The following is a 72,089-nucleotide window of genomic DNA, read 5'->3' on the forward strand; positions in this document are numbered from 1 at the left end:
GATTCCTGATGTCCCACGAATTCAACAGCTCTGACTGAGTAACACCTGAGGACAAGTCAAGCATTCCAAACTTTAAAAACTGAAATGCTAAAAAAATGTTTTGAGTTGACAGGATGCTCAGTTCAAGATTTTGGAGTGCCATAGATCTTTGAGTTTTAGATTGGGGATGTTCAATTGGGGGACTATGAAAATATTCCATGTTCTAATGTCTGGAGCCAGGCATAATCTCAGAACTGGAGATGCTGAGGTAGGAGGATTGTGAGTTCAAGGGCAACCTAGATTATGAGACAAGAATCTATCTCAAGGGGTTGGAGAGATGGCTCAGCAGTTAAGAGATCTGGCTGCTCTTCCAGAGGACCTGCGTTCAATCCCCAACACCAATGTGACAGCTCACAGCCATCTGAAACTCCAGTTCTAGGGGATCTCATGCCCTCTTCCGGCTTCCACAGGCAGCAGGCAATAGTAGTGCAGATACACATATACACACATACACAAATAATATAGTAACAACTTTTAGAATGTAAGTTTATCTCAAAACACACCACCCAAAAGTCTGAATACTTACGGTCATAGGCATTTCAGATATAAGGGACATCCAATCTGTATTTCTTTTATTGCTTTACATTTTTATTTTTGTGTGCATATGTGAGTATGAGTGGCTGTTGGAGGAATCGGTTCTTCTTTGTGGGTTTCAGGGATCAAACTCATGTCCTCAGGCTTCTGTAGAATGTGCCTTTACCCACTGTGCCGTCTCACCAGCCCCAGTCTTCACTTATTTTCAAAGAGGCAGAAGGTAGCTACTGCTAACACTCAACCTTTACAAGTGATCACGGGCTTGCATAAGGCCAACAGTAGAACAGCAGAATCCCAGCACAGTGGTAGGGTGCAGAGGGATGGATGACAGGAAGGAGCCAGCCCCCTTACTGGGGCAGTCTCTATGTAGGGGGAACGAATGAGAAGTGGGTTGGATGGAGGCTCTACTCCCCAGGTCTGTGGACCCTTCCCTTCTACCATGTGGGGGCCCGGAGACCCCAGCTTGTAGTCTGTTTTCATCTTGACTCAAAGTCAGAGAGTCCGAGCTTGTTTTCCCCTGCAAGGCTGCATAATAGGATGTTTTGACCAAAGGTGTGGTTACCAGGTGTCTTTATACTTCAAGGCCTATTTACAGGATGCTTTACTGTAAGGCGTGGTCACCAGATGTCTAAGGAGGTGTTTACACTTGACTCTACTTTGTACGTTGAATCATGATATCCTTGAAGGGGGGGTCTTTTTGCCCCCCTTGCTTTGGGTCTATAAAGGCTGTGAGTAATAAACTCAGGGTCTGTGGTATTGACCCAGAAACCTCCCGAAGCTGTCCTGTGTCTGTCTATATCTATGTCTATATTTCATACCTATCATTTCACAATTCCACAATTCCCCACTTCAGAACCATTCAACAGGTTGAGTGGAACTCAACACTGTCACTTCCTGTTCTTGGACAGCTGAACTCTGGATCCAAGTTTTCTAGGGAGGCCTTGAGTGTCAAGGGTGAGATAAAATTGCTCCATCACATGGCTTCTCACAGTGCAGAGAAATGAAGGACCAGGCAAGACCCTGCTAACCCTTATGGTGATATTTTATTTGTGCTGAAATGTGATTTTATTTGTATGTTAATAAATAAAAGTGCCTGGGGGTCAGAGCTAATAGCAAGCCATCTAGCAGAAGTCTGGCAGTGGTAGCACATGCCCTTAATCCTGATCACATGACAGGCAGAGTCTATGTGTTCAAGGACATAGTCAGCATGGAGACACACATCTGTAATCTCAATACCAATCATAGAGACCTGGAGGTCTGTATAGACAGGCAGTGACGAGGAGGTCATGTGGTTGGGTTTACAACCAATGAGAAGGCAGAACAGAAAGTAAAAAAAAAAAAAAAAAGACAGACACACAGGAAGTAGGTCTCTTTCTCAGGGGAAGGATGGCAGCGGCAACAGGTAGTTAGAAGGCAGTCTTGGTCTCAGCTCTTAGCTACTGCTCTCTGACCCCTGGGGCTTTTAACTCCTGCATTTGGCTCTGTGTTTCTTATTTAATAAAAACAGAATTACATCTACAAACCCTGAGGCCAGATAGAGTAAAAGATCCAAGATGCCACCTAGTTTTCACCCCATTTCTCTCCTTGGCCTCGGCCTCGGCCTCTCTACTTTAGCAGAGATATTGGTGAACGATTGCTGTGGTTGTATTTCTTTCCTGGGGATGAACTTCCTGTGACCATGGACACTCTCTCTCCATTAAGTCAACAGGCAGCTGGGTATAAAAGGTATAACCTTGGCCGGGTGTGTGACAGTTTGAGGTCTACAAAGCAAGTTCCAGGACAGGCAGGGCTACATGGAGAAACCCTATCTCAAAAATCCAAACCAAAAATAAGTAAATAAATGTTATCATATTAACAGAAATGATATCCAGATCGACAAAAGTGTTCAGTCAAAGGTTGGACTCATGTTTGTACACAATCATATTTTATTTGAAAAGATGTCTACACTGTATTGGGGACCAACACAGGTGACCAAGACTGCTCAGCCTTGTCCCAGCAGGCACTGACTCTGGTGTGTAGCTGGGGTTGGACTGTTATTTTTCACAGTGAGGGTGGTGGGATGGAGGTGGGAAGGGAAAGAGAAAAGAAAGAAGAAATGAGCAATGTTTCTAGTTTCAGTTTGGAGTCTGACTGAGGAGAAGGAAGACAATTCACTCACAGGACTCCTGTAATCTGCTTCTCTTAGCCAGCTGATGGAGTATGCAGCCTGCTGGGCCAGCCAGGTTGGGTCAACACACAGGCACATTGGTTTACTTTTCTCCCCATCCTGTGATCTCTTCCTAGACTAGAGGATGTAAAGACTATATAACCACATTTTTAACAAAGCATCTGGCCAGGCCAGTGTTAAATACTATGCAGGAGAAGAACTCTATACATCCACTAGAAAAGAAGGGCCGAGCTAGATGGCAGAGGCAGGGCGTCCCTGGGGTCTCATTATTTTGATCTTTTCGATTGAACCCATGGAAAGATGTGGTATGTCATGAAGACTGGAAGTATCTTTTATTTTAAAATCAGACCTTTACATCCAGCCACATAAAAGCAACTAAGATTATACTAGATTATTTTTGCTTTCCCTGTCTTTCCTCGAGGCAGAAGGCAGATGTTAGATGCTGGTCAGTTTATTTCCTATACCAAAACACACACAGGAGTCTCTTCTGCTTAACCCACAGCAGGACCGAGTTCTGCTCTTGGTCCTACAGCTGCGAAACCTCTGGCATCCTATGACATCCAATAGCTTTTTCAACATCTGGGTTAAGACCTCCACAGTTCAGAAAGAAGCAGCTCATCCGAAGGTTTGAGTCCAGGGAGGTGAGAACATGGCTCCTTAATCTGGGCTTTCCATCACCCAAGAGATGGGGACAGACCTCTGGGCCATCAAGTCATTGTGGTATAGAGATGGTTTAGAGAATTGTAAACAGCAAAGTATCCTCCTGGGAATGAAGCCACAATGGATGCTTCTGAAATGGTCCAACCAGACTCCCTTAAGAGGCCATTCATCATGCCTGAATTTTAAGTTTACACTTGCAACTCAATGACTCAAACACACTTAAACACAGACCCCACTAGGATGGAATGTGTAGATATCAACAGGTCAGCAACTGCAAAAAAAAAAAAAAAAAAAAAAACATGCTTCTTTGACGTAACATTGGAGCCAATGACTCCACAGATTCAATAAACATTTCCAGATTCCTCTGCCTCTTAACATCAGCAGGGAATGACTAGGATGAAGCCATGGTTACAATTGCTACAGCCAATTGTTGATGCCATCTTGGTTACAAGTCAGTTTATGTAGTTTCACTCCATTTTCTATACATGCTGTCTTTTGAATCACCTATTATAAAATTTATATTAAAAATGTCTGTTTTCCAAAGGCATATGCTTCAAGGGGTCACGGCTTGTCATCTGTCTTTCCTTTGGTACTTCTGACAGTGGAGGAGTCACCATGGCAGTGGGTGGGGTGGGCATTCCATGGGTCATCTTCCTCCACCAGCAGAGGACGGGCAACAGGGGAAGTTGGAAGCTCTCTTGTTTTCTGATGTGTTGGGAGAACAGCCGGATCTGCTCAGCTCTTTAGGGCCTGTGAAAATACAGAGAATTATTACTTCTTTTACTGTGGTCGGGACTAGTCACTCCCTGTCCCATAGTCCCTGAGCCTATTGTCCTTTTCTGTGGTTTCAGTCCCAGAACCCTGCACCTTTATTTCCCAGCTCTTCTCCTCTACACCTAACCCTTCCGTAGGCAGGGTCAGGACTCCAGGCATTTCCAAACAAGATTCATTGACAGCTGTATATCAGCACAGCTCCCAGCCTTAGATGACTCATCCTCTCCCTTCCCCACCCATCATACTTCTCTGTTTTTTCTCTGGCGCTGAGTTAAAACATTGTAAAGGAAGTTTAGCAAGGAGTAAGGCTCTTCCCTCCTAAAGTCAATGCCAGAAAGATATAATGGCCTGACCTATGTGGTGGTAGGGTATACAGGACAGGTGTGAAGAAGTGATATAAATACAAAAGACCCGCCCCCCCCACATGCAATTCCTCATCAGAAAGGGAACCTGGCACTGTGACAGGTGTTTTTTTCCCCAGTGCACCTGCCTTTGGTGGCTGGAGAGAGCAAAGAGATTAAGAAGCAAGTTACAGCCGGGCAGTGGTGGCGCACGCCTTTAATCCCAGCACTCGGGAGGCAGAGCCAGGCGGATCTCTGTGAGTTCGAGGCCAGCCTGGGCTACCGAGTGAGCTCCAGGAAAGGCGCAAAGCTACACAGAGAAACCCTGTCTCGAAAAACCAAAAAAAAAAAAAAAAAAAAAGAAGCAAGTTACAACTTGGTTTGGATTTTCCTTCAAGTTTGGATAGTTGGAAAATAAGATGAGAGATCAAATCTGCTCAGACCTCAAAGGAAGTCAGTCTTGGGCTCTAAAGCTAATGCTGACATCTGTCCCTGGGAAATGGCAGAGGCTGCACCTGTGGAGGTCATGGCTTCCGAAGAAGACCTCGTGCAGAGGAGGTTTCTATGCATGCAGATGTTTGAGTGGTGAGCAGGACTGCCTACATTCACATATCACATGCGGGTAAGAGGTTACTTACGAGAACCTTCCAGAAATTTTCCTCATAACCACAACGATGATCCCTCCAACGAAGCCGATAGCTAACAGGACACCGACTATGATTCCAACCAGGGTCACGACTGCCAAGCCCTCTGAATGGAAGGGAAAAGAACCGTGAGTTCCAGGAAGAAACAGATTCAAGCAATAATATGGGCCTGCTGCTCTCAGCAGAGAGTACGCTGAGTCAAGTGCTGAGCCTTTTTCTCTTCTTGATGCCAGGGAGCAAACCCAGGCCTTGAGTGTGCTAGTCAGGTACCGGGCCACCAAGGCCCGGCCCCAGCTCTGCTTGATCCCGTCTTGTGAATCCAGAGGTTTCTGAATCTCTGAATTTCTACACATGACGTGCTGGCTTCACTGTTGATGGGCGTGCTTCTTCACAGCTAGTCAATGACAAAAGCCCCAGAAAACTCAGACTAGAAGGCACTTATCTCAACATAACAAAGGCTCTGCATGACAAACCTACAGCCAACATTATTTAAGTGGGAAAACCTCAAATTATTTCCATACCAATGAAGAAAAAGGATGCCAGCTTGCCATTAAGTAAATACACTCTGTGTGTGTGTGCATGTGTGTGTATGTGTGTGAGAGAGAGAGAGAGAGAGGGGAGAGAGAGAGAGAGAGAGGAGAGAGAGAGAGACTGTATGTGTGTGTGTGAGAGAGGGAGAGAGACTGTGTGTGTGTGTGTGTGTGTGTGTGTGTGTGAGAGAGAGAGAGAGAGAGAGAGAGAGAGAGAGAGAGAGAGAGAGAGAGAGAGAGAGAGAGAGAGAGAGAGAGAATATGATTTATGTAGTACTGGGTCCCATACTATCCAAGTGCTTTACAACTGAACTATGCCCCTAGTCCTATTGCCTTTCAAATCTATGGAATTTCCTTTTCTCTCTTAATAATTAGAACATTGAAGTTGCTGAGCCTGGCACAGCAGTCCTACAATCCCCGCTACCTGTGGAGATGAGGCAGGGGGATTGCAAACTCAATGTCAGCCTGGGCTACAGAGCTGCCAGCCCGGGCGAGCTTAGTGATACTCTCTCTCAAAGTAAAAGTTCCAAGTGGGCTGGGACTGTTACTTAGTGGTGGAGCATTAGCTTAGCATGCATAAGGTGCTGGGTTCAATTCCCAGTACTTCAAAAAGCAAGGAAGGAAGGGAGGAAATGCATCGTCTCTCTTTCGGAAGATGGTCCATTCTGTTCTTGTTGACTGAGATCCAAGAAAGGATGGAATTCCTCTCAAAAAAAATTAGGTTCAAAGAAACCTTTTTATCTCCCAAAGGAAGACCAAAATCTCATTTACCTTTCTTATCTGTTGTCTGTGTTTCGTCAGCTGTGTTATCTGGAAAGGGGAAAACGCAATGATAGAAAAGTATTAGGATTTAATGACTATAATTTAACAGTTGGCAGATGAATTTACCTTAAGTGGAATGTAACAAAACATATGCAAAGAGGGTAATTTCCTCAACAAACCTGCTAGAAGGTTGGGAAGCCAGCTCTGACAGATTGCTGTCTTTGTAACTATTATCAACAATTTTCAACTGTTACTTCCCACCTACAGGTTCTCTGTACTTTTGTACCCATTGGATTTTATCCTATCTGATTTTAAGAGTCAAGGCCACTGAGCCACAGAGCTGTGAAATAAAAGGTTGGGAACTTTGGGACATTTGAGTGAGCAAAAGAATGCAGCTGTGGCTACTTCACCTTTTATCAAGATTCTGGAAAACATAGAAAGTGGTGAAGAAGGTCATCTAAGCATTTCTAGAGCGGATTTCTAATTTGGGAAGAGATGGCCTGGGCTGTGAAGCATCTCCTGCCATCTATTCCTCTGTTCTTTGGTGGTCAGATCTGTCCTTCATGGGGCAGCAGCCTGCCCTGCTAGACTGAATGAAAACTGGTCCTTTGTGACCTCCACCCCTGTTCCTTGAGGGTTTCCACCAGCATTTCTAGTCCAGCCTGACAGCCACAATACACACACTCTCCACATGATTTCCTTGTGGAGAGTTTCCCACGACTCCTATTTTAGAATAAAGGTGCTTTACTTAGTTTCTCCCACTATCCATTTTACACACCGAGTCCTTAATTCTGGAGTTAAGGGTGGCTATTTGCCTTGGCTGCAGATGATATCCATGATCCGTTGAGGAACTGGAGGCAAGGGAAGATCAGATGTTCCCCTAAAACCTTAGCTCACAGCTTTCAAAAATAACCTTAGAGCAGTGTTTCTCAACCTGTGGGTTGCAACTCCTTTGAGGTCGAATATCAGATATTTACATTACAATTTATAACAGTAGCAAAATTACGGTTATGAAGTAGAAATGAAGTAATTTAATGGGTAGGGATCACCACAACATGAGGAACTGTATTAAAGGGTTGCAGCATTAGGAAGGTTGAGAACCACTGCTCTAGAGTCAATAGTTTTCAGAAAAACTGGCTGTGATGTGATATGTATTGGGAGAGGAAGGTTTTCATTCATAGTTCTTGGCTCATGACACCCTCCCTGAAGCAAGCCATATACACTAGAATTCTTCTCCAAGGCAGACTATAGAAGCTTTACTCTCAGGCTAAGGATACAGTGCAGGGATAGAATGCTAACTTAACATCCTTACATGCCAAGTGCATCTCAGACTTGATCCCCAGCCCTGCATATGGGAGAAAAAAGTCCTAAGGAAATGTAGTGGATGTGAAACATCCCCAATAGGCTGATGAGTCTGACGCCCCGTTCCTCACCCCCCACCTCCCGCCCCGCCATTGGTGGTATTGTTAGGGAAGTTGTGAAATCTTTAGGGGCCAATGCTTTGCTGGAGGAATTTGGTCACCAAGGGCAGGCTTGAGATTTAGAACCCAGCTTCAGTTCCGGTCTACACTTTGTCTCCTGTCTGCAGATACAATGTGACTAGCATCCTACCCCTCCTGCCTCCATGCCTTGCCTGCCATGATGGGCCATATTCCTTTGACCTGTAGACCAGAATAAACCCTTCCTCCCTGAAGCTGCTTCTTGTCAGACAGTTCGAGCCAGCAAAGAGGAGAGTAATTCATCCAAACTCTAATCTCCCCCACAGTTTTCCTATCTTGGAACAGACCACAAAGAAATTCTCTCTCCTTTTGTAAGTTTTGTTTGGTTTGGTTTTTTGAGACAAGGTTTCTCTGTGTGACAGTCCTGGCTGTCCTGGAACTCACTTTTGTAGACCAGGCTGGCCTCAAACTCACAGAGATCTGTAGGATATAGATATGATAGGATAAAAGGGTAAATTATTGAATCTAGTTTTAAAAAGCAACAACTCATTTGAGATATTTTACATTGCTATGGATTTTAATTTATTAATACAAATTTAGGGTTAATTTTGTTATACTGTATGTATATTTCTACTCTTGTTTAAGGTACTGTGTTTATGCAATTCATTTAAAATTGTAAAATATAATTAAGAAATACAGATTAAGTCATCTATGATAACCAAACTTATAGTCATGTTAGTTAAGTTTTTTAGGTATACAAAGGTATATTTCAATTAGGTAGGTAATCTTCAAACACTTCAAAGACCTACAGAATATGGTATTTAAAACATTTTAAGAACTTAGACTTGGGGCTGGAGAGATGGCTCAGTGGTTAAGAGCACTGACTGCTCTTCCAGAGGTCCTGAGTTCAATTCCCAGCAACCACATGGTGGCTCACAACCATCTGTAATGAGATCTGGTGCCCTCTTCTGGCCTGCAGTCATACATGCTGTATACATAATAAATAAATCTTAAAAAAAAAAAAAAATAAAAAAATAAAAAAAAAAAAAAAAGAACTTAGACTTTTCTGAACAGTGAGACACGTTTGCTTCTGGCAGCACCAATTACTTCAAAGAGGATGATGGGCATTGAAAACAATGCATTATGGAGTTTGCTTTCTTTGTGGCAAATGTTAGCCACTGGGCAAAAAAGTGCCCTTGCCTCAACTGCTTGACAGGATGCTGTATAAACTGGACATGCAGGACCCATAGGAAGGTGACCACTGAACTTTGCAAGGTGAGATGGTCTTTCAAGTTCCTGCTTCAAAGAAGAAACTGCCAGACACTCTACAAGACATGAACTTAGCCAGAATGAGCAGAACAGCCCTTAAAATTTCCTGCTTCATTGAAAGCTATGCCAGAGACTCTAGGTGTATGGGCTAAAGATAGATGCCCCAATGTTATAAAGGAAATTTGGATGACTGTCTAGGCAGAAAGATGTCTCTGTCATTTCTAGAATTATGGAGGTTGCTTGCCATTCACTTCCTGTTTACTCAGGTAATATTGTATCCTTCTGGGGTCTTTGATGGAGTTGAAGACTAGATAGTTATAGTTATAGTTTTCCTTAGTTGTGATAAAAAGAGAAATTAGATATAAAACTTTAGACTCATAAAACTAGGATAGATAAAATATTTTCTTTAATATTGCCAAATACAAATGGACTAGATATTGTAATTGTAATTCTTGCTTGATAACTGTTTTGTTATATATAAATTTACTATGTTAAAGTTAAAACCTTCCTTTTGGTTAGACAAAAAAGGGGAAGTGCTGTGGGATGTCCTTCTGTATGTTATGAATATGTGTGGCTCCCATTGGATAATAAATACTGTTTTGGCCTATGGCAAAAAAGCTTACAGCCAAAATCCAAGCAGAGATAAGAGAAAAGAGGGGCAGAGTGGAGAGAGATGTGAGCCAAAGGAACAAGATACCAGCAGACTGGTAATGCCATGGCCACGTGGCAACATATATATTAATAGGAATGGGTTAATTTAAGATGAAAGAGTTAGTTAGCAAGAAGCTGAAGCCATAGGCCATACAGTTCATAATTAATATTAACTTCTGAGTGATTATTTTATAAATGGCTGTGGGACTGTGGGGCTAGGCAGGACTGAGAAACTTCAGGCCACAGAGACCCACCTGCCTCTGCCTCCAGAGTGCTGAGATTAAAGGCGTGCGCCACCACCAGCTGCGCCACCACCCTCTTATCTGTGCCACAGTAAGTTTGAAGACCTTCATTACTACAGAGGGGTCCTGCCCCAAGCACTGGACTCTGGGGAAATGAATACTGTACAGAGGAGCCAAGAAGAGTCATAACAGGCAGGCCTACCAGGTCCCTGCCCAGTCTGATAGCATAGATTAGACTGCTTGTTCAATCACAGCTCAGCATGGCTGTCCATACTTTAATCATACCCCTGCAATGCAATCTCCACAAAAACCCAAAAAGAGAGCATCTAGATAGCTGAACACATGGATGACCCCAGAGGGAATATACCCAGAAGAGGGTGTAGAAGTTAGGCATCTCTCTACCAGTAGCCCAGACTAGCTTCTAACTCACTATGCAGCTGAGGCTGACGTTGAAATCCTGATTTTTCTGCCTCCTCTTCTCAGTGCTGGGATTACAAGTATATACCAACATGCCCAACTATTTTTTTTTAATTTTAAAGAATTGCTTATTTATAGAATGTGTTTGCGTGTGTGTGCACCCATGTGAGTTTATATGTACCTTGTGTCTGCAGTGACCAGAAGAGGGTGTGGGATCTCCAGGAACTGGAGTTACTGATGGTTACAGCTATGTGGTTGCTAGGAGCTGAACCCAGTCCTCTGCAAAAACAGCAAGTGTTCTCAAACACTGAGCCATCTCTCCAGTACCCAAGTGCTGACCTGATAGCAGGAAGGCTCAGCAAGTGGGAAAGGCTGCATTTTCTGTTAATTGGCTGCTGAATCACATTGAAAACGAGAAATCCAAGTTTGCGATGTGTTCTAACACTCCTTATTCTTTCCTTGCTGAGGCTGACTTGGTTCTGCCTGGTAGTTAATGTTAGCATTTCCTTAACAGCTTGCAGCAAGGTTTTCATTCACTTCAAGGCACTTTACAGGATGTAGCTCAGTGGTAGAGTCCTTGCCTAGCCATGAGGAAGGTGCCATATTAGATCCAGAGTGCCTTAAAATATCCAGCCACTCATATAAATAAACAAGTCCCCCCACTTGATAAAAACAATAGGAGCAAAATACATATGGCAAGAAAATTAAGACATTAATATGGTTCTGTGTTTTGTTTTGGTTTCTTTTGAGACAAGATCATACTGCACAGCACTGGCTTGCCTGGAACTCACTTTGTGGACCAGGCTGCCCTCAAATTCACAGAGCTCTATCTGCCTCTGCCTCCTGAGTGCCCGGATTAAAGCTGTGGACTATCATGCCTGGCCAACATTAATTCTACATTAAGCATGCAGCTCAGTGGGATAAAGTGCACTTATCATGTACAACCATCACCTTCATCCATTTACTGAGTGTGTGTGTGTGTGTGTGTGTGTGTGTGTGTGTGTGTGTGTGTGTGCGTGCGCGCGCGCCAGGGCTTACACCCAGGACCTCAGCCATGTTAGGCAAGCATTCAGCTACTGAACTACATTCTCAAAACATGGATCCTTCCTGTGGTGGTATTGTGTTCAACAAAATATTGTGTACTCTAATAAATTTATCTGGTGTCAGAGAACAGACAGCCACTAGATACAAAGGCTAGAAAATGGTGGCACTCACACCTTTAATCCTAGCATTCCAGAGATAGAAATCCCTCTGGATCTCTGTGAGTTCAAGGCCACATTGGAAATAGCCAAGCATGGTGACACGCCTTTAATCCCAGAAAGCCAGCCTTTAATCCCAGGGAGTGGTGGTAGAAAGCAAAAAGATATATAAGGCGTGAGGACCAGAAACTAGAGGCATTTGGCTGGTTAAGCATGTGGCTGGTTAAGCTTTCAGGCTATGGAGCAACACAGTACAGCTGAGATTCATTCGGGATGAGGACACAGAAGCTTCCAGTCTGAGGAAACAGGACCAGCTGAGGATCCGGCGAGGTGAGATAGCTGTGGTTTGTTCTGTCTCTCTGATCTACCAGCATGGACCCCCGATAACTCGCCTCAGGTTTGATTTTATTAATAAGAACTTTTAAGATTCCTGCTACACCTTCCCATTACGCAAAAGGGAATCATTATACATACTAAACAATAACTCTTCATTTACCCCTCCCTTAGCTCCTGGAAGCCATCATTCTGCTGTCTACATCTATTGATTTCAGCCCTTCTAGGTGCCTCGTGCAAGTGGACTCAGACCACATAATCCTTTGTGCCTGGCTGAACTTGCCTCGCCAATGTTGTAGCATGTGTAAGCATTTTTTAAAAAATATTTATTATTTTTATATACAAGTACACTGTTTGCATGTATGCCTGCATTACAGAAGAGGGCATCAGATCCCATTATAGACAATTGTGAGCCACCATTTGGTCACTGGGAATTAAACTCATGACCTTAGGAGGAACAGCTAGTGCTCTTAACCACTGAGCCATCTCTCCAGCACATGTGTAAGAATTTATTTCTCTTTTAAAGCTAAGTAATATTCCACTATGTATACATATTATATTTTTTATCCATCCATTTGTTCATGAATACTGAGTTGCTTCCATGTGTTAAATATTGTGGTATGTACACAGGCATTCAAATGTGAAAGATTTTGTTTTGTTCTTGAGGCAGCATCTCATGTAGCCACTTGCTATTGTTTTGATTTGTCAAATAAAGTCTTACTACGTAGCCCAGGCTAGCCTCTAATTTGCAACCCTTGTGCCTTAGAATGTGAATGTTATGGACATGTACTACCACACCTGGATCTAAAATCATTTTTTAAATCCTTAGAAGTATTGTAGAGTTCTTAAAGTCATGCTGGCAACTGGATCTGGAAGTAGGCATTAAAGAATAACACACAACATTCATTTAGGCACAGTGGTGTATGTAATCCTAGCACTTGGAAAGTAGAGGCAAGAGAATCAGAAGTTCAAGGCCAGCCTCAGCTACAAAGTCACCAACCTAGATTGCAGGTTGCAGGCACCAACCTAGATAATGCACACAATCCAAAGTCTTGTGGGTCTGACTTACAATAGCCATAAGGTAAAACAGAAAACTTCAGTGTAGAATTACTACTCGAGTGTCAATACAAGATTCTTTAAAAATTGATATTATTTATTTATCCATTCATTTATTTAGCTGTACATATCTGGGCACTGTGCTGTAGTGCCCTGCAGAAGACAATTTTCGGGCTTTGATTCCCTCCTTCATGTATGCTCCAGGGATTGAAGTCAGGCGGTCAAGCTTGGCAGCAAGCACCTTCCTGCTGACCTACTGAGCCATAGGACCTGTCTTACATGAGATGTTTTTTCCTTTTTAAATACTTATTTTACTTTCGTTATGTGTTTGTATTTGTGTGTGGCACCTTAAGAAGACAGAGATGTTGGGTTTCTCAGATCTGGAGCCACATAAGGTCGTGAGATGCTGAGAACTGAACTCTGAAAGTATGTGCTCTTAGCCACTGAGCCACCTCTCCAGGTGCCAACACAAGGTTCTTAACAGGGGTCAGCAATGCAACAGCGGGAGCCAGTGACTGGCCCTTGCAGGGGGTTGCCACTAGTTATCATTCAAGGTCCAGAGATAGCCCCAGAAAGCCAATAAACAAAAGCTGATATTGAGTTCTGTACCCAGCACACAAAGCCTGGTATGGAATTTGTACTCTCATTCCCTCACGTCCTCTGCTTCTTCTACTGAGGGGTTTCATGGATCATGTAAAAGTGGACCCACCTCTGTTGGGGTGACTTGTTTCCTTATCCGCAGAGTGGCTCGTCACCATTTTGACAGTGGTTGTACTCTTATGTTCTTCGTGACCACGATCTGGGATGGCTGGGGTTGAGATATCCTCAATGGGAAACTTTGTTCTACTCTCTCTCTCTGTTGATACCTGTTGGAAGTGAATGAGGCAAGAGAAAATAAAGCCGGAGGTTTGAAATGTACAGTGTCTGTCTCCAAGTAGGAAAGGTTTTAAGGTAGCATACATTCAACAAACACAATTATAAATTCCAGATGGAAACAAACAAACAGGGTGGAGATGGGAATAAAACCAAGTTCAGGCCAGAAATGAACTTTAAATGTTCGCCATGCAGACTTCCTGTCCCTTAGTGCTTTCAAAAACACTGGCTCACTCACACATAATTTTTTCTCTCCTTGGAACTTGAGTAACACTTTCCTCTCTTAACATTGATTTGGCAGAACTGTGTGGAGGAGGAGAGCTCACTGTCCCTGATAGCTTGCTTTGTACCAGGCCCTTTAAATACGTTCTCAATATTCTCAATACACCACAGGCAACTTTCTAAAGTAAATCCAATGAACAAAGCTGAAGAGATTTCATAATGTGAGCTGACTTCCTGCAGGAAAGATTCCTCACAGCCATTCCGTGACAGTGGAAGGCTAGGAAGTGGTTCTGGTGTTATGTGTAAATGTATGTAAGGGGGGGGGTGGACTGTTGTGGAATATCCCTTTACACTGTGTAAAGATGTGTCACTGTGATTGGTTTAATAAAGAGCTGAATGGCCAATAGCTAGGAAGAGGTTAGGCAGGACTTCCAGGCAGAAAGAAAAGAAGAGGAGAAGAATCTAGGCATGAGAAAGATGCCAGGAGATGGAGAGGAAGCAGGAGGTGCGAGATGGAAGAGAGGTAAAAAGCCAGGAGAAAACATAGATTAATATAAATGGGTTAATTTAAGTTATAAGAGCTAGTGGGGCAAGCCTAAGCTATAGGCCACACTTCCATAATTAATAATAACTAGCTGTATCATTTTTAGTTAGCTGGCATCCCAAAGAAAAATCTATCAACACTATGGTGCTCAATGTGGGGCTTAAATGGCTAAACATAGGGCCTGAGAAAGCTAAGACAAGTTCTTTATAAGGAGCCAAATATAGCTTCCTAGTCCTGCATTCTCTCAGGAGGCTTAGTGCTTAGGGAAATATAGAGGGACAGCTACCCGCTGTTGTCTGTGGGCTGGAGCTGGCCACCAGCACCATGGCCCACGCTGTGGCTGACACAGCAGTTTAAGATTTGTCTCACGTGGTCAGAGAATGCTACAGGTACCTAGTAAATCCAGATCCAGACACAGAAAATCTCTAACAAGGTACAATACGTTTAAAAATGTGCTTGGATGCTAAAGAAAGAAAAGAAAATGGGTACAGACTGTCATTTTTAAAAGTTTAAAAATGATGAAGTAAAGTCTTTAAAGAGAGAATAAAGTAATATAAAAAAATTAAGCCATATAAGGATGAAAAATATTATAACACAAGGAGTTTGGACCCTATATGGAGCTTTATTAATTTTGAATTTTTAAATGCTAATGAACAGAAAACAGCAGCAGCTGAGATATTGGATTATGAAAGGGACTGCTAAATTAAACCAGCCTATATACTTTAGAGATGTCTTGGCTTCAGAATGGAAGTTGGGGAATGTCTTGTGTTGGGGGAGAGGTTGTGCTTTAGTTTCCACAGGAAACAAAAAGCTGTGGATTCCTTCAAAATTAATAAAGATTGGATTTGACTGGGGGAGACCACCTGAGGATCTTGGCTACAGGCATGAGGGAAGAAGCCAGGACAGACTACAGGGCAGGTGACATGTATGCTGATCCCAATGCATGGGAGCAGCTCTGAGGCCGGAGGAGACATGGTAAATCTTACAGAATCCTTATGACTTATTATTATCTGCCATCCTTTCATACGGCATGGATAGAGGTTTGGTTATACAGTTCAAACAAGCATAAAGTTGACAGATACCTTTTACCTGCTCAAACATAAACCAACAACAAAAAAATCTTTAGCTGACTTGTGCACAATGCACATTCCATACTTGTGTTAATGCAAATATATGTTACCTTTCAAAGTTTGTGTTTTCAGAAAAAAAAGGACCACACACCAATAACGACAAGCAGGCCAGGTATCTAGCCTCTCAAAATGCCTCTCTTACAATTTCCTCAAAATTCTGCATCCAGAACAACTTCAAATCTGCTAACTGAGATGGTCCAGCCTCAGCCAAGATTTCAGATAAGCTCCATACTTTCTCATCAAACAGAGAATGGACAACAAATGATACAGTTAGCTCTCCCAGGACTTGATCATTATCCTAATTTCCTCAGGGTCTTCTTGTTGCACGAATTCTAAAATTGGGTGCCTCGTTGGGCACCAGATGTAGTACGAAATCTAATAGGTCTTTTAATAAAAACCTAGAGCCAGATGTTGAGGTAAATGCTGAAAGATCAGAGCAACAAAGGAACAAGGCACTGCCATGTCTCACCTCTAGGACTCCTCAGCCTGAAAAGGCTTTAGATCCTGTCTCCTCGCACCTTATAAACCTTTCTCCACCCATCCATATCACATCCTTCTTAGGGCTGGGATTAAATAAAGGTGTATGTGCTTCCCAAGCAAAGGCATAAGATCTCAAGTGCTGGGATTAAAGGCGTTTGATTCCCAAGTACTGGGATTAAAGGTGTATGCCACCATTGCCTGCCTCTGTTTTCCCTCCTAGACTGAGTCAATCTCATATAGTCCAGGGTGGCTTTGAACTCACAGAGATCCAAATGGATCTCTGCCTCCCAAGTGCTAGGATTAAAGGTATGTGCCACCACTGCCTGACCTCTATGTTTAATCTACTGGCTTGTTCTGTTCTCTGATCTTCAGGCAAATTTTATCAGGGTACACAATATATCACCACATTTCCACTTTTTGTCTAAAATAATAAAAGGTTATAAGAAAATATAACATAAGAAAAACTATATACAATAAGTATATACATTATATACAGTCAAGAATTGCATTAACAATGCCCAGTCCATAAACATTTTTGAAAAATTCAGAGAAAATGCTCCATTATCTATCCTATTTTGGTGAGTCCAAAATGTTGTACCTAACTCACTTTCTATCTTAACTTGTATTACCAACCCCAAACTATCTTTTGATGTCTTTCAAACTTACACACTTTATACCTCTTTAGTGAGTTTCTTTTCTGAATTTTATTAACAAGAAAACTATAACTAATCTTCAACTCCCTCAGAGACCCAAGAAGGAAATAATATTAACTGAGTAAGCAGGAAGTGCAAATAAGCCACTTCCAAAAAATCTGAGAATTGACAGAAACAGCTGGCTGCCCTGGACACCCAAGGTCCCTCTACAATGTTGGGGCATCGTCTTCAGCCTACAGGACTAGCACATCTGACAGACTTATCTATGAAATAGGAGTTTTCTAAAGGGCTGTCCTACCTTGTCTTGGCAAACTTCAGCAGTCCTTTCTTTTGTTTCCTGCTTGTCCATTTGGACAGCATACTGTCAGCAGTCAAGGCAAGGGCATTTTCTTGCCCAGTGGCTAACTTTTGCCACAAAGAAAGCAAACTCCATATAGAGTTTCTTTGATGTCCATCATTTGCTCTGAAGTAGATTGGTGCTCCCAGGAGCAAACATGTCTCATTGTCATAAGAAAAGAATCTATGTTATTAAAATATCTTAAATGCTATGTGTCTGTAACTCTCTAAAGTGTTTGACCTTGAAAACATACCTAATATGACAACAAGCTCAATTGTAATAGGTGAACACTAACTTGCATTTCTTTATACCCTAATTAGTTGGTAATAATAACTTTCAAGGTCTAGTAATATGCATTTTATTGTTAAATTAACTGTATAGGTACAATACCTTGAACAAGATTAAAAATATATCTGAAGTATTTTCTAACAAAATTAATCTCAAATTTGTATACAATATACAAAAATCCAATCCAATGTAAAATATTTAAAACAAATAGTTGCTGTTTAAAAGTAGATTTGATTATCTTCCTTTTTGTCTTGTCATATCCATATTTTCCCTTTTTTCTTTTCAGAATAGATTAAATAATCTACCCTTTTATTCTATCATTTCTATATCTCTTTTTTTAGAGTAGATTTAATAATCTACCTTTTTATCCTGTTATTTCTATATAATACATTTCTATATCATCCTCTAAAGATGTCATTGTCCCCAGACAACAAGAAGCAGTCTAGGGAACATGATGCTCACATTCCCAAGAGGTGGGGTAGGTGGTTTTTGGTTGTTTGATGGGTTATGGATGTTTGTCATCATTTAGGGTGGTTGGTTACAAATTGTTTCTGGTCATGGTCAGGGAGAAAACTAAACAAGGGAGATTAAATTCAGGGATCGCTTTCTGAAAAGAAAAAGGGAGACGTAGTATAGAAATGATGGGATAAAAGGGTGGATTGTTGAATCTACTTTTAAATAACTACTAGTCTCAAATATTTTACATTGGTATGGATTTTTGTATATTGATACAAACTTAAGATTTATTTTGTTTATATGTGTGTGTGTGTGAGAGTATGTTTCTATTCTTATTTAAGGTATTGTATCTATACAGCTCATTTAAAAATGTAATGTAAAGTTCTAGTCCTTGAAAGCTATTAAAGATAATTAAAAAAAAAAAAAGACAGGTTAACAGTTAGTCATCTATGACAATCAAACTTGTAGTCACATTAGGTATGTTTTCATGGTCAAACCGATATATTGTAGATAAATACATGGTCTCTTCAAACACTTCAGAGATGTACAGAATATGGTATTTAAGACGTTTTGATAACCTAACGCTTTTCATGACAGTGAGACACACCTGCTCCTGGCTGCACCAATCTGTTTCATAAAAGGATGATGGACATCAAAGAACCTCCATATGGAGTTTGCTTACTTTGTGGCAAAAACTAGCCATTTGGGCAAGAAAATGTCCTTGCTTCAACTGCTGACAGTCTGCTGTTCAAACTGGAAAAGAGGACACAAAAGAGAGCAACTGCAGAACTCTGCCTGGACATGGTAGGACAGTCCTTCAAAAATTTCTGATTCACAATAAAGTCTATCAGATATTCTAGGTCTCTAGGCCACAGGTGGATGCCCCAACATTACAGAGGAGCCTTGGATGACTGTCCATGCTGCCAGATATATCCATCCTTTCTTAGTTTTGGAAGTTGTTTGCTCTGCACTTCCTGTTTACTCAGATAATACTGTATTCTTCTGGGATCTTTGATGGGGTTGAAAACCAGACAATTATAATTACAGTTTTCCTTAGTCATGATAGAAAGTAAATTAGGTACAAAACTTTGGACTCATCAAAAGAGGATGGATAATAGAGTATTTTCTCTGAATTTGCCAAATACAAATGGACTGGACACCGTGAATGTACCTGGTATTTGTTTTTATTGTTTATAGTTTTATTATATTAGAGTTAAAACCTTTCCTTTTTATTTAGACAAAAAGAAGGAAATGTTGTGGAATATTCCTTTACACTATGTAAAGCTGTGTCACTGTGATTGGTGTAATAAAGAGCTGAATGGTCAATAGCCAGGCAGGAAGAAGTTAGGCAGGACTTCCGGACAGAGAGAAAAGAAGAGCTGAATCTAGGCATGAGAGACACTAGAGAAGATGGAGAGGAAACAGGAGGTGCAAGATGGAAGAGAAGTAAAAAGCCATGAGACAAAACAGATTAATATAAATGGGTTAGTTTATATTATAAGAGCTAGTGGGACAATCTTAAACTATAGTCTGAGCTTTCATAATTAATAATAAGTCTCCATAGTCTCTGTGTCATTCTTTGTGAGCTGGCAGCCCCCAAACATGTCTATCTGCACAGTGGAAGTGTGTGAATGTGTGTTTGTTGTTTCATGAGACAAGTCTGTCACTGGCCTGGGGCATGCCTATTAGGCTAGACTAGTTGGCCAGCAAATCCCAGAGATTCACATTTCTCTGCCTCTCCAGAGCTAGGCTTACAAGTAGGTACCATCACCTCTGGCCTTTACATGGGTTCTAGGGATTGAACTCAGGTGCTCATGCTTGCGAGGCATGCACGGTACTGACTGAGCAGTTTCCCCAGCCCAGTGCTGGCATTTTAACTTTGTCATTGTTCGTCACTGAGGACAGAGTAAAGACCTGGAGGAGGAGACACATAGTGAAGTTGTGTGGTAGCTGGCTTGAGGCTGTCATGCTCTCTCCTGGTGATCCTCTCCCACATCCCCAGAGACCTACCAAAGCTCCTTGAATCCAGTCCTTTGTAGTTCATTTATTTATTTATTCATTTATTTGACAGAGTCTCATTATGTAGTTCTAGTTGTCCTGGAACTCACCATGTAGACCAGGCTGGCCCATATTTACTGAGATCTGCCTGCTTCTGCCTCCTAGGTATTAAAATTACAGGCATGTGATACTACACTTGGCCTCAGCTCAGGTTTGCAAATACTAAGCTGATTTCTTACTACTTTGAGAAGATGTGGTCTATTGCTCTCAAATTGTCTGTGCCCACCACACCAGCTCTATTGTCCCTAGATGAGACTTGGATGTACCTTCTGTCATGAGCCACACCATTATTTCTTTGTATGGCAGCTGATTTCATATATAAGTATACATCCTACCCCGGCATGTGACAGCCTGCCTTTGGAGCCAACCCCCCTTTCCCTGGACACTCACCAGAGGTACCTTGCCAGTAGGTTCATTCAGTCCTCCAGTAACACCTGTGGTTGCTATTCCCTCTTCTAGACCTAGGGTCTCCATGCCATCTCCTGGACCTGGGGTCACAATATCATCTTCTAGCCCGCCTACAGCCCCTGAAAAAGAAAGGGCAGTCAGGAATGCAGTCTGCAAACGATGTGGGCAAAGCCAATTGGCTGCCTACAGTCACGATTATGTTTCTTATACTGGGTAAAGTGTGGTCCTTTCTGACCTGTCACAGTACCAGGGCCCACACCACTGTCCTTGTGGTGCCTCTGACACACACCATGCCTGGTTGTCTCCACTGAGAAGCAAAGGAAAATGGGATGAAAGCATGGTGAAGCTGCCAGCGAGAGCCGGACAAGAACATGCCTACTCTTCCCTTTTCAAGGAAGGAGCCAGTGCCTTCCCGGCTAATGCATTCAGATGGGCAGAGTATTTCATAGACCAGAAAAACTCCGTAGAAACATCTGAAAAGTTTTCTAGACACACCTGGGTCCATGCTCTGTGCAAACCTACAATTTCCAACAAAAGAGACGTTATGTTCACATTTTACAATCAAACTCTCAGGGTTAGGTGTGTAGCCCAGCAGGAGAACACATGTTTACTATCCCCAAGGTGCTGGTCTCAATTCCCAGGACCAAAACATTAATCAGTCAAAAAAAATTGCATAGGACTAGCAAGATGGCCGAGAAGATAAAGGTGGTTGCTGCCAAGCCTCATAATCTGAGATCAAACCTGGGGCCCATCTGGTGGAAGGAGAGAACCAACTTTTGCAAGCTGTCCTCTGACGGTCACATGTGTGCCATGGCACGTGCCCCTCCTCCATAAATAAATAAGATGCAATAAAATTTAAAACAACAACGATAAAGCCAATTCTCCATTACTATTTAATTGAGATTGCTGTTCATTTGGATAATTAAGATCACTGACCCACTGACCTCATAGACTGATCTCAACTTCTTTTTTTGAGACAGGGTCTCTCTACATATTGCTGGCTGCCCTGGAACTCACTCTGTAGACCAGGCTGACCTCGAACTCACAGAGATCCACCTGCCTCTGCCTCCTGAGTGCCAGGATTAAATTCATGCACCACCAAATTACATATGGAGTCAACAGCACACTTAAAGATTTTCAAGTACCCACAGGATGCTTCGTACCAAAAGCTAAACGTATTGACCCCACTGCCCTAGCTTGTGTGTGTGTGTGTGTGTGTGTGTGTGTGTGTGTGTGTGTGTGTGTGTGTGTGTGTAAGCAGGTATATGCCATGCTGTGTGTGCAGAGGTCAGAGGACAACCTCAGGTGTCAGTTCTCTACTTCCACATTGTTTGAGACACATTGTTTGCCACTGTATACATCAAGCCAGCCGACCTGTGACTTGTGGATTCTCTTGTCTCCGCCTTCCATCTCTTCATAGATGCATGAGAGCTAGAGACGTGCACTACTGCATCTGGCTTTCTGTGGGTTCTGGGGCTTCCAACGCAGGTTGTCATGCTGGCACAATGTGCTAGTTAGTTTCTGCCAGAAACTAGAGTCACCCAGGCAAAGGGAATCTCAAGCTAGGAACTGCCTCTGTCAGACTGGTCTGTGTGTGTGTCTGTAGGGCATTTTCTGGGTTAAAGGTTGATGTGGGATAGTCTGGTACACTGTGGGTGATGCCACCCCTGGGCAGACAGTCCTGGGTTAAGAAAGCAGACGGAGGCCTACATAGTGAGTTCCTGGCCAGCCAGGGCTACACAGTGAGACTCTGTCTTTTTTGTTTGTTTGTTTTTTGAGACAGGGTTTCTCTGTGTAGCCCTTGCTGTCCTAGAACTCACAAAGATTCATCTACCTCTGCCTCCCAAGTGCTGGGATTAAAGGTGTGTGCCACCACCGCCAGAAACCCTGTTTAGAAGAAGAGGAGGAGGGAAGAAGGAAGAAGAAAAGGAGGAGGAGGAGAAGGGGAGGGGGAGAAGGAGAAGGGGAGGGGGAGGAAGAAGGAGATGAAGAAGAGGAGGAGGGGGGGAGGAGGAGGAGAAGGAGGAGGAGGAGGAGGAGGAGGAGGAGGAGGAGGAGGAGGAGGAAGAAGAAGAAGAAGAAGAAGAAGAAGAAGAAGAAGAAGAAGAAGAAGAAGAAGAAGAAGAAGAAGAAGAAGAGTGAGCGAGCCATGGAGAGCAAGCCAGTAAGCAATGGAGCAGTCCTTCTGTCTCTGCTTCAGTTCCAGCCTCTGGGCTTCTGCCTTGAAGCATCCCTTGACGATGGTTACAATCGGTAAGCCAAATAAAGCCTTTCCTCCCCAGATCATATTTTGGTCAATGTTTGATCACAGCAGCAGAAAGGCAAACTAAGACACATGCTTTACCCACCGACTCATCTCCCCAGCCCTGACCCTGACTTGTCTGCACTCACACTTGGATGCATGACTGGGGATTGGTGGACGGGATGAGGCAGCCACAGGTTGAATTCCTTGGTGGTGGGGTGCCACAGCCTGCATCTATCTTCCCAGACCCCATGGGCTAGAAACTGAACCCCCATATTCATAGTCAACAGTGTTTGAAGCTGGGACTTTTGGGGGTTAATGAGGATTAGATGAGGTCATCAGGATGGGGTCCCCAAGAAGTGACTGATGGGTTAGTAAGAGGAAGGTAGATCTGAACTGACACTTGCAATCTTACTTTGACATCTTCTGCAAAGTTAAGACCTTCTGCAAAGCTAAGACCAGCAGATACAGGCACCATGCTCTTGAACTTCCCGGCCTCCAGAGTCATGAGGAGAATAAACGCCTATTCTATACATTACATGGTTGGAGTATTTTGTTACAGCAATGGAAAGTAGATGGACTCAAATGGTGTGAGAGATGACAGTGACCACCTCTAACTGCCTCTATACTAACTACACCAGGGCATCTGCTCTTGATTCACGTGATCCTTTTCACGAGTTACAGCTCTGACTCACTGGCTGTGGGCTTCCTCCCCAGATGGAGCAGCCCTGGAAATGCCATGACTAAATGCAGTTGTGAAAGAAGAGCGTGCATCGGAGGAAAAGGAGGAAGAGGTGCTTGGAAAGTGTCTGGCGTAATTAAAGAGCAGATGTTCATCCACGTCTAGGATGTTGCTCTGATGAGCAATCCTTCCTTCGATACTCGATTTCCCCTCTGTTGAGACAGCCCAGCCAGAAGCACGGCTAATAAATATTTGATCATAACTCCACTGCTGCTGCCAACAGGGTGGGAGGCCTCTGGAGGAATGCTGTTCTGTTCCGGAGCCTTCTCCTTGCAGCTGGCCTCATTCCAGTTGCTGATGGACAGCTTCAGATGAGCTACCTAGCATATGAATCCTTAAAAACAAAACAAAACAAACAAATAAAAAAGCCAAACACCCAAAACCAAACAGAAAAAAACTGTGTCCTGAGGTAGATTGATTCCCAGGTTTCTGAGAAACCACCATATTGATTTCCAAAGGGGCTGTCAGTTTTGCTCTCCCTCCAGCAATGGAACCTGCACGGGACTGACTTAACCCCTCTCCATATATGTGACACGTGTGTAGCTGGTTCTATCTGTGGGATTCCTGACCGTGGGAGCAGGGCTGTCCTTAACGCTTTAACTGGCTTTTGGGAACCTATTCTCACACTGGCTTGCTTTGCCCCGCCTTAATACAGGGGAGGTGCTTAGTCTTAGTGCAATTCGATATGTCATGCTTTGTTGACACCCATGGGAGGCCTGCCCCTTTCTGGACAGAAGCAGAGGGGAGATGGGAGGAAGGAAGGAGAGGAGAGGAGGGAGGGGAAACTGCAGTCAGGATGTAAAATAAATAAATAAATTTAATTAAAGAAAAACTCATAAATTTAATTTAAAAAACCCTCAGGAAAAGCCTTAAAACCTTAAAAACTCAGTGCGTACAAATGGTAGGCCTCCTCTTGTGGTCATTTGCTACTGTGGGCTGAGGGCAGGGATTATGCCTGTGGACTACACAGATGTTTCATGCCCTTTTTCCAGACAAGTAATCCTTACCTAAAAGCTAAGCATCCCATGGGACATCTTTTTCAATGGCATGGCCACTGGTAAGATGCCCACACTCCCATGAGTAAGCCCCCGCCCAGGCTTCTGGAGGCAACCCTGTGAAACTCACAGGGTTTCCCTCTGTCTCTGTCTCTGTCTCTGTCTCTGTCTCTCTGTCTCCCCACACACACACACACACACACACAACAAAGAAGATATGAAATCAGAAAAGGAGTAGTTTGTTAATTTGGAAGAGAATGGAGACTAGAAGGACTTGAGAGGGACCAGTAAGAGGTGAATATGGCCAGAATACACTATCACATGCATGAAAATGTCATAATGAAACCCAGGATCATGTACACTTAATACAAGCTAATAGAATACTAATAGAAAACATTAAAACAACAACAACAAAAAAAAAAAAAAAAAAAAAAAAAAAAACCAAAAAACAAACCTTTATCCCCTGGATTGTATTCAGTTTTTATAAATCATTAATTGTTAAAAAGTTTCCAGGAATCATTCAGCAAAATCATTTTCCATATGATGTCTCTAACTTAAAACAAGCCTTGCTTTAAAAACAAAAGTACTGAATGAAGCTGGCTTCAATCCCTTCATAGAAAGCTCAGTTCACTGAAAGAGTAACTCAATAAAAATTCCTCCTTGTTCTTTCTTCCCCTCAGCCCACAGAGCCAAGTACTGAAGTCTCCCTGAATAGACAAAGCGTGTTTTATGAATGACCGTCAAGATTACGATGCGTGTCTTTTGTCTCTCTGGCCCAGCATTCTTTTTGGCTCCATGGGAAAGTTATCTTTACAAGATTCTCAATTATTTTGGCAGAAGGCTTTCTCTGGTGGAGAGTGTCTCCTAGGCCAGCTGCCGAGTTTCCAGCCAGCAGTTGACATCTCCTTTTCTCTTTTCTTGTGACCTTCAAGCCATGGATTGATGTTTTTGCACTCACATGTCCTCCCTCCTAGGATACACACACCAGCGCACACACATTCAGGACTGCACATCCATGCTCGCATACAAATGCTTATGTAAGTGGAGAGTGAAAACTCTACAATCACAACCAATGCTCACAGCCTGGCTTTCCAGGAAGTTCTGGAAACATCTGTATCCCTTCCCAGTCACCTGAGTACGCTTTCCTGACATACTCAGCTGCAGCTAGCATGGGAGTGAGAATCAACAGAACTTCTCCACATGAGAGAAATCCATCCCTTGGCATTTTTATTGCCATTCTTTAAAAAGCTAGGTCAGGGAGCTGGAGAGATGGTTTAAGATCCCCGGCTGCTCTTCCAGAGGACTCCAGTTCAATCCTAGCACCCACATGGTAGTTCACAACTGTCTGTAACCTTGGTTGCAGGGGATTTGATGCCCTTTTCTGGCCTCTATGGCCACTGCATGTACTTAATTACAAACAGCCACACATATTAAATAAACAAGTCTCAAAAAATTATTTTTAAAAAGCTAAGTCAAAATCTGAACTCTTTAGGAGGAGATAGCTGAACTAATGTATTTTACATTAAGGTTCTTAAAAGGTTTGGAAGCCAAGAACTTAACTGTGCACCAGAATATTGCACACAGTTTGCAGACTGCTGTAAGCTGCTACATGGGTTCTGGAAGCCAAACCCAGGTCCTCTGAAAGAGCCAAACCCAGGCTGTGAGCATGTGCTCTTAACCACTGAGCAACATCACCAGACTCTATGAATGATTTTGTCTTTGTGTATAATTCTAATATAACTAAGTCAACTTTCAAATTTATGGGCTGTCAAGATGAGTCAGTTGGTAAAGGTGCTTGCTGCCAAGCCTGACAAGTTGAGTTCCAACCCTGGAACCCACATAGTGGAAGGAGAGAACCCACTCTTTCAAGTTGTCCTCTGGCTTCCATATGCATGCCATGGTATATAATGCATGCCATGGTATATATGCCCCACCCCCAACAAACAAAAAATAAATATACAAAGATTTGCTGTGGGATGTCTTTCTGTATGTTGTAAATATGTGTTGCTCTGATTGGTTAATAAATAAAACTGCATTGGCCTATGGAAAGGCAGCTTAGAGGCAGGTAGGAAATCCAAGCAGATACATGAAGAGAAGAAGAGGACAGGGAGATGCCAACTGCTGCTGAAGATGCAGCAAGATGCCAGCAAACTGGTAATGCCAAGGCCACGTGACAACTTATAGATTAATAAAAATGGGCTAAGTTATAAGAGCGAGCTAGCAAAAGGCCTGCCATAGGCCATACAATTGGTAATTAATATTAAGCCTCTGAATAATTATTTTATAAGTGGCTATGGGACGGCAGGGCAGGCAGGACCACAGGGCTGGGAGGGACTGGAGAAACCTTCCAGCTACAGATTTTCAATAAATTATTTAAGGGGCTGGAGAGATAGCTCAGCAGTTAACAGTGTTTGCTGCTCATGCAGAGGACCCAAGTTCAGTTCCCATTACCCATATTGGGCAGCTCGCAACCACCTGTAACTTCAAATTCCTGGGGATCCCATGTCCTCTCCTGGCCTGAGAGCATCTGCATACACATGACATTCATTCATACACATACACATTAATAAAAATAATAAAAAATAAATCTTAAAAATTATTCAAATAAGAACATATTTGTGTATAGCACTTCTTTCATATTTTTGTTTGCTTGGAGATGGGATCTCACTATGTAGCTCAGGTTGGCTCTAAACTCCTAAAATCCTCCTGCCTCATCCTTCTAAGTGCTTGATTACAGGTTATCACAATACCTAGGTCTGATATTTGTTTGTTTTTAAAGTTGTAGAATTTGATAGCATGTTAAACTGGATATTGTAGTAGATACAATGTTGCAGTCACAAATCTTTAATAAAAATCTTTTGAATGTGTGTTCAGTCTTTTGATTTCATTTGTATTTCTTTAATTTATGATAATGAGTAGTCCCATCTGGCTGCTGACCATCAATGACATTTTCCTCTTATGATATTCCATCTCTTGAGTTTTCTAGCATACTTTTTGCATTATGAATATATTCTTTGTGGGTCTGGGGAATCAGCTCAGTTGGAAAATACTTATTGTGAAAGCATGGGGAGACTTGAGCACTGATTCCCAGCACCTATATAAAAGCTGAAAATGGAGCCGGGCGTTGGTGGCGCACGCCTTTAATCCCAGCACTCGGGAGGCAGAGCCAGGCGGATCTCTGTGAGTTCAAGGCCAGCCTGGGCTACCAAGTGAGCTCCAGGAAAGGCGCAAAGCTACACAGAGAAACCCTGTCTCGAAAAACCAAAAAAAAAAAAAAAAAAAAAAAAAAAAAAAAAAAAAAAAAAAAAAAAAAAAAAAAGCTGAAAATGGAGGTTGGGCAGGTGGCTCAGTGGTTAAAAGCACTTGTCGCTTTTGAAGAGAGCCCAGGTTCAGTTCTCAGCACCTACATGACAGCTCACAACTACCTATAATTCCAGTTCTAGGGGGATCTGATGCCCTCTTCTGGCCTCCATGGTTATTGCACATACATATCACAGACACACACATACACATAAAATAAATACATCTTTTTTTAAAAAACTGAGTATGGTGATGCACATTTGTAACCCCAATGCTGGTGGAAGGAAGAGACAGGAGGATCCCTGGAGCTTACAGGCCAGCCATTGTAGCAGAACTGGAATGCTCCAGGGTCTGTGAGAGACCCTGTCTCAAAAATAGAGAGTACCTAAGGAAGACTCCACACATCAGCCTTATATATGTACAAGTTTTCAGGTATACACACACACACACACACACACACACACAGAGAGAGAGAGAGAGAGAGAGAGAGAGAGAGAGAGAGAGAGAGAGAGAGGATACACTCTTTATATTAGATGCTATAGCCAATTTTTCTACTAGTTGGCATTTGGATCTCTTTTGAAAAAGGCAAGCCCAAGCCCAGCCAGTAATCAGACATCTTATTTTCTCTCTCTGACACCATCCTCACAAAGCCTTGTTTGGACTATGTAAATATTCATGTCTATTTCCCTAAGTCTCTGTTTGCATACTTAACAGTTTGATTGTCTGTGTTTACTTGATGTGGTCCATAAAACAGGAATATGTAGGTATGCCTTACATGACAGGATTCAGTGCACAACAACCTCTGTTAGTAAGATTATAATGGAGCTCAAAGGTGACACCATAGCTGTCAGGTGTCACTGTGCCACACATTCCTCTGTGTCTGTGGGAGGCAAAGTAGAGGGAAGATGTCATATATAAAAGTATGCATGTCTTGGAAAGACAGTCCTTTGCTTTTCTGTTCAAGTGAAGTCAGCAGTCACCATGAAGACAGGAGCCCATGGGGCTAGGAGTGTAGCTCATCTACAGAGTGCTTGCCCAGTATGTCTGGGTTCACACCCTAGTATCACATGTAATAAATCAACAACACTTGCATGCATGCATACAACAAAATGAAAAATAACCTTTTTTTTTCCTGCTGGGTGTGGTGGCTGATGCCTGTAATTTCACAAGTGCTTAGGAGACTGAGGCAGGAAACTTGTGAGTTCAGGATCACCCTGAGCTACAATGTGAAATCCTGTCTCAAAGCAAGCAAGAAAAAAAGCTGTGTAAGGGCTCTTTTCCATGATGCCTCCTGGGCTGACAGCTGTGTCAAGATGAAGCTGAACCTCTCCATCCAGTTACGGCTGTCAGAGACTCACTGAAGTGGATGATGAATATAAACTTTGTACTTTCTATGACAAATAAGTGCATGACCACAGAAGTAGCTGCTGACGCTTTGGGTGAAGAGTGGAAGGGTTATGTGGTTGGAATCTGTTGAAATGACTGCTGTGGGATGATCCTTCTGTACACTATGACTATGTGTTACTCTCATTTGCTAATAAAATGCTGATTGGCCAGTAGCCAGGCAGGAAGTTAGGTGGGATAATCAAACTGAGGACTGGGATGAAGGACAGAGTTGGGGGAGATGCCAGTGAGCCACCCAAGAAACAAGATGCCAGAGGACCGGTAAAGCCATGGCCACATGGCAATACATAGATAAGTAGAAATGCGTTAATTAAATGTAAGAGCTAGTTAGTAATAAGCCTGAGCAATTGGCCAAGCATTTATAATTAATATAAGCCTCTGTGTGGTAATTTGGGAAGCAGGTGTCGGGTATTTGGGAACAGGCAGATGGGACAGAAAAGCTCTGCCTCCATTTACAAAAAACAAGCCAGGTTTTCCCACAAAGTAAGGTGTCTTGAACCACATCAGAGTGCATCTGCTATTGAATAAGGGGCGTTCTTGTTACAGACCAAGGAGAACTGGAGAGAGGAAGTGTGAGTCTGTTAGAGGATGCATGAAAAATGCCAATGAGTGTTGTCTACTTGGTTATTGTTTAAAAACTAACAAACAAACAAAAAAAAAAAAAACAAAAGAGAGAAGGATATTCCTGGACTGACTGATACTACTGTGTCTGGGTGGTTGGTACCCCAAAGCTTTTCAATCTCTCTAAAGAAGATAATGCAGGCCAATATGCAGTCTGAAAGCCCTTAACAATGAAGGTAAGAAGCCCAGGTCCAAAGCATCCAAGATCCAGCATCTTGTACTCCATGTGTCCTGCAACAGAAACACTGGTGTATTGCTCTGAAGAAAGAAAACCAGGAAAGAACTGGGCAGGCCATGGCGGGAGCCAGTGGCTGTCATCATCCTGTGATGTACAGAAACAAACTCACTGGCCAGGAGCTGTAGCTGAGAGAGCTCAGCTGCCTCAGCTCTGCTGCTAACATCTCCCAGGAGTAGCCACACAAAGCTAGCTGCCCTAGGGAGCCATTCTGTGTTACTTATGGGAGCTTCCTTTGACTTGATGCAGAAACGTGACTCAGAAAGTTAAGTGAAGTTAGGTCAACAGCTCCAATTCTGTCCCCAACTCCACGGGATAAGGGGTTCCCTACTCTTCTTTCTTGGTATCTTTATAAAAGAAACTATTTTTATTACGATTATTTATTTATATGTTTGTTGGGGGGCACATATGTGTGCCACCACATGCATGTGGAAGTCAGTTCTTTCCTTCCACAGTGTGGATCTTGGAGATCAAACTCAGGTTGTTATTAGCAGCAGGCACCTTCACACACACACACACACACACACACACACACACACACACACACACACACACACACACCCTGCTTGAGACAGGGTTTCTCTGTATAGCCCTGGCTGTCCTGGAACTTACTCTGTAGACCAGGATAGTCTCAAACTCAGAGATCCACCTGCCCCCAGCCCCAGTGCTGGGGTTAATGGGGTACGTCACCACCAGCGGCTGTGTCTTCTTCACCCCGAAGCCATTTCACTTGTCTCCTCCACTCCTGCTGGTCACCCTGTAACTTTAGAATCCGACCACTAGAGGGGCAGGTTCCAAATCATCGTGTCTTGAAATGGTAAAGGTGATACTTTAGAAACAAAGAGTCAGGAGCCAGGTCACTCCCAGGATCTTCAAAGATAATCTGTGGTTGTTGGCCAACAGTGCTGGGGTCTCTTTCACGTTCAAGGCTGCACCACACCTCAATGCCCAGACATGCCTTTGAATACTGGTGATTAAATGGCTTTGAAATGATTCTTGCAGTTATCAAAATAAGTAGACAGCTTAAAAAAAAAATCCTGGCAAGTTCAGGTTATGCATTTTAGGAGACATGGTGGCCTCAACAACAACAAGAAAACTATATGCTCCCAGTTACATTCAGGATAGAGAGATGATTTTGAAAAGATTTTTTAAAAAATCTGAAAAAAATATTTGTAAAATAGATCTGATGGGGTAGGGCACAGCACAAACTACCCAGGGAAGATTCTATTTCTAAACAAACAAGTAGATAGAATGAAGTCTATTAAATACAAGCTTATTAAAATAATCCTTATTCGGGGCTGGAGAGATGGCTCAGTGGTCAAGAGCACTGGCTGCTCTTCCAGAGGACATAGGTTCAACTCCCAGCACCCAGATGGCAGCTCACACGTGTCTATAACCCCAAGATCTGACACCCTCATACAGACATATATGCAGGCCAAACACCAATGCACATAAAATAAAAAGAAATAAATTATTTAAAAAAATAATCCTTATTCAAACAATTCAAAAGTTCTATTCATCTGGAGCAATTTGAATCTCAAAGTAGTGTCTTCAGAAGCCATTTATCAGTGGCCTTGGTGGCACCTGCCTGTGATCCCAACATTCAGGAGGCAAAAGCAGGAGAATCCTGAATTTGAGTCTAGTCTGGGCTACACATGAAGAGCCTGTCATAAACAAAACAAATCAAAACAAAACAACTTCCCCTGAAGAACCCCAAAACAATCAAAATAAAAGTTTATTTTCAACCGGAAATCATTATGTTTAGGGAAATAAATCAGCCTCAGAAAGACACAGCATGTTGCTCTCATAGGCTAAACCTAAACATAAAATTCTATGTGTGTATTTGTTGTGTGTGTGTTTATATGTGTGTGTGTTTACATGTCTGTGTTTATATGTGTGTGTATTTGTGAGTGTGCATGTTTGTATATGTGTGTTTATGTGTTTGTGTGTGTGTATGTGTGTGTGTTTGTTGTGTGTGTGTTTATATGTGTGTGTGTTTACATGTATGTGTTTATTTGTATGTTTATATGTGTGTGTGTTTACATGTCTGTGTTTATGTGTGTGTGTTTATATGTGTGTGTGTTTGTGAGTGTGCATGTTTGTGTATGTGTGTTTATGTGTGTGTGTGTGTGTGTGTATGTGTGTATGTAGGTCACAAAACTAGGAGAATCATAAGGGGAAGAGGAAACCTTAGGGGAGGTGGAAAATAAAGACAGCAAAGAAACACATGCAATAGGAAAGCAGAAGAGGAACTACCCGGGGACGAAAGGGAACCAGCTGGAGCGGGGGATGGAGGGGTCAGTGAAGAGGAGAACAAAGCAAATTGTCATCTATGTTTGCTGATGCCATGGTGACGCCATCTCTTCCTATGCTAACCTAAAAATTTTAATTAGGAAAAACAAGTCCCCTGGGCTAGGGAAATGGCTCAGTGGATAAAGGAACTTGGTAGCCAAAACTATGACTTGAGTTTATCCCTAGGACCCACATTAGTGAAGGCGAGAACTGGCTCCCAAAAGTTGTCCTATGACCTCCACATATACACTGTGGCATGCATGTGGCCCTCCCCCAGGAAATAAGTAAAGTAAGTCTAAACTGGGCGGTGGTGGCGTATGCCTTTAATCCCCAGCACCCGGGAGGCAGAGGCAGACAGATCTCAGATCTCTGAGTTTGAGGCCAGCCTGGTTTACAAAGTGAGTTCCAGGATAGCTAGAGCTACACAGCTGTGTGTGTGTGTGTGTGTGTGTGTGTGTGTGTGTGTGTGTGTGGTGGGGGTAATGAATGAATGAATGAATGAATGAATGAATGAATAAAATAAAAAATTAAGTCCAGGGAAATGAATGAATGAATGAATAAATAAATAAATAAATAAATAAATAAATAAATAAATAAATAAATAAATAAATAAATAAGAAAGATAAAAAAATAAAATCCTGGCCTGGAGAGATGTCTCAGTCAGTAAAGTGTTTGCCGCACAGGACCCATGTGAAAAGCCAGTGTGGCTGTGTGCCTAAGATCCCAGCACTGGTCTAGCCAATCTCAAAAACTGAAGAGAAGGCTCAGTGGTTAAGAGAGAGAGCGCACTGCTCTTGCAGAGGACCAAGGTTTGATTCTCAGCATCCAGGTTAGGCAACTCACACTGCCCAAAACTCCACCTCCAGGGGCTCTGACTCTGGGACCTTCACTCACAGGCAACATAATTTTTAAAAAGTGGAGAAAGGGGCTAGAGGGATGGCCCAGTGGTTGGGAGCACTGACTGCTCTTCCAGAGGACCCACATGGCAGCTCAAGGCTGTCTGTGATTCCAGTTCCAGGGGACCCGACACCCATGGCAAAAACACCAATGCACATAAAATGAAAGTAATTAAAAAAAAAAAAACTTAAAAAGTGGAGAATGATCCAGAAAGACAATTGGCATGCATGTTTGGCCTCCACATGTGTGTACAGTACACACATCCACATGAACACTTACATACATCTCACACACAGAATCCATTTTGAAAAACAAATCCTCTCTTCTGTTTCTTTATCCCCATCATAAAGGCTTTGCATATTTCCCTATCATGTCTCAAAAGTACACCCCCAAGTCTCAAAATAAACATACCTCACACTGTAGATGGTATCAACCCTGCTGACCTCTCACTGGGGTCCCCAGGAGCTCCTGCCTCTTCCCCGGAAGCTACCTGGAAGTGGGTTTCGGCAGCCAAGAGGAGAGGTGGAACGCCCCTCTGCTTCCCACGGCTTTGATGCTCTTCTTGGTGCTCCGTGGGCCAGCCCTGTTCCTGGCCTTCTGTTGAAGTCATTCTTAGGAATATGGATGCAGCAGCAGATGTGTAGAGAGCTCCTCTGATATGAAAGCCATTCCCCAGAAGCCATGTTCCTCAATACAACACCGAGTAGTTGCTGGGTGTAGCCAGCATCAGCCCTGATGTAGCCAAGGATTTTTTTTTTAAGTGTCTCTTCACTCTTTCTACACATCTTGGCAAACTGTTCACCTGATCAAGAGAGTGGCTCTGAAAAACTTCTTCCTCTCTCCTTTGAGTGTCTGTACCTGTGTCTTGTGTGTGTGTGTGTGTGTGTGTGTGTGTGTGTGTGTGTGTTTGTGTGTGTGTGTGTGTATCAGAGATCAACTTCAGGGTCATTCTTCAGGATACTATCAATCTTATTTTTTGAGACAGGGTCTTTCATTGGATGGAAACTTGCCAATTCCACTAAGCTGGCTAAGCCAGGAAGCCCCAGAGATCTGCCTCTTTCTTTCTTTCTCCTGGACTCTGGTATTATAAACATACATCACCATGCCTGGCTGTTTTTAATTTTCACACAAATTCTGGGACTTGAACTCAGTTCTCATCCTTGCACACCAAACACTCTACCAAATGAGCTACCTCTCCAGGTCCTCTCTTTGCCTTTTTTGAGACAAGTTCTCACTGTGTAGCACAGGCTGGTAGTCTTGAATTCATGATCCTCCTGCCACAGACGTCTGAGACTGGGATTAGAGGCACGGGTACCAGCATACCTGGGCTAAACAACTCCATTATGCTAGACAACTCTCTATGTTGCTTGGCCCTGTCGCCCCGGGAACCTACAGAAATGCTTTCACTTACTTCCCTCTGGGAGAACATGGTGTCACCCAACACATTGCCCGCACTGCCAGCCTCTGGAGCCACAGTAGGGTCTTGGCAGGTGTTTGTTGAGTGACCGATGGCTAAGTTTATGTCCAGTCAAGGAACTGGTTTCTTCTGAACCACTCCTTGGATTTGTTCCCCTCCCAGTGTGCAGCGGCCTTCACTGCAGAGTTGGTGAGCACCTTCCCTACTGTAGGGCAAGAGGGGCGAAGACAGAGGGTTGACTCTGCTGCCCTGCCTGTCCCTCACTGTCACAGGTTTTTGTCAAGCCTGCAGACCAAGCCTGGTTGATAAGATGGGACACAACTGCACGATGCTGCCGGCTGGTAGGCTGTGTACCTCACCTCTTCCATCCCACTTAGGAGAAGGATGTCAGAACTGAGGTGAACTAAGACGGGTTCCTGGCTCTTCTGAGGAAATCCTACACACTAACATTAAGCGTCTGTTCCCTTGACCTCACAGTAGATGGAGGTCGTGCATGGTGCTCCAAAGGTTTCCTGTGCTTTGTCCGGGATGGCTGGCCCCTGTGGGTCACCTCCTAAAGATTGGAAGCAGCTTTTGGACATCTCTGTAGCTGGACAAGAGCAATAAGGACAGTGCTGGGGTGTGGCTCAGTGGTAGAGTACATGGCTAGCGTACAGGGATCCTGGGACCAATCCCCAGAGTCAAAGAAAGGAATAAGGAAAGACAGGGAGGGAGAAAGGAAAAGAAAACCAAGAAAGTCTGGGAATACGAGGTATGTCTGGGCTACAGGGAGGTTGTAATGAAGAGGAGAAGGAGGATGAAAAAGGAAAGAAAATAGAAAAGACAACAGGTTAATGACTGTTAAGGACTCCCATTTTCATTTTGAGAGGAAGGAGTCAGTAAGTCACTGGGCAGGTGGAAGGGGCAGGGCCTAGCTCCAGGTCACCCAAGCAGACCCACTCCTCTCCCCTCAGAAAGGGGACAAGAGCCGGGCGGCGGTGGCGCATGCCTTTAATCCCAGCACTGGGTGGGGGGCAGAGCCAGGCGGATCTCTGTGAGTTCGAGGCCAGCCTGGGCTACAGAGTGAGTTTCAGGAAAGGTGCAAAGCTACACAGAGAAACCCTGTCTTGAAAAACCAAGAAAGAAAGAAAGAAAGAAAGAAAGAAAGAGAGAGAGAGAGAGAGAGAGAGAGAGAGAGAGAGAGAGAGAGAGAGAGAGAGAGAAAGGAAGGAAGGAAAAGAAAGAAAGAAAGGAAGAAAGGAAGGAAGGAAGGAAGGAAGGAAGGAAGGAAGGAAGGAAGGAAGGAAGGAAAGAAGGAAGGAAGGAAGAGAGAGAGAAAGGGGACAGAACTGTGGAGGAGGTGAGATTCTGACGATGGCGCCTTCTGACTGAAATTATAGAATGAAAAAAACCTAGTGCCCTGTGCTTTCCCACGGTCTCTACAAAACCCTTGCAACAAGCATCCTCCCTGCTTCTCAGGAGGATGGTGAGGTAGAGTCAGAGAACCATCAACTTGGTGAGCAAGTGGTTGTGGCAAATTAGATGTCAAGAGCCATCAGAGTGCAAATCCCACCCTCAACAACTATGTCTCTGGGTCATTCTTGTCTCACTCACCCTTGCAAGCTCGTGTGTGTGTGTGTGTGTGTGTGTGTGTGTGTGTGTGTGTGTGTGTGTGTGTGTGTATGTGTGTCTGTGTGTGTCTATCCTCAGATGTGTAGACACATGTGTGAGCACATGTGGGCAGGTGTACGAGCAGGTGTGTACACACACGTGGAGGTCAGAGGTATGGAGGCCCAAATTACTCAGGGAGGGTCAGAGAATCTGAGCTTGCTTTACCCAGCAGACTGCATAATGGATGATTTGGTCACTGGTGTGGTTACCAGGTGTTTGGAAGGGTCCGCACTTGGCTGTTGGATGTGCTTTGACCTTGCAAGGAGGGGGGGGGTGTCTTTGCCCTGCCCCTTGGCATTGTTATAAAAAGCCCTTTTGAATAAATGGAAGAGGCCATTGGGTATTGATCCAGGCTCTCCTGAAGCTATCCTGTGTTTGTGTCTTTCTTCTCGTCAACTAGGTCTCTCCTTCTATCTAATATTTTCTTATCCCTCTCTCATAAGAACCCTTCAAAAGGTGGGAGCTGGCCTCCCACACAGAAGTCAACCTCAGGTGTACTTCCTAGAAACTACCCACCTTGTTTTCTGAAATGGTGTCTCACAGGACCCGGGGCTTGCTGGGTAGGCCCAGCTGGCTGGCCAGTGACCATCTCCCCAACCCTGAGCCTCTGTCCTTTAAAGAAAAAGCTGGGATCCACAGCTGACCATGGATGACTTCCTCGGGAGCTTGAGGCTGGGCTGCCAAGGCCTTTTGCTGTCCACTCAAAACTTCACAACACCCAATGCCCAGGAGAAAGTCCCTCACTCCGCAGGGAGGACAGGAGGCAGTGTCTCCATGGCAGTCCAGTACTCAGCCACACCGGGCCATTTACTATTTCCTCCCTACATAGTTTTAGAACCTTCTTTAAAGCAACCCACCATTCTGCTGAGTTTGCTGCCCAGTCATTCTCACAGCCTGGGGCCACAGAATGACTAGGTGAGTTATAGTTACACTTTTTGGGGCTCCAGGAAGTGACTCATTGTGGTGCTCACCCCTAAACTGCTCCAGCAGTGAAATAGGCAGCTGAATCCAGCTTTCAACTTGATTACTCAACTCGGGGAGATCATTTTGCTCTTGACTAAGAGCAGACGGTTTTCCTGTAAAAGGGGAAATGAATTCTCAGTTTTGTGGGCAGGAATCATACCTCCTAAGAATTTTTCTGGAACCCAGCAGGAGCTGCATGCACGCACGAAAGGCCACCTTCTAGCGAAGATTGCTGAGTGGTGACCTCATAGGATGGTTTAAGGGTGCTGCCCAGAGCAGCACATCACAGTGGGGTGGGAGCCCTTGCCATCTGCCGGGAACTGAGCAGGACTCGGAGCTCTGATTACTCAGGGCCCTCAGCTGAGTGGCTGCGATTTCGAAAGCATGGAAGAGGAGCCCCTTCAGATCGGACCTGCGGTGCAGACATCCCAGCTGTGAGCGCAGGCAGGGAAGCCTTTAAGAATGTGCAGAACGAGGCTGCCCTTGGCCTTGATCCTCAGCCTAGTTCGGAAGCTGCTGCATCTTGGGAGGTTTTTATTTTGCATTAAGATAATCTTGTTTTTGTTTACATAGCACTGGGGAACCACACCCGGGGCAACCATCTGTGACTGGACTTCATCTCCGCCCCTGGTGGATGAAAGTTTTTATAGCTGCTTTGGCTAGCAGAGCATCTTCTGACCGTCCCTGGCCATCTTTCTCCCTTCGTCCTGGCACGTGGGAAGGTCACGCGTCCAGCCCCATCTCCAGGTTCACTGCTCAGCCCCTCTCAGAACGCTGGCCTCCACATGCCCAGGAGATGTGTCTTGATGGCTACCTTCCAGCACCTCATAGTCTAACACTGACGAGCAAACGCCTGCTGCTCTCACCAACTTGTCCCTCGCCGCTCACCTACCCTACCTGCCTTTCACAGAGACTGTGATGGCTTCGGTGTCAACCTGACTGGATGTGGAGTCCACGAGGAGACACGTCTGTGGCTGTGTCTCCGAAGGCGTTTACAGAGAGGTGTGACCCAGGAGGGAACATGCAGTCTGAATGAGAGCGGCTGCACCCTGTGGCCTGGAGGTCCAGACTGAGCACCCTGTGGCCTGGGGGTCCAGACTGAGCACGGAGCGCAAAGGGGGAAGCAGGCTGAGGGCCAGCATTCATCTCTCTCTCCCTTTGCTCCCTGACTGTCAATGTGGCCGGCTACCTCACACTCCTGTCCCCACATCTCCCCTCCCATGATGGACCCCACTCCCTCAACTATGAGCCAAAACAAATTCTTCCTCCCCTAAGTTGCTTTCAGTCAGGGATCTGGTCATAGTGATGAAAACCTAACCACCGCATCCTTTTAAAATAGATGTCTTTTCATTTTGTGTACATGAGTGGTTGCCTACATGTGTGTACATATACTAAACACATGCCTGGTGCCCTCGGAGGTCAGAAGAGGACATCAGATCCCCGAAAACTGGAAGCATAGGTGGTTGTGAGCCTCCGTGTGGTTTCTGAGAAGTGAATCAGGGCCTCTGTAAAAGCAGGAAGTGCACTTAACCACTGAGCCATCTCTCCAGCCCCACACTTTCCTCGTTGCCTTTCCTACCGGAAGGTTTGGATGACATTCCTTCTGTGCTTTTCATCCTGACAGAAGGTGACTGCCGTCTGACCAGATGCTTTTCCACTGGGCCTCACATGCCGGCCGGGCAAGTGGCCTACCACTGAGCTACACCCCAGCTCCAGTGTTCTTTTAAGGATTCTGTTCTTCTCTAAGAGGCAAGAGCCCCAGACATTTAAAATAATGTGATGAAACCTGGGCTCGTAGGGGCTCACAGAGACTGAACTGACAACCAGGGAGCCTGCATGAGCCTGACCTAGACCCTCTGCATTATATGTTACAGTTGTGTAGCTCGGTCTTCTTGTGGGACTCCTAACAGTGGAAGCAGAGGCTGACTCTGCCTCTTTAGTCAGCTTTTGGAACCCTTATCATATTGGGTTGCCTCATCCAGCCCTCAACTTGATGCACCGCCATGTTTGGTTGCTATCCTTCGGAGGCCTGCCCTTCTCTGAATAGAAACAGAGGAGTGGGTGGGGGAGGGGCAGAGAGGAGATGGAGAGGGACTGGGAGGAAAGGGAGGAGGGAAAACAGTGGTTGGGTTGTAAAATAAACAAAATATATATTAAAAATAAATAAGTAAAATACAGAGATGAGACGGGACAAAGCAATCCCGATTGAGGACAAAGTGGAAGAACGCATGTACTCTGACTTCAAAACGTGAAGCAAATCTGCAGAAACCAAGGCTGATCAAGGCTGATTATAACTAACACGGTGGCCCTGTAGACCCAGCAGGAGCATCTCAGCAAGCACGAGACTTCAAGGCCAGGATGCACAGCACCGAGAGAGCCCTATCTCAGAAAAATAATAAAATATAAATGGGCTTGGGGCGGAGCTCAGCAGCAGAGCACTTGCATAGCCTGTGAAGGCCTCGTGTTTAATTTCCAGCAATGGGGAAATGTTTTTACAAATGCCTGCAGACTTTGCATAAGGGTAAGCATGTAGACCAACAGACTAGAATGGCGAGTCCAGACACAAACACTTATGGGCAGCTGGTTTGGGGGAAAAGCACCAAAATACTTCATGAGGAAGAGTTGTCTTTTCATCCTGGAAGGTGATGGGACAACAGAATAGTCACATGGTAAAGAATGGAGCTGTGTCACCACCTCATGGCTCACACGGAAGTTCAGTGCAAGGGCATCCACACCCGACTGCCAGAATTAAACCTACAACGGAAGAGTCAACCTTTGCAGCCTCAGGTTAGGCAGCAGCTTCCAACTCTGATACCAACAGCAAGAGCAGAAAAGGAGAGGAGACAAGCCAGACTTCACGTTCTTAAAGATTTGTGCTTTAATGAACACTATCAAAAAATAAGAACAAATAAGCCAATTCACAGAATGGAAGAAATATCTTTATCTAGCCAATAACGGTCCAGTATCTTTTAAAAAAAAAAATTTTTTTTTTTTGAGATGGGTTCTCACTATATTCAAACCCTGGCTGGTTTGAAACTCACTATATAGACCAAACCGGGCTGGCTTTGAACTCACAGAGATCTCCCTCCCTGCCTCTGCCTTTTGAGTGCTGGAATTAAAAGCATACACCACCACACCTGTCCAGTATCTAAAATTGTTAAAGTGTGCTTTATGATTAACAATTAAGACATGCCATTAAAAAAAAAAAAATGGGGCTGGAGAGATGGCTCAGAGGTCAAGAGCACTGACTGATCTTCCAGAGGTCCTGAGTTCAATTCCCAGCAACTACATGGTGGCTCACAACCATCTGTAATGACATCTGGTGCCCTCTTCTGGCCTGCAGTCATACATGCTGTATACATAATAAATAAATAATCTTAAAAAAAAAAAAAATGAATGCAGCCAAGTGGTGGTGGTGCACACCTTTAATCCCAGCACTCAGGAGGCAGAGGCAGGTGGATCTCTGTGAGTTCAAGGCCAGCCAGGTCTCCAGAGCAAGTTCCAGGACAACAAGAAATAGCTTACACAGAGAAACCCTGCCTTGGAAAACAAAAGCAAACAAAAAATGAATGCATGCATCACTTCTTTCATTGAAGTGAAATTCACAGCGACACTTTGTTTTTTTTCTTAGCATTCACCAATTTTAATGTGTGTGTATGTGTGACAGGTGTGACGTATGCACCCATGGGTGCACAAATAGGTCAGAGGAGGCTGTTAGGTGTCCTGTTCCATCACTTTTGCCTCATTCCCTTGAGTCAGTGTCTCTCACTGCACCTGGAGCAAGGCTGGCGACTAGCAAGCCCCAGCGAGCTTCCTGTCTCACCTTCCACAGCACTGGAGTTACAGGTGCATTGTGCGTGTGAACATGTGTGTCTCACCTTCCACAGTACTGGAGTTAGAGGTGCATTGTGCTTGTGAACATGTGGCCACACGGCTTTTCATGCTGTTCTGGGGATTTGAACTTAGGTCCTCATCTTTTCACCGCAAGCACTCTCAGTGCTTAAGCTGTTTCTCCAGCCCCCATTTTACCCACACAAATAAGACCTCAGGGCTGGAGAGATGGCTCAGAGGTTAAGAGCACTGGCTGCTCTTCCGGAGGTCCTGAGTTCAATTCCCAGCAACCACACAGTGGCTCACAACCATCTATAATGAGATCTGGCGCCCTCTTCTGGCATGCAGGCGTACATGCAGGCAGAACACTGAATACATAAAAATAAATAAATCTTTAAAAAAAAGAAAAAAGACCTCAATAAATCTGAAATAAAAAGCCAGGCAGCGGTGGCACACACCTTAATCCCAGCACTCGGAGGCAGAAGCAGGCTAAATCTCCGAGTTCAAGGCCAGCCTGGTCTATAGATCGAGTTCCAGGAAAACTAGTGCTACCCAAATCTGAAATAATAAATATTGGGAAGAAATTGCTGATGTCTCTTTTTGGTACACACACACAGACACACAGACACACAGACACACAGACACACAGACACACACACACACACACACACACACACACGGAGGGTAGAAATAATGGGAATACAGATCTCATGCATGAAATTCTTTTTTAAAGAATAAAATTTGGAAAACAGCAACACTTTAAAACCAATAACAAAACCAAGAAAGAAAGGCCTGGAAACCAAATAATAATAATAATAATAATAATAATAATAATAATAATAATAATAGTTGGTACACCTAAATATATTTAGGGGGTACAGTACAATATTTCAATACTTTTCTATAGTATGTAAAGGACAGAGCAGGACTATTGGCTTCCGTCACCTCAGATACGTGTCACTTGTCAGGAACACTCAAAATCCTCTCCACTGGCTGCATCCACACACATGGTTGTTTGTTGTCCACCCTAGCTATCCCACTGAGCTATAGGACACTGGAACTCATGCCTATCAATTACGCTCCTGTATCTATTAACCATCCAGCCTCTCTCCATCATCTCCCCCTCTGTCTTGATTACTTTTCTATCACTGTGACAAAACACCATAGCCAAGGCAAGTTATAAAACAAAGCAGTTCATTTAGGGCCTCATGGCCTCCGAGGCTTACAGTCCAACCATCACTCACGGCAGGGAGCATGGCAGCAGGCAGGCAGCCATGGTGCCGGAGCAGTAGCTGAGAGATTATATCTTGATCCACAACCATGAGGCAGACAGAGCCAGAGACAGCCTGACATGGGCTTTTGAAACCTCAAAACCCACCCCTGTGACACACTTCCTCCAACAAGGCCACACCTCCTAATCCTTTCCAAAACAGTTTCACCAACTGGGAACCAAGCATTTAATTAGATGAGCCTATGGGGGCCGTTCTCAAACCACCACACCCTCTAATCCCTGATAATATGTGTCCCGAAGGGGACAGGGACGGCATTTTAGTACTTGTTCTTAATTGCTTTCTGTTGCTGGGATCAACAACCACAACCAAGAGCAACACTCGAGGTAATCATCCATCACTGAGGGAAGTCAAGGCAGGAACTCAAGACATGAACTAAAGCAGAGAGATGGAGGAAGGCCATTTACAGGCTCTCTCTCTCTCTGCCTCATGCTCAGCTAGGTTTTTTTATACAGCCCAAGACCACCTCCCTAGGTTACAGTGCCACCCACAGTGGGCAGGGCCTTCCCTCATCAATTATCATAATGTCCCATGGATTGGGCAATTCTGGGCAATTCTGTAACTTTCTTGCCAGATGACTCTTAGTTGTGTCAAGTTGAAAATAAAAACTATCCAGCATAGTACTCTTGACATCAGATACATAATTAAAATCATGTACGTAACAAAAAAAAATTAATTAAACAACTTGTGAGTATAACAGTAACAGATGGTGCTGCTGCTGTATAAATCCTTGGAGGGATCACTTTTCGGGGTATCTTCAGGGACACTAACTCAAGCACTAGTGGCCATTTAGCTAAGTGGCCGGGGCTGTGTGCCCAGGATGTGTGCTCTTGGTATGCTCCAGTATTTGAGTTCGAGACCATTGTTGCCGCTTACTGTCCTTGTGTCTGAACCTGGAGGAGCCTCGTAACTCATCTATAAAATGTAAATAGCTCCTCCCTTGTAGTTGTGCTGGGAGGACTGAGTGAAACAGCGATTGTGAGTGGCTGACACACTCTAGCTCAGCAAATGGGAAAAGTTACGAAGTGGCTATGACCATTAGACCCCCCCATTTGGAATGTAGTGTGTGGCTTTGCAGCTTCACATCTAATCTTCCTATGGGGTGATAGTCTCAGAAAAGGCTGTTTTCCATGAATTGAAAATTGTAAGTAAGATGCCAGGAACCAAATGTTACTAAGAACGAGACACAGGAGTATGGGGAGATGGCTCAGCCAGTAAAGAACTTGCCTTGCAATCATGGTGCATCTTAGTGCTTTTCTATTGCTGTGAAGAGACACCATGACCAGGGCAACTCAGAGAAGAAAGCGTTTATTTAGGACTTACAGTTCAGAGGGCCCAAGTAGAAGAGAAGCAGAAAGAGGTGGGGGACTAGGAATGGTGTGGCTTTTGAAACCTCAGAGCTACCCCCACCCTGTGACACACCTCCTCCAACAACACCATGCCTCCTAATCCTTCTCAAACAATGCCACCAACTCTGGGCCAAGCATTCAAATATATGAGCCTCTGGGGGCCATGCTCATTCAAAACCACCACATATGGAAACCGCATTTAGATCCCCAGAACCATGCCAAAAAAAAAAAAAAAAAAATGGGTGTGATGGTGTATGATTTTTATCCTAGTTCTGAGGAGGAAGACACAAGCTGGCTCTCTGGGGTTTGCCAGCCACCTAGCCTGGTGTACTAGACAAGGTCCAGACCAGTGAGAGCGCCTGTCTCAGAGAAACCACACAGTGAGACTGGAGGGACAGCTCAGTGGTTGAGAGCTCATACCACACCTCCAAAGGAACCGAGTTTGGTTCCCAGCACCCACTTTAGGCTGCTCATAATTCCCAGTAACTCCATCTCTTGAGGGGTCCGACTCCTCTGGCCTCTGTGGGCACCTGCATTCATATGCACATACTCCCACACAGACACATATACATATCGCTTAAAAAAATAAAAGGAAAAAAAAAGGATGGCAAGATAGAGATTTTCCTCTGGCCTGCATATGCACGAACACACACAAATGAGACATGTTTTTCTGCACTTTATGTAGATATTTGCTACCTGTGGCATGCCCTTCTCGAGTGAAAAGGGTTCTGGAGATGTCTGGTCTTCTATAGAACATAAAGCATTGGATGGAATGTGTTGCCAGATTCAGGGAATAAAGTTCTCTGATGCTCAGGGACCCACCCTAACTGAGGTCAGAATCCCCAAGGCTGCCAAATAGGACACCCCTGTAGGAGCTCACAGCAGGAAAACACCATGCTCCAATGCCCAAACACACAGCAAGAACTCAATAAGTACTTGTCAAATAAGCAAATTCCTTGGGCAGGGCAACTTTCACAGCAGCAAACAACAGTGTTCCTCCTCTCTCTCTCTCTCTCCCTTTCTAGAGATCCCAGGCAAACGAAGTGCTTTCTCCCTCGGGTGGGGCGCTCTCCTCTGGCTCACAGCTTTGTTTGTGTGCTGTGTTTTATTCTCCTGATGGGAACACCATGATGGACTCTGGGAAATACCCTGCTCTCATCAGTACTGTTTACACATTTTGCACACCCCCTTCCCTGGCCTCTGATTGCACTCCACACTATTGGCATTCCCCTGCACCCTGCCAACTTAACAGAAGTTCTCAGAGGCTCCGTGTGGTGCAAGTTGACCTGCCCATACCTCTCCAGGCATTTCTGCAATTTGGGCCCCTCTGAACCGAAGTCACGAGCTCATCTTCATCTGGAAAGGCAACTGTCCTTTCCATATATTTTTGTTTTTGAAACTGCATCCACTTTGCCTTGCCTCAGCAATGTCTGTCTTCTGTTTCCTCGAGTAAGTGATCAGCTGGCCAAGGTCGAAAGCCTCGCTCTGAACTTAGCCTGACTCATCTCCAAATACAAACTATTCTCTGAGACAAAGACACTGGACCAGACACAAACACGGACATATCCACCTACCTGAGTGTGTGTGTGTGTGTGTGTGTGTGTGTGTGTGTGTGTGTGTGTGTGTAGTCAAGTGATACTCTCAAGTATTATTCCCCAGGCACCTTATTTTTTGAGACAAAGTGTCTCAAGGGCCTGGAGTTTGTGGATTGGGCTAGGCTGGTTGGCCAGAGAGCCTCAGAGATCTGCCTGTCTCCACATTCCTAGCACTGGGATTACAAATCCTTACAACCACCCAGCTTTTTTCCATGGGTTCTGAGAACCAAACTCAGGTTCTCGTGTTGGCACGGCAAGCATTTGACCCGCCCAGCTGTCTCTCTAACCCTACTCTACTCTTTCCATTGATGTTCACGAGTTTCCCATCACCTGGCTGGCCATGAATGGGCTGGGATGATGGACAGCCAGGCGCTGTGGTTAGACATGTGGGAGGAAACAGCCACCTCCATTTCCTGCCCTGGGTGAACTTGGCAGAATGCCAGTGGTTTCCTAACCTGGCTCTGTCCTCCATTAGATCAGGGTTGAAAAGGCTCATCACTTTCCTTTCCCAGAACATTACAGGGAATAGAACACTCAGTCAAGTGTTCTCCATGCAAATGTGAGACTCTGAGTTCCAACCCCCAGACTCACATAAAAAGCAGGGTGCAGTGGCGTGCATCTGTTATCTCCACACTGGGGAGGCAGAGGCAAGTAGACCCCTAAGGGCCACTGCTCAGTAAGTCTAGCAATTGGTGAACTCCAGGGGCAATGAGACAGTGTCTCAAAAAGTATGATACAGAGTAATTGAGGAAGATCTGACCTACACACACACACACACACACACACACACACACACACACACACACACACTTCAAGAAATCTATTGAGAAAGTACTCAAAATTGCTGGCAAGGGGCACTTTATCTGTTGTGTAGCCCGAGAGAATCCTATCAGCAACCTCATCAGCTTTAAGAGTATCACAACTTCTCCACAATCATGGCCCTTCCTCTAACAAGACCACATTGGCTTCTTCTCTGAGAGGTTTCAGGATAGCTGGGTTTCTTTGAGAGATGGGATGATGGGAAGGAATGGGAATCCTCTGCAGAGTTCCAGGAAAGACTGGTATTTGAGCTTGCTCCCTCCTCAGCCTCCCCCGAAATACTTCCACAAGTTGTAACCTGGAATGGCTGCTCTCAGAAGCCAGAAATATGACAAAAATTCAGATAAGCCCGTGCGATCCGGAGCACAGGTTCGTTCTTGGTTGGCAAGGATGGCAGTGACACACACTTCTTTCTTTCACCCAGCACCTGCCACACCCTCTCGGGAAGTATTTAGCCTCTGCGGGCAGGATGAACTAAGGCAATCAATTTCAAGGCACCAATTTGGTGTGGGTCGTGTATAACGGAGGGAAGTGTTAAGTTTAGAGGAGTTTGTATTCATGTTTAAGGGACTGAAAGTGAAGTCTACCAAATTCAGCCATTTTTTTTTTTTTTTTTTAAGTTTAGTAGTATTGAAGAGCTTGAATTAGCTTTTGAATCCTGGTTCGGGCAACTTCTGCGATAGTAGGGTATAATTTACAGGAGTTGTTGAGGATTAAACAAGGTAGGCTGCTGACATCCCTAGAATGTGGTGGGGGATGGGAATGCAACAAAGTGGTGTCCTGCCGACTAGACAGGGCCATCCTTAGTCGTGCCAAGATTTGGGTCTCTCCAGGTGCCAGTGCTGAGTCAGTGGTGAGCTGAGCTGAGTACTGTTGGTCACAGGTACACTCAGCTATCTGCTGCCGGACACATGGCTTCAAACATGTTTTCCTCTTCTGAACTCAGTTTGGGATCATAATAAGCCCAAGCTTCCCTCACAGAACATCTAACAGAACCAGCTTTATTCAAGGCCTCGACAAAAAAAAAAAAAAAAAAAAAAAAAAAAAAAAACCTCAGCAACCCGTGAGGATTCCAGGGCCCCCAAAACTGGCAAGAACTTCAGGGAAATCACAGGATGATTTCTTTGCCACATGATTAATCCTGTTTGGACTGGTCCCGGAAGAGCACACATGAGTTAGCGGCAAGCAGCAGCTTTCAGAATCTTACAAAAATTAATTGTCTAAGGGGCAGGCCCTGGGGTACAGGCTTTGGATGAAAGTTCAGAGGAGAGTGAGGCCTGGTGAGGGAGGAAGATGCCAGATGTGAGGACAGCAGGCCTCTTTAGAATCTACTAACACCTTAGAGATGGCAAAGGGGGTGGGATTATATGAAATCAGTATGGCACATGGCCCTAATAGAAGAATTAGCACACCACAATCACCTCCAGCCTGGCTGCCCAATAACAGCTCAGCTCAGTGGAGTAACTCATCCATATTCATTATTCTCAGACAAAAACCCTGCATGCCTCAAACTTGCAGCAGAACGGCCTGCATACAACAGGCCACATGGCCACCCTTTGGCCACCGCTTTCTTTACCAGACCTCTTTCTTCAGCGCTACAGGATAGCACAAAGATGACTTTGAGCACCTTGCAGGCTGGCTTAAGAGAGTTGCAGTCTACTCTTGCCTTGGGGGAAGGATGGTAACCAGCCTCTGACTTTCCTCGGATGTGGTTCGGGTGAGTGAAAAGTTGTGTATCATTTACACACATTGTCTCGCCAAAACGGAAGTAGAACTGAAATACAGAACTGTATATATCCTAGTGCAAGGAGAAGTTTCAAAGATAGGGTTGCCAGAAATAGCCCAGCACCCCATAAAGAATAGCTTCGTCTCTTTGAAGCAGACAGCCCCGCCCAGTGCACGCTGTATAATTTCCCTAAGACTAGGTAGGTGTCGTCTGTGGAGAATTACAGAAGCCGAGGCTCACACAGACCACTTCCCTCACCGGGAAGGACATTCCTCCATCTCTGAAGACCACTGGCTTGTTGAGGAGGCCTTCAATCAGTATTTGAGCAACTGCTACTGTCAGGTGATGTTTGGGCCCCAGGGACCAAGGTTAGAGCTGAGACTCCACCAGGGAAACAGATACAACTACAAACACAAGGCAAGAAATAAAATAGGGTGGGTACGATCCTGAAGCCTCATTTCAAACTTGCTATGTAGTCCCCGGGATGACCTTGAAAACTCTCATCCTCCTGCCTCCATTTCCCCAATGCTGAGATCACACAGGTGAACATCACTATGCTGGCTTTTGTACCTTGCTGGGGATGGAACCCAGAGCATCGTGCATGCAAGGCAAGGACTCTGCCAACTGAGCACATCTAGGCTCCACTGATCTTTTACTAATGCTAATTCAGCCATTGAGTCCTTGGCCAAGTTCAATACATGGCCTCAAACACACTTACACCTCACTGCTCACAGCAATCCTCCAGGTTAGGAGGTACAGCTTTAGCATGCTGGACACCCTGGGTTCCATCCATTCCCAGGGCTAGACATAAAGGAAGAAGGAAGGAGGCAGAGACAAGGTTGCTAAGGCAGCAGCCTTCGGTTCCCCTACTCTACTCCAAGCTGTTCCGCCTCCCACCCGGGCTACCGTCTATCCCCACAAATGGGACCTCTATTGTCCTCTCGCCTGTTCCTCTCATCCAGAGACAGTAACCATTCCTCGAATACACTGCTCTTTGGGCCAGTCCAGTCTCCCTTGGCTGTCACCCTCCCACCCCATGTCATTAGTCCCCGGGGTGGGGGGAGGGACATTCTGCACCCCTACCACCTGTGGATCCGGACTACTCCCGCCACACCCACGGGCTGTTCCTGGGGACTTGGCTCCTTCTAAGCTGCCCCAGCTCTCTCCCTGGCACTCTCAGATCCCAGGCCCAGGCATCCCCGCCTCCCTCCATCCCCACCAGCAAGTGCTGGTAGCCACTCATGCCGGGCGCTTACCTCCCGGCGCAAAGTGCCAGAACCACGCACTCCCGAAAATCCAAAACAACACTGGCGCGGTCCACATCTTGATCTCTTTGGAGCCTCCCCCCGCTGCTGGTTTTTGCGGTTGTGAAAAGATGAAAATAGGCTTCGCAACTATAGGCCCAGCCGGGAAGAAGTCAGCAGGAGTCTGGAAGTCTCAGCGACAGAGAGCGCCCCGGCTTCCTTGGCTCACCAAAGTAGGCACAGCAAACTTGGCAGCTAGCAACTTCTCCGCGGCGCCGTCAGCTTTTATGTCTCCGGATTCATTCGGGGCGGGAGCGGGTGGGCGTCAGGTGGTCCCAGCCCAGAGATCTAGGACCGCCCCCGGACTCTGTTTGGCCAGCATCACAAGATGACCTCAGGCCAGGTTTAAAGTTACAGGGCCTCAACCACGGGGGCCCAGCCCAAGCCAAAAAAAAAAAAAAAAAAAGCTTCTGAGTGCTCCACCACAGGAGAAAGAAAGAGAGGCCACATGCAGTAAACAGTTCTGCTTTATAATTTTTATTTACTTTTCTACTGTATTTACTATTCTGTTTTGAAGAGGAAAGCACAAAACTTACGTTTTCCTTTTTACTGGGCTAAAGAGAGACTCACACGGTGGTCCCTGTGGCCGTTCCTTGGTTTTAGAATCACACATTGGATTTTTAATTTTCTTTGTAAATACTGAAGCTGATGGTTTAAAAAAAAAAAAAAAAAAAAAGCAGTGACTGTCGTTTGGGTGGGTCAGAGGCGGGGTTCCTGTTAATTAATTAATTGAGCCCTCATCCAAGGATGAGTGGCTGGTGGAGTGCCTGTCCCTTCACAACTGGTCACCAGAGCGGTACTTAGCCTTGTGGGTACTTGTCTAGGAGGGGTACTGGTCTGGGTGGGGCGCCTGGGCTGGTAGGTGCTTGGCCCTAGCGGAGTTTTGAAAGGCAGAGCACATGATGTCTCCTGATACTGGGACTTTGTGGCTTCACCTGGAGACCTGAGCAGCTGTGTCATGTGGCCGCTCACCTGGAGCGAAGAGTTCCAGCTCATCCGTTTTAATCCCAGGCTTTAAGCAGTAATCCCTCTTTCTTGATTTGAACAATCTCTCTTTGGTCTCAGGGAGTGGGTATCAGCGAGAGAACTTGTCTTTATTCCCTTCTAGCCTGTCGGAATTTAAGAGCAGGGCTGGAGAGGTGGTCCTGTGGCTCCCCGCCCAGATGCCACAAATTCCATTCAACAAAAGTATCTGAAGATGGGCTCAGCCACCAAACCTGGTGACCCACAATGGTGAAAGGGAAGGACTGGACTGACCCCTCCCACAATGATGCCCCCCACCTCTCTCTCTCTCACACACACACACACACACACACACACATTCACACACACACACACACACAATGTAAAAAAAGAAAATAAATTAAAAACAGAACTTAAGGATGAATGTTCTCCAAGTACCCCAATGGGGGGTGAAAATGGGCTGTTTTCATCCTTTTTTCTTTGACCTCTGTTCCAAACGGACTTCATCTTAAGAATTACAAGAGGAGATTTTGTTTGTTTATTTTCTGAGACAAGTTTTCTCTATATAACAGTTCTGGGGGGATTTTTTTATGTTTTATTTATTTGGTCAAGAGTAGATTTTTAAAACTATTTAGTGTGTGTGTGTGTGTGTGTGTGTGTGTGTGTGTGTCCCTGCACGTGTGTGCACATGTGTATACATGAGGTGTGTGGGGACCCATGACCTGGTATGTGTGTGAGGTCAGAGGACAGCTCTGTGGAGTCAGCTCTCTCCTAACTTTACATGGGTTCTAAAGCTCAGACTCAGGTTGCCAGGCAAAGCCCTTCTATCTCCGGAGCCAAGATTGTTTTAAAAGCTCAGAAAGTGGCAGCACACACCTTTAGTCCCAGTAGGCTTGTCCTGGGGCTACCAGACAGGAACGGAGTGGATTCGGGGAAGTGAGAAAGAGAAACCCGGGAGAAATGACTGCTGGATTTGTGTTGCAACATCATTTCTTCTGTGTGAGTAATGTGTATTTCAGACGGAGTGCCATGCACATGGCCTGGGCGGCCTCTTAGACGAATGACAGAGGCAAATGGGCTCTACCTTGGCAACGGAAACGTTGACACACAGCCTCTATGGAGGGGGGTTTAGGAGTAGAGTAAGAATCCACGAAATAAATCCATCCCTGCTCTTCTCTCCCTATGTCATAGGGATGTGTCTAGGTTGTAGAAGGCTGGTCCCCTGCCTTCTTGTAGAGGGTGGAGGAAGGGGACATCAGTGGAAACTGAATTCTGTTGGGAGCCTGGGGACAAGGAGAGGATTGGAGAGAGGACACAGGACTGGAGAAGTCTGTGATGGTTCTGCATGTTGTCCTTCTGAATAACCAGGTGTGTGTGTAGCCCCAAGAAGAGTCACTGAAGGACAGGAGTGGGGGAGGGGGTAACATTCCACAACAATGCAAACAGCAAGTTAAAGATGCCTTGGCCCTGGGCAAAAGATACCCAGGAGTGATACAGAGCCAGTAAAGCCTTAAAGGTGAAATCCAGCTTGGCGGGGCAGGGGACCACACATGACAAGGTGGGCGGGAGGGGGGGGGTGGACCACAGGGACAATGTGCAGAGGGGTCCTTTCCACTTGTGACACAGCCCGTGTGAAGACTAAACAAACGAAGGCGGAGACAGAAAGACTGGCGCCTTGAGATAACACTCACAGCCCCACCATTTGTAAATCTTACCTTGCAATCTCATCTGATCTTCCCGTCGACCTTCGCTCTAGGATCATAGTATTCAAGGAAAATGGCTTAGCACTGATTCACCTGGAGGGCTGGCTAACACACAGGTCATTGGGGTCATTCCAAAGTTCTCTTTCATTAAAGGAAGGAGAGCTGGGTTCCTACATTGAGAACCACTCTTCAGAACATACCACAAAACATGTGGAGTCCTATAGAAAATGAACGGGGAAGGGAGACATGTATCTCTCTGTGACTGATCAGGGCTGGAGCCTATTGTTAATCTGGGTCTTATATAAGACAATAGAAGGAGCTGAGATGACCCAGACAGTATGGGACCCTTTGTTCTGGGGGATGCTAGAGGCTGGTGTTGGGTCTCTGGTGCTGGAAGCATTTTTTGAGCCCTCTTCACAGCCTGGAGAGCAGGCTGCCCAAGGAGACGCAGTGTTCCAGGGCTGAAACACCTTCAACCGACTTTCCAAAGGCATGAAGCATCTCGGTTACCCCTGAATAGGTCATTTCTTAGTGCTCAGACAGGGGCAGGAATAAGGTCAGGCTGTGAACTCACAACACCTTGGTTTGCTGGAAAAAGCCTTGGGCCACATGAGCCCCAGAGTCTGTATTCTTCAAGAGTGTCCTTCTCACTCCAGAGAACTCTGCATACAGCCAGGATCAGTACGCTCTGATGGTGGCTCATTCTGCCCTGTTGAGTTCTCAATCTCTTTCCTCTTCTGGTGCTGTTGGTACCCACCAGGAAACTCAGTCACTAAACACTAATGTAGGGCAGAAGTTTTTAAAATGTAGGGCTCTAAGGGGACCAGTTTCTTTGACCTAGGGCATGGATCACTACACAGAACTAAGTTAAGCATGGGGTCATTCTCTCCTCCTGGCCAACCTTTACCCAAGCCTGATTTATGAGGGTCCCCCCAGTCTGCCCACTCCTGGGAAACCGGACATATTCCCAGTTCCACCTATGAACTGGTACTCTACACTGAGACCCCAGCCAGGAAGCCAACTTCTGCTGTTCCATGAGTGGGGACTGGCTTGATTCTGACCCCCTGGTGTCCTCTAAGTGCCAGCGTGCCCATTGCTGCCGTGAGATCTCCCTGATGCCCACTGCTCCTCCTGATGGCAGTCATCATCTCGTGCCTCCATTCCAAGTGGGGCTGCACAACCATTTCACCTTCAAACCCCCCAAAGAATTTTTGGAGAGCTAGGTACCCATTTTCCATCACGGAGTTGGATAAGCACGGTTGTCCTCAGTATGTGTGGAGGTGGGTTCTGGGGATACTATAATCCACAGACGCTCAAGTCCCTGTGGGCAACGGGGTTTGTTGTGGAATATTATTTTAACTTTGTAAAGGTGTGTTACATTTGCTTCTGTGGCTTTTGTTAACCATGCAAAGACGTGTTACTTTTGTTTGATTAAATAAAATTAACCTGGGGGTCTGGAGGCCGAGTCAGCAACTAGCTGACAGGAAGTGGTGGGGAGGAACTAAGTGCAGTGAGGATTCTTTAGTGGGGGCCGAACAGAAGGACACCCCTTTTTTTGGGAGACTGAGCAAGAAGAGACGGTGAGCTGTTTGCTATTCTGCCTCTGTGAGCTATCAGGATGTCGCCTCAACCTTTGAATCCTGAGTTCAATAGAAGGACAGAGATTTAGATAAAGTTTCCTTTAGTGGCCATGATAAAGCCGGTGCCTGAGGTAATGGAATTCCCACCTCCTGCGGCCGCCCAAACCACTGCCAGCAGCTGTGGAGTTGCAGTTGCGGGTTGGGACAGCAGCTACTTAAGGGGCAGCGCTGCATTGAATGCAAACAACGGGGCTTGTATTTGCAGGTTATTGTAACATTGTATCCTCCCATGACCTTAAAGCACAACTAATAATAACTAATGTGATAGCCATACCGCGGGCTAATAAAGAGCTGCTGTAATATATTGTTTAGAGGGAAAAGGAAAGAGGAAATGTCTATGTTCAATACCCACTCCTTTTTGAGACAGAGTCTCACTGTAGCTCTGGCTAGCCTGGAACTTCCTATGTAAACCAGTCTAGCCCTGAAATCATGGAGATCTGCCTGCTTCTGTCTCCCTTATGAAGGGATTAAAGTTGTGCACCACTATACCCAGGTCTCTAAATATTAATCTGTGGTCAGTTGAACCCATGGATTCAGGGGACTGATTGAACAAGATGTTGAACTTTTTTTTTTCGGGGGGGGGGGGGGGGGACGGACAGGGTTTCTCTGTAGTTTTGGAGCCTGTCCTGGACTAGCTCTGTAGAGCAGGCTGGCCTTGAACTCACAGAGATCCACCTGCCTCTGCCTCCCGAGTGCTGGGATTACAGGCGTGCACCACCACCACCCAGCTGTGTTAAGCATTTCATAAAGAGAAATAAGGTGGGACTGGAGAGATGGCTCATCAGTTAAGAGCATTTGCTGCTCTTCCAGAGGACCCAGGTTCAGTTTCCCAGCGTCCAATGGCAGCTCACAGTTCCAGAGGATCTGATGCCCTCTTCCGATCTCTTCAGACACTGCACACATGTGGTGCACAGGCAAACCTGCAGACAACACACTGATACACATAAAAAGAAATTAAAAAAACAAAAACAAAAACCCGAATACGGTGAATACTGACTGTAATTGGAAAAATGTTTTACGACATGATTTGGTAAAAGTGACCATTGAACGTTGTATAGAATTTTATCAGTGAATTTTAATACATATATGCTGATAATTTTAAATGTACGACTCTTTTCAGGTTTCTTTTTCCTTTATTTTATTTATTTATATATGTATTAGTTAATTAATTTATTGATTTGGTGCCAGGGATTGCACTCAGGGCCTCATAGTAGGCAAATGCTCTTCCATTGAGCTACATGTTCAGCCTCTCAGCTTTTTCTTCTGTCATATTTTCAAAGTTTTGGCTTGCTTAGGATGTGTAAGATCCTGGGTTCAGTCTTCAGCTCCAGAAAAGAGAGGAGAGGAGAGGAGAAGAGTTGTCGCTTGAAGGGAGGTGCTTGCTTAGCGTGCACAAAGCCCTGGGTTTCAGTTCCATTGGTGCATAAGCTGGGAGGAAGTGCAGCTCACTCACGCCTGCAATCCTAGTGCTTGTAAAGTGGAGGCAGGAGACAGAAGTTCAAAATCACTCTCCGCTACAGAGTGGGCTACATAGTGCATTGGAGGGGACCCTGTCTCAAAGAGGGGGGGAAGGGGAGGGGGAGGGGAGGAGGAGGAAGAAGAAAGAAGAGTTTGAGCCTAATCATGGTGGTGCAGGCGCCTTCAGTCAGCACTAGGGAGGCAGAGGCAGGTGGATCTCTGAATTCTGAGGCCAGCCTGGTCTGCAGAGTGAGTTCTAGAACAGCCAGGACTATACAAAGTAACTCTGTCTCTAAAAACAAGAACAAACAAAAAAATCCCCACCCAAAAAAAAAAAAAAAAAAAAAAAAAAAACCCACAGAAAAGAAAGAAGAGTTTGAAAGAGTAATTCCAGAACTCCCATATATCCTTCTTCTGTATTTACCAGTCTGCCTCATTACCTTCATGTGATTCAGCATTATCTGCCTTTTTACACTGATACATCTCTGAGTCACTGGGAGAGTCATAGAGACATTATGCCCTCTAGTCCTCAATTCTTGTGTGCAAATTTCCTAAAACTCAAAGACTGCCTTCATGGGCACAGCAGAATTATCAAACTTAAGAAATTTAACATTAAAACACAGCTCTTGTTTGGGGATGTAGCTTGGTGGTGAGCGCTTGTCTGGTACAGAGAAAATCTTGGGTTTGATCCTCAGCGTGCCTGGCATGGTGGTGGTCACCTGAAGTCCCAGCTACTCAGGAAACGGAGGCTGGAGGATCACTTGAGCCAAAGAATTTGAGATCAGCCTGGTCAAGGTAACAAGACCCCATCTATAAACAAATAAAAACTAAAACATTGCTTTTGTTTGTCCCTGGTCTGTAATTGCTGCCATGTCTTCAGAAGATGGCAGAATGAGCCTTTCTTTGTCGTTTATGAACTTGACACTTGGTAAAGACGACAAGCTAAGTGTTTGTAGGATGCCCCTCTGCTGGAGTCTGCGAGATGTTCCTGATGACTAGATGTAGTGATCCTTCCTGGCTGGGGTGGGGGGAAGGAGTGCGGTGGTATCTTTCTTATGTATCACCTATTGAGTGCCACCTTTGAGCTTTTATTCCAGGCTTTTGAATTTAGAACACCTGGGTGGACCTCTGCCCTCAACAGTATGTATGCACTTCCCATTGGTACCCTGGACTAAAGTTACCTTTTTCCCCCAGCAGCCGTATGGTAGCACTCAGTCACTAAACTACAGTCCCAGGGCATTTGCTTCCATCCCAGAAAATGCTCTGTAGGAAGATGGACAGGTAAGATGCTAGGGATAGACACTTGACCTCGTTGGGGCTGTAGCTCAGGGGTAGGGTGCTGGCCTAGAATACACAAAGCCCCAGGTTGCACCCCCAGCACCTAAAACACTGTTTTATAGGTGCACACCTGTAAATCCAGCACTGGGGAGGTGAAGGCAGGAGAATCAGAAGTTCAAGGTCATCATTGGCTACATAGCAAGTTCAAGGCCAGCCTAGACTACAGAAAAGAAAAGCAAGTTCTTGTTTCAGACATGAGACTTGCTTTTCTTTCCTAGAGTAAGATGAATTCTTCCGAAGGGTGGCATTTTTTTCAGCAACTCAATAGAGAAAGTTAGAACCCTGAAACCTTGATTCTTCAGCCCACCCCAACAGTCTGGTATTAGCTACCTTGCTGTTGCTGTGATAAAATATCACAGCCAAAGCAGTTTAGAGAAAAAGATTTAACAGTTCCAGAGGGACAGAGTCCATCAGGGTGGGGAAGGCATGGTTGATCACATTTTGTCCACACACAGGAGTCATTCACTTTGGGGAGGTGTTTTCTTTTAGCCCGGGGTAGTCTTGAACTCACGAATGTGGACAAGGTTAGCCTTGAATTCGTGATTTTTCGTTATTCACCTCCCAAATGCTGGAAATACTAGCACTCCATACCACACCCAGTTTATCTGGTACAGGGGATCGAATGCAGGGTCTCCTGCATGCTAGACAAGTCCTGTACCAACTACGTTATTTCTCCAGCCCTGTGGCTGAGTCTTCATGAACAGTCTTTGGTGACTGAGGTGGGTCCCTGTGGCTGTTACAAGGCAAGGAATGAGGTATTGTGTGGACTCTTTCTAAGATTACAGTCTTTGGTGACTGAGGTGGGTCCCTGTGGCTGTCACAAGGCAAGGAATGAGGTATTGTGTGGACTCTTTCTAAGATTGATTTAAAGAGTTTGGTATCTGCTTGGAATGATAAGGAAATTATCCAAATCCAGATCAACAAGGCTCTGTGGTGTTCACCTCCGGGGAAGCCCTTGATCCTCGAAGTGGGATCCATTGCGTGGACTTCACACATGCTGCTCTGGCCAGTGAGGTGCCTTTGAAGGTGAGAGACACCCCCCACCCAACCCTGTCTTAGAGACTCTAGGTCCCAGGCTGGCTTCTCACTACACCAAAGAAATGCAAAGACTCCCTCAGCTGTTGATCGTTGTTGTCATAGCAACTCACTGCTTGTTTACACACTACCTCCCCCAACTGAAAGGGGAACTTGTCTGAATCCACTTTGAATTCAGAGGTCTCTGATGATTTGGGTGGAAAGAGTCACTGTAGTCACTGGTCGGAAGCCAGTCAGGCTGGGATTTGCTTTGTGAAGGTGAATACTGCGTTTGCGATTTCTGCTTTGAGACAAAAATCTCACTCTAGCCTGGAACTTTTGGTTCGCTTGCTTCAGCCTTCCCAGTGCTGGGATGGTGTTCACCGCCCCACAGAGCCAAAGCTGAGTTTGAATGGATAGAAAAGCACCAGAGAGGTAGACATTATCGCAATGCAGAACTAAATCACAGAAAGCTCCTGTCAGGGTGTTCAAGGGCTTTGGTGTGAAGATTTAAGCTCTGCTGACTGAATGCATCTGAGTGTGTGAGGTGAGGAAGGCTCGCGGGAGCAGGCTGGAGAGCAGCCGGGGCTGCCGTTAACTTCACCGCGCTCTGGAAAGGTAGAGACTTTGTGGACGTCAGTCCCAGCCTTTTGGCTTCTTTGTTTCCCTGGGTGGAAAATGGACTTGTGAAAATGAGTGTGATAAGGACTCTGTGTCCCCAAGGATGTCCTCCCTGGGGGAGCAACTGCATACCGAAGGCTTGATTCTGCCAGCAGCCATCTGTCACGAGGACAGCTGAGTGCCAGTATCCCAGACCTCACCCCACCCTGGAGGGCCCTGGTTGGTGCACACTGCGTCCTGCCCAGAGATCAGGTCACAGGCCCGCAAGCTGGAGTGCAGTCACTATGGTCTAGCCTGGCCCCTGCTGTTGTTTCAGAACCTCTTTTGTTAAGGGCCCAAATCTGTCCTTTAATCACTGCTCAGGAATCTAATTCAAATACTCAGAGTCACTGTCTGCCAAGAGGTGGGTTTGGCCACGATAGGCAAACAGGAAAAGGCTTAGAAGTTAATAAAGCTGAGAGAAAGAGCTTTGAGTGAGCGGGGTCCTTACTACCCAGCTGCCTTCAGGCCCTAATGTGAGCAAGGCCAGTCCCTGCCTTGCACAGCCCCAGCGTGTTTCCTGGAGATGGTCAAGAAGCACCAGGAGGCTTGTCAGGGATGTTATTCACGTGAATTTTTCTGTTTTCCTTGCCTGGTGCAGGGAGTGTGGTCATACAGTCATTGCTAGGATAAGGTCAGCATGCACTACACAAATTCGGAGTGTGTGCCACAGTGTTCTGGGCTCCCAGGACATGCCAGGGGGCCAGACTTTCAGGTTCCCATTTCTGAGCCTCTTGTGTTTCAAAGAGACAGATGATGGGGTCAGCAACAGAAAAGATAAGCAAAAATAATAATATAAAGCGATAATAAAAAGAATACCTTGAAGAAATGCATCAACGGAGATCAGCTCTCTTCTGAGTGCTAACAAATCGCTAGAGGAGCAGCGACCTTCTAAGGGGACCCACAGGCAGGGAGAGTCGTGGGCATCCGTTTCAGAGTCTCAGCAAACCGTGCTCTCTTCACTAACCTGTGTCTACTTCCTTGTTCTTTGTTCTTTTTCTCTGGACTTCGCTATAGAAACATAAAGTTCCTGGCTGTGCTTAATCCTAGGATGCAGATCCCATTCAGGGCATTGTACTTAAGTACAATTTGAAAGATTGTTGTGTGCTGTGATTTGGAAATTGTCCCCAAAGGATTCCTGTGTTGAAACGTAATCTCGTCTGTGAGGTGTTGAGAGGATAAGCCACTGGATTGTAACATTCAGAGGTGGGACCTTTGGAAGGTGGTTCAGATGTGCTTGTCAGGGTGGGGCCTCCTGATGGAATCCTGGTGATTTCATAACAAGGAGAGCCCAGAACACACACACACACATACACACACACGCACACACACACACACACATACACACACACCACAGGCACATACACACACATCACACATACACACAGACATGCAGCACACAACATGCACAACATACATACACAGAGACACACATGCTACAGACACATACACCACATACACACTCACCACACAGGTGCACACAGAGAGAAACACAGGTACACCACACACACACACACATACACATACAGACAGTCACCACATGCACCACATATACCACACACACAACTCAACACAGGTATCACACAGAGAGAAACACAGACACACACCACACACACACACATAGGAACCACACACACTCAACACAGGTGTGCATACACACATAGACACAGAGAAATACACCATACACATACACACAGTCACCACATGTACCATATAACACACATACACACACTCACACACACACCACGCAGGTGTGCACACAGACATAGATACCACACACACACTCACACACAGGAGTGCACACACACATACTCACCACAAAGGTGTGTGTGCTCACACACACAGATGCATACACAGGCATGCACACACACTTACCACACAGTTGTACACACACACACACACACACACACACACAGATGCACACACCACACATGCAGGCATACGAACACGCATGTGCACACCAGCACACCCTTGACTCCTTGTCTTTTTGCAGGTCATATACCACCTTGGGATTCTGACATTAAGAAGGCCATCACCAGACACAGCCCTTGACTAAACTCCAGTTCCCTAAAGTTTACACAGGCTGAGGAATTGCCTGTTGTTGGCAACGGAAAACGGGAACATAATGTCCAAACAGCCTCCATAGGCTTCGGGATGGGATGGGGGGTGGAGATAGGGTGGGGGCAGGTTGTTTCTTTCTTGGCAAGTAGATGTCTCTGCTGAATGTGAAATGCAGCTTTGAACAGGAATTTCTTTTTTCTTTTTCTTCTTTTTTTTTTTTTTTCTTTTTTTTGGTTTTTCAAGACAGGGTTTCTCTGTGTAGCTTTGCACCTTTCCTGGATCTATCTCTGTAGACTAGGCTGGGCTTGAACTCACAAAGATCCACCTGCTTCTGCCTCTCGAGTGCTGGGATTAAAGGCGTGTGTTATTCTTATTGTAGACGGCAAGTGTCTCTACTTTTCATTTTGTGTCCTGGCCTCTTCTCTTTCTTGACTCTGGACTCTGATTGCTGCTAGCGCCCTGGGGGCCAAAGCAGAAAGGATGGCAGGAGACCAGGGAAGGGTGGAGCAGCCTGGTTCCTCTCGGTGCTGTTCCCCTGACCCTTGCATCTTATCTCAGGACAGGTGTGACAATGTGTCATGTCAGACAGGAAATCAAAGCAGACAGACAAGAAGACAGTCTGATCCGTCACTCCACTTGACCAGGAAGACTGCTTTGCCAGTGGAGTGTTAGGAAGAGAAATCTCCTACTGATTCATTGAACAAAACCTATGGCTTAATGGCTAACTAAGTAAGTGGAAAGTGGGTGGAGAGATCAAACCAATTTAAGTACATAGGTCTCATGAAATGTTTTATTTTCCCATGTTGAGTACATCTGGTTAAAACGTTCTAAGCAGAATAACAGAATTCTTGGGAATGCCTTTAAGGTGTTCTTTCTTCTGTATTTTTTAATTTGTAAAGTGACTTATATTGGTTGTAGTATTAAGGCCACTCCATCTAGTTAAAAGGGAGGTTTATTTTGTGGGGTAACTCACAAATGAAGGGATAGGTAATAGGGTCCGGGAAAGGTGTTGTGCAGTCCAGCGGTGTTTTCTGGAGAACTCTGCTCAGTCTACCTCCAGTGTCCAGGGTCCAAGAACCAAGAGAGCCGGCACATCTGGATCTCGGGTCTTAAGGGTTCCTGTCTCACCCCGCCCCCTCCCCTTGTAGGTGTGACAGTTACCGAAGCCTCAATGGGGGTAGTACTTCCAGGTCAAAGCTGGAACAGCTACCCACTACAGACTGATTTATTTATTTATTTATTTATTTATTTATTTATTTATTTATCTGTATGCATGTGCCATGGCACACATTGGAGTCAGAGGACTCTTTGAGAGGGTTGGTTCTCTCCTTCCCCATGGGTCCTGGGGATCCCCAACTCAAGCTGTCAGGCTTGGTGACAAGAACCTTCCCATACTGAGCCATTTTGCTGGCCTGGGGTATGCCTTCTGGAAACTGAAAACAGCTCAGTGATTTAGTAACGTCTCTTAATGAAAAGCAAAAGATGCCAGGTGGAGAAAAGTTTCCACTCCATACTACCTACCCACCTCCAACAATGAACAGGGGCTGGAGATATAGCTCAGTGGTAAAGAGCACTGGCCATTTTTCCAGAGAACCTGGGTTCAATCTCAGCACCCATTTGGGAGCTCACAACTGTCTATAACTCCAGTCATGGAAGATCTGGTACCCTCTTTGGGCCTCTATGAACCTTGTGTGCAGACATGATGGACAGATATACTTGCAAGTGAAACACTCAAATAAAAATAAAAGTGAGAAAACCAGGAGGAATAATTAGTCTAGTTGTCATATGAAATGATCATTTAATGACTTATACTATGTAATCCCTAATAAATCTTTATCTTTGATACAGTTCAAAGACATGAGATAAGATTCCTTCCATTTCAGTATTCTATTTTTTCCCCTTTGAGTTCTTGGGGATTGAGCCCTGAGCCTGTGTACTCATCAGCTGGTTAACACTGGCCTATGTACACAGCCTACAGCATTCCTTAGTTAGCAAAGCTCCTCACAGGTAAAAAACGTACAGAAACAGTGACTTCTACCTTATTCTACTAATGAGTGCAAAACTTCCAAATATGTATGAGTAGGGGCTGGAGAGATGACCCAACAGTTAAGAGCACTGGCTGCTCTTCTAGAAGATCTGGGTTTGATTCCCAGCACCCACATGGTGTCTGATAACTGTCTGTTATCTCCAGTTCCAGAGGATCTGAGGCCCTCTTCTGGCCACATTTTTAGAGCAGAGTACTGACTATTACACGATGGAATCAACTCTCTGGTCAATGAGTTTGTATTTTGATTAATTATTAGTTTATTAGTATTATTAATTATATTTTATTTTTAGGTATGTGTGTGTCGCATCTGCGCTGGTAACCAGAGCCCAGAAAACGATGGCTGACCCCCCCTGGAGCTGAAGTTACAGATGGTTGTGAGCTGTCCAAAGCCAGTGCTGGGAACTGAACTTTGTTCTGGAAGAGCAGCAGCTTTTAACTGCTGGCCCATCTCTACGGGCCCTGAATTGTTTGTTTATTTATTTTTTGAGGCAGGGTAATGTGATTACATCGCTAGCAATCCATGGAATCAGCTTAATGATTTATTTGGGGGTTAACTCACAACCATGGGAGATTTATCACAGGGTCCAGGAAAGCTGAGCTATGTCCCACATTGAAGGCTTGGCCCAAGATCTCAGCATCCAAACCACGAGGTAGCCAAAAGAGAGTGGAGTATGTGCATCCCAGGTCTTAAGGGTTCCCGGTGGCCACACCCAGGAGCAGGTACCTCAAGGTCCTAGGCAGGGGTAACAGTTACAGCTGACTCCCTAGGGGCGATGCTTCAGGGCATGGTTCAAACAACCACTCAATACATCAGGGTCTGGTGTAGCCCAGGACAGCCTCAAACTCACTTTGTAGCAGAGGGTGACCTTGAACTCCCGATCCTCCAGTCTCCTGCTCTGAAGTGCTGGGATTCCAAGCATGTACCACCTCACCTCAGGTGCTTTCTCCTTGGCTTCACTTTTTCATATTCTTTTCCTTCCATTTATGGAAGCTGCCTTGGCTATTAGAGGCCTTAACATGCTCGATCTGCATGTTAATTCTCCTGGCAAGAATCTGGCCTTTAACTCGCTTGTTTACAATGCCAGCAGCATGCTGAGTGACACCGTAGACTCCTCCAAGTTTGCCATGGTGACATTTACGGGACGTTCCTTTTTGAACAGTAAGCGTCCTCCTAATGTCTATAATGTGAGCCCTCTTGTCTCACATATCTGTGGCCAAAGGAATAACTCATGTTTTCTAAAGGCTCTAGAGAACACAGAGCAAGGATTTCCTCTCTCCCTTTGTGTTTGTCATTTTGTTGCATCACAGAAAGGTGGCTGTCACAGTCAAAAGCATCTGCAAGAATTTTAAAGTGTGCACCGAGGGTATGTAACATTGAGAAATTGCTCAATAATGTTTCTAGGGAAAACAAAATCCAAGCTGGATGTGGTGGCCCACACCTTTAATCCCAGAACTCTGGAGGCAGAGTCAGGGGGATCTCTGAGTTTGAGGCCAGCCTGGTCTACAGAGCGAATTCCAGGACAGCCAGGGCTACACAGAAAAGCCCTGTCTTAAAAAAATAAAATCAATCAAACAACCCCCCCCCCCAAACCTGAAGAACAGTGTAGAGGGGCACAACTTTGTGAAGTAAGGTGACTTCTTTGAAGAGGAGACAAGAGTCACCTTCAGCCGACTGCTGAGTGATGGGAGATCAGGAAGATGGGCAGGTAGGAGGAGCAGGGTGTAGGAAGACACAGAGGCAGGCAGGACAGTCAGAGGACTGGCTGTTACACTGAGGGGAGGTGAGAAGGGACCACAGGAGGTGGGTGGAGAAGCAGGGAGCTACGAGCATGAATTGTGGGACTGCTGACAGATGGCTGGGTTTAAAGTGGCTTATCTGGGATGTTCCCACTGCTCAGCCACAGCATGGCTTCTGAACCTTGGCACTGTTGGTATTTGGGACCTGATAATTCCTTTTTATGAAGTCATGCCCTGGGCATTATAAGAAATTTAAGAGCACCCATGGAATCAATCGAGCAGGTACCAGTGGCATACACCCATTCACCCCATGTAAGATAAAACATGAGATTAAAATCTATTAAAGGTCACCTGCACAGTAAAATTTCCCTGTTGACCCTCATTTTGCAAACCAGTCAGCCAGGGTATCTCCTTTGGGAGGACTGGTTTGGGAGACATGAGATTATACAGAGAAAGGACTTGGTATTCAGTATTTGTTTTTCAAAATGGGCTTCGGAAATTCCCAGCAATAAAACATTCTGAAATAATCAAGCCATACCAAGAATATCCAACAGCCTCAAGCATCCTTCCTACAACAATAGCCAAACCTACCAGCTTGGATCACAGGGTTTTTGCTTAGAGAAAATCTACATGTGACACGTGGTATGTGGCACTGTCTTCTAGGAAGGGGTGACAAATGTCTCTGAGACAGAGAACATAGTGGGGAGGTGTGATGCTTGGTTCTGGGAGCTGCTGCCCAAGACCAGGGTGATGGGAAGACGATAAATCTCAAGAACATCCAAGCAGGTGTCCTGTTTGCAGAGGCACCCACCATGGCCTGCATGCAGCAATGTGGCTCGGTGCATGGAGGGTCCCGAAGGAGACATGGGTAACACAGGTAATAGAGGAGACTTTCCTGTCACCTTGAAGAAGCAGGGGTGTGAAGAGGAGCCATGGTCCTGATAGAAGACTAGGAGACTTCAGACCTCATGGCTAGAACCACCAACAGAGCTGAGAAACAGCAGCGGCAGAGGTCAGCGCATGGCTTGGCACAAGAGGACCAATAGCCTTGCTGGTCTATTCATCAAGGACCAATCAACAGCTAGTAGCCTTGGATAGCCCCGCCCTTCCAGCTCTTCTGCCTGTAGCACACACAGCTTCCCCCTTGGGCTGGCTTCATCCTGTGTCTGCAGCTCTCCTTGGTGGTCCTGGCATTTCTAACATCCATTGCAATTAGGTTTCACCTGGAGAGTTTCATACAATGGCTTCCCTGGGCCTCCTTGCAAGGAATCTGACTCTGCCACCCATTGCCTGGCCTCAGCAGCTCTCTCGAGCCTTGGGACATGCCTCTATGCTCCCCTCATCCTTGTTTTCAATGCAGGCAATGCCAGTACAAGCGGACAGTGCTGCCAAGCTCTGCTGCCAGCTCAAGATGTATCTGATCCCCTTCTGTACCAGCAAAAGTAGCTGAATCTGGGAGAAAAAAAAAGATCTTTTTGAGACAGGTCTCACTGTGTAGCCCTGGATGGCCTAGAATTTGTGATAGAGACCAGCAGACTGACCTCAAACTCACAGAGATCCACCTGCTTCTGCCTCCCATGTACTGGGGTTAAAGGTGTGCGCCACCACACCCAACCTGAGAAAACATTCTTGGCAGTTGTTTTTGAGCATGGAACCCCTTCATTAGCAATCTCAGTTCAGGCTCACTCCATCTACATCAATTTGCATTTTCACAAGTCACACCCATTGGTGGGCAGGGTCTTGTTCTCAGGACACCTTTTCGATTGTCCCGGAGGAGAGAAAATGATGTTACCACTGTGATGAACACCATGACCAAAAGCAACCTGAGGAGGAAAGGGTTTATTTGACTTATACATCCCAATCACAGTCCATCGCGATGGGAAGTCAGAGCAAGAACTTGGAGGCAGGAACTGAAGCAGAGGTTTGCTCTCCATGGCTGGCTCATCTCACTTTCTTATACAACCCAGGACCACCTACCTAGGGATGGCACCACCCACAGTGGGCATTAGTCAAGAAAATGCCCTACAGAATTACCTCTGGGCTAATCTGATGGAGGCACTGTTTCAGGAGACGGTGTCTTTTCCCAAAATGACCCTAGCTTGTATAATCACTAAAGAGATGAGTACAAGCAGTTTCTCTTTCATGAGCATAGCTGTAAGGATTATGTCCTTAATTATGTCACCAGCCTGCGACGGCGTCCCAGCCTAAAAAGCAGACGTGCCCTCTCTTTCCGCACTCTCTCCTTCCGTATTCCTCCCCCTCCGAGTAGTCTCTCTCTCTCTCTCTCTCTCTCTCTCTCTCTCTCTCTCTCTCTCTCTCTCTCTCTCTCTTTCTCAGCCTGGATAAGTGCAGTGAGCAGTAACCATGCCACAACCTGAGTATTACTCACTCTTGATATTTCCTCTGCCAAACACCTTAGTTCATTACTTTTGACTTCAGTCTCACTCAGGCTCTCCAGTCCTGGGGAAAACGCATCCAGATTCATTGCCAGAATGTACCATGAGCTGCCTCTACCTCAGTCTCCAACAGAGGTTTTGTTTCCCTTTGAAACGTCATGAACTAGGCCTTCATTGGCCACATGTCTGTTGGCATCCTAATCTTGCTGATGCCCACCTGAATGGCCTATCATGCTATACTTAGAACATGCTAAGGCAGTGGTCCTCAACCTTCCTAATGCTGTGACCCTTTAATACAGTTCCTCATGTTGTGGTGACCCCCAGCCATAACATTATTCTTATTGCTACTTCATAACTGTAATTTTAAAGAGGAGTGGTGTCTCAGTTCCTAAGACCATCAGAAGTAAGTGTTTTCTGATGGTTGTGACCCACAGGTTGAGAACCACTGTTCTAGGGTGTTTCCAGGCTGCAGCTCTAGACTCTTCTTACAAACTAGTCAGCAATAGCCCCATTCCTTGATGCCATTTTTCTTTATTACTTACATTCTTGATACTGTGACCAAACACACAAGAGTCAGCTTAAGGGAGAAAGGGTTTATTTTGGATTCCAGTTCCAAAGGATCCAGTGTATCATGGCAGGGAAGGCATGTTACCAAGAACATGGAACATCTGGGATGGGGCAATAAAACTTTAGGTCCAGGGGCTGGAGAGATGGCTCAGGGGTTAAGAGCGCTTGTTGCTCTTCTAGAGGAGCCACGTTGGATTCCCAGCACCCACATGGTAGTTAACAACTAATAAATTGTAACTCCACTTCCCGGGGGTCTAATGCCCCCTTCTCAGTTCTGCAGGCATCAAGTAGGCATGCGGGGCAAAGACACACATGCAGGCAAAACACACATTTTTAAAAAAGAATAAATCTGATAAAAATTTTAAAATGACGGGTGATGGTGGCATATGCCTTTAATCCCAGCACTCAGGAGACAGAGGCAGGAGGATCTCTGAGTTTGAGGCCAGCCTGGTCTACAGAGCAACCCTGTAGACAGATAGGGCTGTTACACAGAGAAACCCTGCCTTGAAAAAACAAACACAAAACCAAAATGAAAACAAAACAAAACTTTCAGGGGCTGGCCCCACTTCTCTAGTTGGACTCCACCACCGAGGAAGTCTACAACCTTTCCAGACAGTGCTACCAGCTAACAATCCATTGTCCACACCAGGAAAGTGTCTGGGGGATACTCCACAGTCAAACCGTAATAGCCAAGGCTGGCTTGAGATCCTCATGCCTCAGCCTCCTGCGCGCTGGGTTACCGGCACATAGCAGCACACCTGGGTTCCCTCTCCAATCTGTTACTGAGCACATCTACCGTTAAAATGATTTTATATTCTTTTCTTGTGGGCCCCCTGGGCCCTGGCCCCCGACTGTGAGTGGCTGCCGCCTTGCTTGCTGACCTTAACCAGATGTCCTCCCTATTCAGATTCCCTGCCGGTCTCCTTCTCACCTAAGGATCACCGGTGAGCTCACCGGAGGTTCTTTGTTCCTGCATCCTGTATTTGGTGTAAACAACTTAGATGCAAGAATGTAGAACATTGGGTCTAGAATGTAGACCATTGATAGTGAACTTCTGCCCTCCGGGGATCCTCCATTTGTGTTGTAAGCCTGTATTTAAGGTTTCTTCCCTCTTTCAATAAACAGCATTTGACATTCAGCCGTGGCGAATGACTCGCTGTCTCTTGTCTCTATTTTTTAATCCGCAGCCCCTCGATCAGACATGGTGAACGGGTATCGGTAACGCGGGCGTTATCGCTACATTTTCTAAATTAAAAATTTTTACATCGTTATTTGTGTGTGTGTGTGTGTGTGTGTGTGTGTGTGTGTGTACATACATAGTATCAGAAAACAGCTTGCAGGAGTCAGTTCTCTCCTTCCATGTGGATTTGGACACGCTCCTCTACCCACTGAGCAATCTCACTCGCCCTCTAAAAGTCCTGTGTTTTTGTTGTTGTTTTGTTTTGTTTCTTCCTCTGGCTGCCCGGTCAGTTTTTATGGGCCCTTGCTCTCCATCCATTTAATTTTTGTTATTTTATTTTTAATAATATTTTTATTATTTGGGAATTTCATGTCATGAACCCTGATCACACCCACTTCTCAGTCCTCCCATGTGCACCCCTCCACCTTTGTGACCTCCACCCCTCAAAAAAGAAGAGGAAGAAAAAAAAAGCAAGTTCAATTTGTGCTGCCCATATACTTACTAGAGCATAGTCAAACTCCAGGTGGCCAGCCCCTTAAAGAAACTGGGTTCTTCCCACCTGCATCCCCACCAGAAGCCATCAACTGTGAAGAGCTACACTTCAGCATCCCTATGACAACTCTTAAGAGTTCTCTTCCATGGCTTTCTGTCTAGGTTTCTTTTTAATGACATTTTCTGTAAATGTTGCATACGCAATACTTCATATTCTTATAGTCTCGATGTTGGAAGTCGTGAGAGTCTAAAGCTGTCGATTGACTTCTGTGGGTCCTGTAGGATGATCCTTTCTCTGCATATTTGGGGATTCTTTATCATGAGCTGATGTTGGTTGATCACCATCAGGAGGGTTCTGGAAACTTCTCATGGAGAGGTTTTCTTCCTGGAAGACATATGCCATCTTTTCTGAAGAGATGGACACTGTCACTATTCCAGGACACTGTCACTATTCCAGGACACTGTCACTATACCAGGACACTGTCACTATACCAGGACACTGTCACTACACCAGGACACTGTCACTATTCCAGGACACTGTCACTACACCAGGACACTGTCACTACACCAGGACACTGTCACTACACCAGGACACTGTGTCACTACACCAGGACACTGTCACTACACCAGGACACTGTCACTACACCAGGACACTGACTGTCACTACACCAGGACACTGTGTCACTACACCAGGACACTGACTGTCACTACACCAGGACACTGTCACTACACCAGGACACTGTCACTACACCAGGACACTGTCACTACACCAGGACATTACACCAGGACACTGTCACTACACCAGGGCACTGTCACTACACCAGGATACTGTGTCACTACACCAGGACACTGACTGTCACTACACCAGGACACTGACTGTCACTACACCAGGACACTGTGTCACTACACCAGGACACTGTCACTACACCAAGACACTGTGTCACTACACCAGGACACTGTGTCACTACACCAGGACACTGTGTCACTATACCAGGACACTGTCACTACACCAGGACACTGTGTCACTACACCAGGGCACTGTCACTACACCAGGACACTGTATCACTACACCAGGACACTGTCACTACTCCAGGACACTGTCACTACACCAGGGCACTGTGTCACTACACCAGGACACTGTGTCACTACACCAGGACACTGTCACTACACCAGGACACTGTCACTACACCAGGACACTGTCACTATACAAAGACACTGTCACTACACCAGGACACTGTGTCACTACACCAGAACACTGACTGTTACTACACCAGGACACTGTCACTGCACCAGGGCACTGTCACTACACCAGGACACTATCACTACACCAGGACACTGTCACTATTCCAGGACACTGTCACTACACCAGGACACTGTCACTACACCAGGACACTGTGTCACTACACCAGGACACTGTGTCACTGCATCAGGACACTGTCACTACACCAGGACACTGTCACTACACCAGGACACTGTCACAACACCAGGACACTGTGTCACTACACCAGGACACTGTCACTACACCAGGACACTGTCACTACTCCAGTACACTGTCACTACACCAGGACACTGTCACTACACCAGGACACTGTCACTACACCAGGACATTACACCAGGACACTGTCACTACACCAGGGCACTGTCACTACACCAGGATACTGTGTCACTACACCAGGACACTGACTGTCACTACACCAGGACACTGACTGTCACTACACCAGGACACTGTCACTGCACCAGGACACTGTCACTACTCCAGGACACTGTCACTATTCCAGGACACTGTCACTACACCAGGACACTGTGTCACTACACCAGGACACTGTCACTACACCAGGACACTGTCACTACACCAGGACACTGTCACTATTCCAGGACACTGTCACTACACCAGGACACTGTGTCACTACACCAGGACACTGTCACTACACCAGGACACTGTCACTACACCAGGACACTGACTGTCACTACACCAGGACACTGTGTCACTACACCAGGACACTGTCACTACACCAGGACACTGTCACTACACCAGGACACTGTCACTACACCAGGACACTGACTGTCACTACACCAGGACACTGACTGTCACTACACCAGGACACTGTCACTACACCAGGATACTGACTGTCACTACACCAGGACACTGTCACTACACCAGGACACTGTCAATACACCAGGACACTGTCACTATTCCAGGACACTGTCACTATTCCAGGACACTGTCACTACACCAGGACACTGTCACAACACCAGGACACTGTGTCACTACACCAGGACACTGTCACTACACCAGGATACTGACTGTCACTACACCAGGACACTGTCACAACACCAGGACACTGTGTCACTACACCAGGACACTGTCACTACACCAGGACACTGTCACTACACCAGGACACTGTCACTACACCAGGACACTGTCACTACACCAGGACATTACACCAGTACACTGTCACTACACCAGGGCACTGTCACTACACCAGGATACTGTGTCACTACACCAGGACACTGACTGTCACTACACCAGGACACTGACTGTCACTACACCAGGACACTGTCACTGCACCAGGACACTGTCACTACTCCAGGACACTGTCACTATTCCAGGACACTGTCACTACACCAGGACACTGTGTCACTACACCAGGACACTGTCACTACACCAGGACACTGTCACTGCACCAGGACACTGTCACTATTCCAGGACACTGTCACTACACCAGGACACTGTGTCACTACACCAGGACACTGTCACTACACCAGGACACTGTCACTACACCAGGACACTGACTGTCACTACACCAGGACACTGTCACTATTCCAGGACACTGTCACTACACCAGGACACTGTCACTACACCAGGACACTGTCACTACACCAGGACACTGACTGTCACTACACCAGTACACTGTCACTACACCAGGACACTGTCACTACACCAGTACACTGTCACTACACCAGGACACTGTCACTACACCAAGACACTGTGTCACTACACCAGGACATTGTCACTACACCAGGACACTGTGTCACTACACCAGGACACTGTCACTACACCAGGACACTGTCACTACACCAGGACACTGTCACTACTCCAGGACACTGTGTCACTACTCCAGGACACTGTCACTACACCAGGACACTGTCACTACACCAGGACACTGTCACTACACCAGGACACTGTCGTCACTACACCAGGACACTGTCACTACTCCAGGACACTGTGTCACTACTCCCGGACACTGTCACTACACCAGGACACTGTCACTACACCAGGACACTGTGTCACTACACCAGGACACTGACTGTCACTACACCAGGACACTGACTGTCACTACACCAGGACACTGTCACTACACCAGGACACTGTCACTACTCCAGGACATTACACCAGGACATTGTCACTACTCCAGGACACACGTGAGCTGTCACAGAGTCCGGGCTTAAGGGAAGAGCCCCAGCATCGCTCTGTCACCCTGGCAGGGCTCACTGCACGGCTTAAGGATCTCCGGGTGCCCACTCTGCCGCATGCAGCCTGGCTGCTTCCGCTGTCAATTCAGGATGCTCCTTCCAGTCTGCACCGTCCTTCGGCACTGTCCTTGGGCATTGTCCTTATTTTCCCCCAAGCCTAACAATATACAGGAAAACATTCG

General features: G+C 45.5%; 1 protein-coding gene across 2 annotated transcripts; it reads right to left on the bottom strand.

The window, feature by feature from the left end:
* Positions 1 to 2,480: 2,480 nt before the first annotated feature.
* Pdpn (podoplanin) lies at positions 2,481 to 49,427 on the bottom strand. Of its 2 annotated transcripts, XM_006975446.4 has the most exons (6): positions 49,130 to 49,427; positions 20,489 to 20,625; positions 13,767 to 13,923; positions 6,461 to 6,499; positions 5,154 to 5,265; positions 2,481 to 4,150 (listed from the first exon to the last, which is right to left on the bottom strand). In XM_006975446.4, the coding sequence occupies exons 1-6, from the start codon at positions 49,194 to 49,196 to the stop codon at positions 4,144 to 4,146; spliced, it is 519 nt and encodes a 172-aa protein (XP_006975508.3). In that variant the 5' UTR covers positions 49,197 to 49,427; the 3' UTR covers positions 2,481 to 4,143. The 2 variants fall into 2 exon arrangements, with proteins under 2 accessions (XP_006975508.3, XP_006975509.3); XM_006975447.4 differs by lacking the exon at positions 2,481 to 4,150 and having other exon boundaries at positions 5,150 to 5,265; positions 49,130 to 49,338.
* Between the last annotated feature and the right edge of the window lie 22,662 nt (positions 49,428 to 72,089).

Source organism: Peromyscus maniculatus, chromosome 2, assembly GCF_049852395.1.
Source record: "Peromyscus maniculatus bairdii isolate BWxNUB_F1_BW_parent chromosome 2, HU_Pman_BW_mat_3.1, whole genome shotgun sequence".
In the NCBI taxonomy this organism is placed as follows: Eukaryota; Metazoa; Chordata; class Mammalia; order Rodentia; family Cricetidae; genus Peromyscus; species Peromyscus maniculatus.

Bases quoted from the DNA above. Each gene is read 5' to 3' on its own strand.
- Pdpn (XM_006975446.4), bottom strand. From the start codon at position 49,196: ATGTGGACCGCGCCAGTGTTGTTTTGGATTTTCGGGAGTGCGTGGTTC. The intron at 20,626-49,129 runs GTAAGCGCCCGG...TTTCTTTTTCAG, and splicing joins CTGGCACTTTGCGCCGGGAG to GGGCTGTAGGCGGGCTAGAA. The intron at 5,266-6,460 runs GTAAATGAGATT...CCTTCCATTCAG, and splicing joins ACAGACAACAGATAAGAAAG to AGGGCTTGGCAGTCGTGACC.